General features: G+C 56.2%; 2 protein-coding genes across 2 annotated transcripts; both read right to left on the bottom strand.

Moving 5' to 3' along the window:
• Positions 1–8071: 8071 nt before the first annotated feature.
• On the bottom strand, positions 8072–17575 carry CCDC124 (coiled-coil domain containing 124). The gene is made up of 5 exons (XM_063291011.1): positions 17560–17575; positions 14715–14891; positions 9684–9870; positions 9248–9359; positions 8072–8374 (listed from the first exon to the last, which is right to left on the bottom strand). Exons 2-5 carry the CDS (start codon positions 14871–14873, stop codon positions 8170–8172), a joined length of 663 nt encoding a protein of 220 aa, XP_063147081.1. The 5' UTR covers positions 14874–14891; positions 17560–17575; the 3' UTR covers positions 8072–8169.
• A 15529-nt stretch (positions 17576–33104) lies between these two features.
• Positions 33105–55822, bottom strand: SLC5A5 (solute carrier family 5 member 5). Its single transcript, XM_063291012.1, has 15 exons — positions 55404–55822; positions 46479–46544; positions 45880–45931; positions 44931–44998; positions 44544–44698; positions 43833–43973; positions 42442–42571; positions 41612–41700; positions 40903–41015; positions 39903–39973; positions 39133–39219; positions 38420–38625; positions 37763–37866; positions 36155–36225; positions 33105–35485 (listed from the first exon to the last, which is right to left on the bottom strand). The coding sequence occupies exons 1-15, from the start codon at positions 55767–55769 to the stop codon at positions 35291–35293; spliced, it is 1914 nt and encodes a 637-aa protein (XP_063147082.1). The 5' UTR covers positions 55770–55822; the 3' UTR covers positions 33105–35290.
• Between the last annotated feature and the right edge of the window lie 13360 nt (positions 55823–69182).

The following is a 69182-nucleotide window of genomic DNA, read 5'->3' on the forward strand; positions in this document are numbered from 1 at the left end:
CAGACCCGAATGGCAAGCCTCAGAGCTTTCGCAGAGCCAGCAAGTGCGGGAGAACTGCCCATCATCGGTGCACACGGTCTTCTACTCGCCCCGTCTGCCCTGTCTACCCAACGCTGGAAGGGGCCAGTGGCAGGAGAGACTTTGAAAGACACTAGAAAATGCCCCCCTTCTCTCTGCCAAGGTCCTGCCTCCTTGGTGGGGAGATGGCACTGCCCCTTGGAGCAGAAGGGGCCACCCAGCACAGGCTGCTGGGTACCCAGGGAGTCATGACTCATCTTCCCTTCACCCTGGCACAGGATCCAAAAGCCACCAGCAGGGGCTGTTTTTAACCAGGGACATGACCCCCTCCATCAGCACCTGGAAGAGACAGTGCCCCCCCCCCCCAAGGGTGGACTGACATGTGTTTCACTGTAGGAGCAAAAGTGGGTGGGCAAAGGGATCTGACAGGTACGTCTTGCCCAGCTGACCGCAATATTTCCCCAACACAGCAAGGGGGCAGAGAGGGCAGGGGTGTGTAAACTGGCATTGCCAATCTGTGCTAATGGTCCTGCTGACACAGAGGAGCTGAAGGGCGTCAGAGCAGGCTGTGCTAGGAAGGGCTGGCCTCCTCCCCTGGGGCCCCAACAGCCCCTCCACGCCAGACGGAGAGCCATTCCTGCACAGGAAATTTAATCCTCGCTTACTATGCCTAATGGATAAACAAACAAATTTTCTCATCTCAAAATTAGCCAAGCCTTTGCAGCAATGAAAAAAGAGCCTTCTTAGGTCTACTCCAGGATCCTGTTTCCCACAGTGGATGGCCAAGAGGACTCAAATGCCCCGCCCCTTTTTAAAAATTTTTAAAATGCATGCTTATTAGCTTCTGTAACTCCTGGTGATGCTGTTTTCTTATGTGTATTATATTAGATTATATTGTATACTTCCCCGTGAGAAGACTCTTCTAAAGAATCAATCAACAAAGAAGCAAAGAAGCAAATTACACCGCCTAGAAACAGACCACCGCTGGCAACGGGGGTGCCTCTCACGCTGCCGAAACAGAACTAGGGCTGCCAAACTTATCCGGGGACAAAATACCGCCCCCCGCGCCCCAGCCTCTTTGGCAGCAGTCCGGCAACCGGCAGGTGCGCAGAGACCCGCCGGAAAACAGCCAGTCACCTCCGGGGGGCGAAGCCGCAGTGAACACCCCCCACCCCTACTCGCACAAGTCTCCGGGGTGGCTCCTGAGGAGAAGCAGAGACGGGAAAGGGGGGCATCCTCAGTGGCCTGGGCGGGGGCTCTGAGCAGAGCCCCCAGAAGAGCTCTCGGCCCTCCCCGCAGAGCTCCCCCGGCCTCTTGCCCCCCCGCCCCGTCTTTCTGCTGCTTGGTGGCGACGCCAACTTCGGCAAACTTGCGACCCCGGAAGTGCAAACGCGCCGCCCCCCGCCCCCTTCCTGGCACAAGGCGCCCACCGGCCCTGCCTGCCTACGGCCTGCTGGGCACCGAACCCGGCCGCAAGACGGCAGCCGCGCGGACCAGCGGAGGCGGCCAGGCCAGCAGCGCTGGAGCCGCCCGCGGAGTGGCAGCTCGCGTCGCCACGGTCGAGGGAGGGCCGGGGCAGGGGGCCCGGGTGGTCCATCGCCGCGGCGCCGCCACCGCCGGTCCCGAGGAAGGCCGAGCTCGGCTGCCGCCCCGACCAGAGCGCACGGGGGAAGAACGCGGAGCCCGGGAGCGCACCTGCATCTGCCCGGCCGCGGGGGGATCCCCGCTCTCCGCCGGTCCACCGAGTCCGCCCGTCGCCCGTCTGCAAATACCTCGTCCGTCCGTCCGTCGCCGCCGCGGGGCTCCAGCTCCGCCGGCTCGCCTCGGCCCCTCCCGCGCGCGAGGAACAAGAGCGTCGGGGCCGCCGCCGCCCGCGCAAAGGGGCCCCTCCGTGCCTCTCCTGCTTGCCTGGGAACCCTTCCCGGGCTCTCGCCGCCATCCGGGGAGGACGAGGGGCTGGGCAGGGCGGCGGGCGGGCCTCCTTCCCTCCGGCGAGGGAGAGAGGGCAGGAGGCGGGCTTCCCCCAGTCCCCCTCCTCGCTCGGGGGAGCAGCCGGCTGGGGAAGCCCCCTTTCCCTGCACAGGCGCCGGCAAGCGAGCGGGGAGAGCCGCCCAACTTGGGCGGGGGCGACGGGAGGGCGCAGCGCCAGGCCTCGGGAAGGGACGTCGGCAGGACACCGCCCGGGGCAGGCAGCGGGGCCGCTATCCCGAGCCGCCAGGCCTGCTACCCGGTCCCCCTGGGGCGGCGTGGCGGCCAGTCCTGCTGGAACGAGGAAGACCCCGGCGCTCCGCTCCGAAGGCAGGAGAGGGCCTCCGGAGAGCCAAGCGAGCGACCGGCGGTAGCCGAGGCCCTCTTCCTGCCCCCGCCGTCACCCGCCGAAGGCGCCCCCGGGCCAAAGGCGCCTCCCCAGGAGCTCCCGCTGGACTCGCGGCGCTGCAGTCCGGAGCCGAGGCGGCGAGCGCGCGCAGGACCCGCCGCGAGCCCGGAGGCGAACCGAGGAGGATCCCGTCGTGGGCGGGCGGGGAAGACGCGGCGGAACCGAGGGGGTGGCCTCGCGGTTTGGAGATTGGGGGGCTTTTTCCAAGGGGGACAGGCGCTTCCGCTGCTGCAGCCACTCGCTGAGAAACCAAAGGCGCGCTCCCACACATACGCGACCCCCCTCCCGCCCCTCGATTTGCCCGCACCAGGCGGCGGTGCGCTGGGCAAAGCCGCAGGACAGGTGAGCGCCGGCCCGGGCCTGGAAGGTGCAGGAGGCCGAGCCGCGCCGGGAAGGGAACGAGCCCTCAGCGGCCGGCCGGAGGTCGAGACGCCTGACGACTCCGGCGTCGCCAGCCCCGCAGAGAAGCAGCGCCCGCGGACACGCTGGGCCGGCGTCGTGCGCTGCCTCACAAAGCTGACCGCAAAGTACGAACGCCGCCGCCAGAACCCGGCGCAGACTCTGCTCCGCGAAAGGGAGGCCGCCGAAGCCTAACCGTCCTTCCCGCTAAGGGGAGCCCAGCCGCCGGGGCCGCCCCCTCCTCCCTCAACAGTGGGGGAGCAGAATCCCCCCGCCGGGCCCCGGCCGCTTACAGAAGGGACGGGAGAACGCCCAAAGGAAGGCGCGTTGGGCACGTCGTGTGCAGCCCAAAATATCCCCCGGCATTGCGTGAACCAGAATTGAAAATGAGTCAACCTTCCTTCCTTCCTAAAACAATGTACCCTAACTAAAACATGCCATTTACTTGAGGTCGGAAAAAAATTCTGTCATCAGTAAAACAGCAATTATCAGCTGAGCAACGGGGCTCACCCAACCTCGCAGCCCAAATGCCCAAGGGAGGAGCCCTCGTATCACCTTGCAGGGCGATGCCGCTCACGGGGCAGGTGCCATGACAGGGGAGGCAGGGCCGGGAGATGGCGCTGCGTAATGGGAGGGCCGCGAAGTGTGCCGCCCCGTCGGTTCAGGTGGGGCGAGCGGGAATCTGGCCCTCTTCTGTGCGGCGCTTTATGGGCCAAAACTGGCATCTTGAATTGCACCCGGGAGCGGCGCGTTACCTGCGCTCCGGGAAGAACGCCAGAACTACCCCTGCCGCCGCCACCGCCGCCGCCTTCAAATGCGGGGTGGGGGCAGCCCCCGGTAGAGCACAATTGCAGCAATCAAGCGGCAGTGACTAAGGTGCGAGTTACTGCGAGGGGGGCCTCCCGATCGAGGACCCTTGGCAAGGATGCCTCTCAGTTTTGCTACCGAAATGCGTCCCGCATCTACAGAAGGTGGGCATCTCCGGACAGCAGCTGCCGCGGGAGGCCGCGCGTGGCTCCAGCTGCAAAGGAGATTCCTGCAAGCATCCGCAGCTGAGAGGGACGGCAGCAGGCTGGTCGAACCTCGCTCCGGCCCCAGTCCAGTCCTGGCCATGGGTTAGGCTGTCCAAGGGAATCGCCCCTTGCGAGCGCGCCTGCCTCCAGGCCCGGTTGGAAGCGGACTGGATGCGGCTGGGGCGTTCCCGAGGTCCCCGGAAGGCTCAGCCGGCGGCCCTGCCTCTCCTGAGCGGGCCTGGATTCTTCCTGGCTTCACAGGTGCTGGAAGGACGCAAAGGAAGGCGGCGCGGAGCTGCGGAAGGGAGCCCGCGTGTGTTTCTGTGGACGGGAATGGGGGACCTTCCCTCCTGGCAGGCAGTGCCTCAGCTTAGGGTCGGTAAGCCGCAGCGGCGCTGACCCCCCCCCCCTCACCCGCATCCGCATCCGCATCCGTCTAGTCCCTGCAGAAACGCGGCGCGAGCAGCAGCCGCTCGCGGGACTGGCGCGGTCGGGGATCGGGGGCCGAGGAGCGGGGGCTCCTCCAGCTGCGGCTGAGCGGGAGTCCTGCTCGCGCCAGGCTTCCTCCTTCCCGGCTGCGTCAGGAAGAGCGCTCCGAGCCCGCTGTTCCTCCGGCGGCTCCCAGCTGCACCCACGGGCCGGCAGCCCCACTCGCGAGCTGCTCCGGGGCGCTCTCCCTTCGGGTCCCGAGGCTGGCCGCTGCACGCGAGAGCTGCAAATCCGGACGCCCCTCCCCTCCGCTCCCCCGCCCAACCGAGGACCATTTCGCCCACAAAACGACCAGACGCCTCGGCTCTCCCCAGAGGGACGCTCTCCGTCTCCGGCACAGGCTCTCCCCCGGGAGACAGGGAACCCCCCGGCCTGCCTCCCCCCACCATGCCGGCCACGCTCAGGACGCCAGGCCGGGGCGCCTTTGACCAGCGCTCCGGCGCCTTTCGCCCCTCCTTGCCTCCCATCCCCTTCTGCCCGCGAGACCCCCGAGCCCTAAGGCCCCGTTCCTCCGGGGGCGTCGTCGGGAAGAGATGCCCTTGATTCCCGCCTCGTGGAGTGGGGCTCCCCGACCCCCGCGTTAACGACCCCCTAAGGTCTGCTTTGGAGCGGAACTGCTTCTCGACCGCAAAGTCGAAGGGGGGATCCTTGCTCGCGCCGCACCCCGCACCCCGCTTTGCGCGCGGGAGGGGAGCCGCCGCGGGGCTTGCCGGAGCTGGTAGGTCCGCCCGGGAGTCTCCCCCCACCCGCATCCGTCACCGAGGAAAGGCGGGAGGGGGAGCGGCAGGAGAAGGCAGGGGGGTCCCCGCAGGGAAGGCTGTTCTCTCCCGCCGACGAGCCGGAAAAAACAGAAGAGGAGGTTCGTGCGCCCGTCCCCCCACCACCGCGACTCCTCGACCGCCCGTCCGCCTTCAGGAAAGCGCGAGCGCCGCCGCCCCCGCGCCGCTCGGGGAAGCCCAGCCCGGCGAGGATTCCTGCCGGCGGCCGCCTGACTCACCTCCCCCGCCCAGGTTCCCCCACCCCCAGCGGCTCTGCAGAGGGAAGATGCCCTGCTGCCATGGCAACGCGGAGGACCTGGACCACCGCGCCTTCCTCCCCAGGCTGAGGCCAATCATTCTTGCTCTCCCCTCCCCACAAGGCAAAGGGAGAACAGGATTTCTGGGCAATGCCAGAGCCCACCCCGCATTTCCCAGGGCAGGGGTGTGCGTGTGTGGAAGAGACCTGGACGTGCTGAGGCTCCTGGGATCCCCAGGCCCCTTCCCCATCTTGGAAGCAAGAGGCAGCCTGGGTTGGGGGATCTCCGGGTTAGACTCGACCTCTGCCCTTCGCCCTCAGGTTCAGAGGCAGTCCGGGAAGGCAGGCTGGGCCGCCTTGCCAGGCCACTCTCACCTCTGCCTCCCACCTCTGGTGCAGAGTAAGGGGGTGGTGCATCACTCCAGGAGGCTGCTGCTGTGTGCTGAGCCCTCCCACCGTCCCTGAGTCCCACCCTAGCCCTAACCCACACCTCCAGAGGGCGGGTGCCACAAGCAGGTGAGCAGAGGAGCTGCTGCGGCCACAGCGGGAGGGGAAGGGGACACTCCCTGGGGAAGAGCAAACTACGGGGGGGGGGGGGAGAGCCAACAGCAGCCCCACCACAAGGCACCCATCCCCCATCCCCACTGCTGAAGGCTGGGCAGCAGCCCAGCAGGAAAAGGCTCTCCCCAGCTGCCTGTGACGCCCCCTCCCTGTAACACTGGCGGCTCCAGCATCCCTCACAAGCCAGGAAGCCCAGCCCCAAACCCAGCCACTGCAGGAGGCTGCTGGGGGAAGTGGGGCGACCCTCCCCCACCTCCGAGCAGCAGGTGTCTGAGGGCAGGCACCACTCCCGCTTACTGAATTTCCCCCACCACCACCACGTTCTTTTGCTGGGGGGACCAAGGTGGTCTTGTGTCAGGCCTTGGAGGGCACGTGAGGCCTGACCAAGCCTGGGGGCCGGTAAGGAGCAGAGCAACCGGTTGCGCTCAGCGCAAAACCCCACCTGGGAATTCCTGCCCCGCCAGGCGAAAGAGCCGTGGAGGAGAGAGGTGGCCACAATTCACACTTTATTCCCTCAGGCGGGTAGGGGGGTTCATAGGTGGGGCTGAGGCATTCGTCAACAGTTTGAAAGTCCAGAACTCTCCCTAAACAAATGGAACTGGAAAAGCAGGAGGGGCTGGCTGGGGCCCCCCACCCCTTCTCTTGCAGGTCGTCTCTTGGAGGTCCGATGAGGGGACTGATCCGCTGGCTCAGACGTGCCAGGCGATGCCTCTGCCGGACTGGCAGACCCTCTGTGGAGGTCACGTGTGCACGCAGGGTTCTGCTCCAATGATGGCCAAGAAAACCCTCCGCAGCAGAAGAGGCTGACCTGCAGGCATTTCATTTGTTGGCTGCTGAGAGCCCGCTGGCAGGGAGCGACACAGCTGCCCTGCTCTCCGTCCAGTCCACCTCCTCCCAGCCCAGCCCTGGGCAGAAAAAGCCTCCGGCTGCCCTGGGCTCACTCTGGGACCTGGAGGGCAAAGGCGGGGGGGGGGGGGGCTCAAAGTCCCTCCACTGCTTCGAGAGGAGAGCTGTAACTGTGGCCTGGCTCTGGGGGGGAGGGAGGGGGCGGGAGCAGCCAGAGGGGCCAGCGTCCCCCGAGTGGGCAGGTTTCAGGCAGAGGTGGGAGAAGGGCTGGAGTGCGAACCCGGCCCAGGGGAAGGGGCCCCACGGGAGCTGGAGGCAGAGAGCTCTGCCCAGGGCCTGGCTCAAAACCAGCATGGCTCAGCAGGGTGGCAGCCAGCCGGGGCCCCGGGGAGTCCCTCCTGCCGGCCACGAGATGGGCCACATCCCTGCGCAGCTGCAGCGGGCTCTGTGGGTACAAGAGCAGGGCAGGCAGAACCCTGGGGGGCCACTGGGGGCTCCCCGAGGCCAGGGGGCTCGCCTGGTTCCAGGGCAGAGGGCAGAAGCCCGAAAGGGAAGCCCAGGTGAACAGCGGAGTGTGACCAGCTCAGATCCTGGGCCTCAGAAAAGGGCAGAAATCACTCTCTGGCAATAAGGAGGATGGGGTCCCTGGCAAGCACCACAGTGTGGTTCCCCCCGGGTGCGTGTGAGGAAGCCTTGTGCCCATGGCAAGAGGGGCCCAGCAAGAGGGGCCCGACCATGTTTGCAGGAGGAAGGGGGGAGACCCTGTGGCCTGGCAGCTGCATCCCCTTTGAGGGGGTGCTGGAGGCTTCTCAAGAGGTCACAGGGGGCTCCTTGGGTGGGACAGCCAGTTGGGGTCTTCAAAATGAAAAATCCCCAGCCCCAGTGGGATGCAGAGCTACCTCAGCTGGCCCTCCCTGCGCTGGGCTGGAAATCTGGATTTGGTGGGGAGCCAGACAGCCTCGGGGAAACTGCCTTCTGCCTGGAGGGCCTGGCTCCGTTTCAGGGCAGGGTAGGGGGTGGCACAAACCCCCGAAGGATAGGGAGGCCAGTGCATTGCCCCCGCCCCCCGGCTCCTAGGATAAGGCTGACCTCCCCTCACCACCATCTCATGGCAAATCAGACACCAACCTGCTGGGCAGCTCGGCTTCTCTTCCAAGGGCAGCCAGGCTGGCCAAGGCGATCCCATTCAACTGCAGGAAATGGGGTGGGGGTGTCAGGGGGTGCTGGGGGGTGGGCTCAGGCCTCTTGGGGCTACTTCTGCCCCCCTGCCCCGTTCCCAAGGGAAGAAGTCCTGATTTAAGGTGAAAAGGCCTCCAGAGCAAGTGGGTAGAGAGTGAAAGGGAAATGGAGGGCCATTTCCCCCAGCCAGCAACCCTGCCCTGGTGCCTGCTTGCAGGGGGAGGGGGACCCTGGTGCCTATGGGGGGCAGGGGGAGGGAGGGGGCCACGGGTCTCATTTCTGGCTGTTGTAGGCCACATGCCGCTGGTTCATGGGGTTCTCGGGGGCCTTCATCCACTCCTTCTTCAGCAGCTGCTTCAGCTGAGAGAGGCGCATGTTGGGGTTCTCCTGCTTCAGGCGGGGGAGGTTCACCTCCTCGAAGGCAGAGAAGGCCGCCTTCATCCTGCGCTCGGGGTGCCGGTCCAGGTCCTCGGCCACGCTGTGGGGAGAGGGGCGGCAGGTGAGGGGGGTGGCTGTGCTGACCTTCCGGGGGCCGGCCCCCTTCCACCACGGCCTCACCCATCGGCGGGCTCCGATTCTCCAGGGCGGCCTCCTCATCACCCCCCTTGCAACACACCCAGACCCAAGCTCCTCTCTCACGTGGCAGGGGAGCCCAAAGGCCGCCTGCTTGGGGGTGGTTGCATCGCCATGCCGGCATTCTGGCCCCGATGCCGGTTCAGCCACTCTCCCAGCAGCCGGTCTGGCGGGAGGAGACTCACCAAACGCTGGGGGCTCCCACCTGTCGCTGTGCGGACTATGGCAGGGGTCCCGGCCCCACTAAGGGCCCCCCCGCAGGCACTCCCCTCTGAGGAGCAGCACTGCCCCCCAGCCGTGGGTCCTTTCCCTACTCGAAAGAAGGGAGATGGGGCTGCAGCCCCTCCCCCAGAGCAGAGCTCAAGAAGGCCCCGACTGGGTCCGTCCTGCCAAGGGCTCCTCCAGGGACACAAACAGACCTGCTTGCTCTGCTGGGTGCAAAGCCCGCCCCGCAGTGATGCCCCCAAAAGGCAACCCGCATCAATGCCATGCTGCAAAGTGCTCGCAAAGGTCCCCTGGGGGCTCTGTGCCGCCTTTCCAAGATGGCAAGGGGGCAGAGAAGGGATCCTTCTCAGGCAAAGCCCCGCCCGGCCATGCGTCCCTCCTTCTCAAGCTGGGTCTTCCTTCCGCAGCCATGGCCGACCCCAGACTCGCAAAGGGGCCTGGCTGCTGCCAGCTGACCTGGCGCTGGCCCCCACGCCCCTCTGCCCACCAACATGTGAGAGAAGCGCTCGCACCCTGCCCCACAGGCCCCCACGGGAGGTCGCCCTGTCCCCACCTGAGCACCGCGATCGCGTCTTCGATGGTCCGGGCTTCCACCGAGCCTTCCTCCAGGATCCGACGGTTGATGTTCTCCTCCAGGGGCGTCTCCAGGTGGCTCTTCGACTTCTCTGCCAGGGGAAATGGCGGGGCTGAGGCAGGAGGCTGCCTCTCGCACCAAACCTGTGGCCCAGCCCGCTTCCCGGGGGTGGAGAAAGCGACCCCCAAAGGGCAAGAGGAGAGGGGACACCTCCGAGCAGGGCCCTTTTTCGAAAAGGGAAATGCTTCCTGGAACCGGCGACTGGCCCCTCAGCCAGGCGGTCTCCTTGGCCCCGCATCCTCGTCCCACCCAGCCTGACCCACTCCCTCCCGCCACCCCACGGGGCCCAGCGTGGCTTTTGGGGCACTCTGCCCTGCAGGGGCCCTGAGGCCGCTGACGCCTCTGCCACACTCACCAGGGGGGGCGTCTCCATTCTCCTTGAGCTCCTTCCGGAGGGCCTCGTCAATCTGCGCCCGGGTGACCTTCCCGGGGCCAGGCGGCCTGGGCGCCTTGCCCTTCAGCTTGGCATCCTCCTCCTCCAGCAAGCGCTGCAGCTCCTTCTTGCGCTCCAGCTGCTCCAGGCGACGCTTCTCCCGCTCCTCCTGGGGGATGCAGATGGGGCCCTGGTGAGGTCGCAACCTGCCTGAAAGGCGGCTGATCCCCGAGGCAGCCAGAGAGGCATCTGAGGCTCCATCTCAGCCCTCGGTGGGGATGGGAAGGGGCTGGTCCAACAGTTTGGGAGGGCGGGGAGGCTGCCCCATCTGTGCGGCGAGGCAAGAACCATCTGCTGGGGCCCAAGACCCGGCTCACCCTCTGAGGAGCGGCCCCAGCAGAGCCAGTGCCCCGAGCCCACCATGCCTACCGAGGCACGGCAACCAGACACCCCTTCCTGGGCTCCCTCTGTCCTCCCCAGGAGGGACCAAACTGCTCTCGGCTGCAAGGGCCAACCGGGGTGCAAAGGCTGCCTCCCACCTGCACCAGAAGCTGCCTCGGGTCTACGGGGCTCTGGACTGGTGGCCTGGTTCCCTGGAACGCCTGGCTCCTGCGGTGCTGCGGGAGACTCGCAGGATTCTGCCCTTGAAGGTGATGATCTCAATAAAAGGGGTTTTAGCCTTTCCTGGTCTGGTTGGCCTGGTGCGGCTGACATCAATCTTTCCAGTCTGATGGTGCTGTTCCTCCTCCTCCTCCTCCCCTCCAAATTTGGGAGGTGTCCATCGGAGCCACTTACAAGTATCATCTATTTGTTGTGGACATCCAATATTTTTACACCTCATCACCCTAGTAACGGATCTTGTGTATCTCGGTCAAGGTTATCTTCCTTACTCTCTACAGCACTTTCTCAGCCTGGGCCCCTTGAAGATGGGTGGACTTCAACTTCCCTCCGATGCTCGCTGGGGAATTCTGGGAGTTGAAGTTCACCCATCTTCAAGCGGCCCAGGCTGAGAAACGCTCTGCAACTGTGTGCATGATGGTACTATCCTGGGGCATTTCTCTTTTTGCTACCAGACTCACAACCTCACAGCAAAACCCGCGCAAAGCACTTTGCCTGGGCCAAAGAGAAAGCCCGGAAGAACGGGCTGCCCCCCCACCCCCAGGAAGCAAGCCACGGTTCCCAAGGGCTCCTGACCCAGGGCACAGCCCCTTCCCCCCCAGCCTCAATGGCCAGAGAGGACCAAGGCAGCCAGGCCACTCTCAGTAGCCAAGAGTGAGCCCCCACACCTCTCCCTGTCCGCCCACCAAACCAGGAATGACAGTGCCGGCCGGTTCCTCACCCGCCAATCGCAAGGGTGATGGCCCCACAATGCAGCTGAACCAGCTCTGTAAATACAATTAGTGCAGCCGATAGAGCCTTTCTGCAAGTGGAAATTATAAAAAGAAACGACTGGCCCGGCTGGGGGGGCTCTCCCTCGGCCCCCTCCTCAGTGCAGACCCTCTTGGAAGGGGGGGTGTCTCTGGGCCACCCCAAATGGGGTGGAGAGACCTTTGCCCCCAGAGCCGTGGGCAGTGGCCCCACAGTGGCCAAGCGCCCTGCGACCCAGTCCCGCGGCTGAGGGGGGGCAGCCAAGTCAGCACCCCCAACCTCGCAATCACGTTGGAAGCCTGCCCCCCCGCCCCACCGGAGAGCAGCTGTGGCAAAGAAATAGTTCCTTCCAGGGTTGGAAAATCCACCCAGATCCCAGCCTTCGTTTCAAGCAGAACCCTCAAGGTTTAGCAGGCCGGTGGGCAGGCGGGTTCAATACCCACAAGGCAGGAAGAGGCGGGAAAAGCTTAGGAAGGAGGGAGGAGGGGGCCGGAGGGGGGACGCTGTGCAAAGAGGGGGAGAGGCCAGCGAGCAGGGGATGCAAGAGGGAGCAAAGCAGGCTCGGTGGCCTATCCCGCTCTTTGTCCTCCCCTCTGGCCCCCTCCTCCCTTTAATTGTTGGTTTTATTGCACACTGCTCAGAGCCATCTTGAGTGAGATGGGCGGCCCTACAAATTTGATAAATAAATAAAATAAATAAGAACCGCGGCTTGGCACTTCATGCACAATATTGCACAAGGAACAAGGGCAGGCACTCCCTTCTGCCCAAGCTCCGGGTTCACCTGGAGGCCATCCCCCTCCGCCCCCAACGGTCAGGGTCCAACGCGGACCAGGCCCCCTATGAAAAGGAGGCTCGGCCCCGGAACCTGCCTCGGAAAGAGCTGAGAACGAACAGAATGGGGGAGAATTGGAAGAGCTTTTCAGCTCTTGGAGGGGAGGGAAGACCGTGGGGGACCCGCAGGGCGTTGGGGACCTGGGTTGCACCCTGTGGCTCCCCCAGTCACCTCCAGCACGTCAGTTAGATCTAGCACTCTATCTTTCAAGGACTTCTAAGCCAACTCCAGGAGCACTGATGGATTGATTGCGTGCTGTCAAGGTAGTGTCGACTCTTAGCAACTGTACAGATAGATCTTCTCTACGGTGATCTCTCCCCACCCTGGTCCCCCAGGAGGAAAGGCAATCTTTTTTTGCCCTCAGAGGCTGGAGAAAGATGTTTGGCAGCCAAAACCGCTCTACAAAAAGGGGACCCGTTGCTAGAAACAGGGCAAGGAAGAGAGAAAAAGAAGGACATTCCACTGAAACCAAGAATCTGCCAATGTCAAGAAAGAGAAAAGGGCCCGGCCAACCTGCCCCAAATTTATGCTTTCCTGACAGGAACCCGGTGAGGAAAGGCCCGGCGGTGGACAGTGGCATGGACTTTGCCTGCCGGTGGGAAGCGGCCAGCAGGCCCAGCAGAGGTGCAACTGGCTACAAAGGAGGAAATTTCTACGCGGGGGCTGGTGGACAAGAGATTGCAGCCCCCCCCCCCCGTAAATGCCTGCAGGTTAAAAGCAAAAAGAGGGAGGCTCAGCTGGACGCGAGGGCCAGCCGGGCCCAGGAGGTGGCCGGCATGGCTTCCTAGCACTGCCCACCCAGCTGTAGAAGTCCGAGCAGCTGCCTTCCTAAGGGAGAGGAGCACAAATGCTGGGAAATGGGGCTGAAGCCAAAACACTGCCTGCTGGGGCTCGGAGCAGGGAGAAGGCGGATGCTTTTCGTCTCTGAATCCAAAACACGGAATACGAGGAATGCTCAGGCCATCGGCTGGATACGTTGTCGCTCAGATCCACTCCAAGTCGGACTCCGACGCGGCAGGTCCAGCCACGGTGCCTGGAGGCCTGTTTTGTGGCGTGATCTTGGACGAGTTTGAACCAGCGACTCCCAAGGAAGTGGAAAGGGTTCTCGCTGCTGCTGATACAGCCACCGCTTTATTGGACCCAGAACCTTCCTGGGCTGTGAAAGCAGCCAGGGAGGTGACTTGTGGTTGGGTCTGTGCTGTGGTGTCGGTCTCTTTGAGGGACGGGGTGGTACCCCCTGTCTTGCAGGAGGGGGTGGTGCAGCACCTCCTCAAGGGGCCACCCTTGGACCCAACTACTTCAGGTAACTATTGTCTTGTTTCCAATCTTCCTTTTTCAGAGAATATTGTTGAGAAGGCTGGACTTTGCAGAAGCAAGACAGAAAGAACATTGATGTTTTTCAATTTCAGTGTTGGCTCTTGAGAATACCATGGACAGCCAAGAAAAGCAACAATTGGGCCATCGAAGAAACCAACCCAGAGTTCTCACTCGAGGCACCAATGACCAGGCTCAAACGATCCCACTTTGGGCACGTGAGGCTCGGACCCGGCAGCTCTCTGGAGGAGGCCCTGATGCTGGGAAGGGTGGAAGGAAAGGGGAGAAGAGGAGGACCAGCAGCAAGCAGGATGCACTCTGTTACGGTGGTGCCGGGGGCCTGTTGGAAGACTTGAAGGACCAGGTTGGGGACAGGTCCTCCTGGGGAAAATCTGTCTACTTTAGGGTTGCTAAGAGTCAGCAATGACTTGATGGCACATAATCAATCAATGTTGAGAAGGTGGTCAGCCTGCAATTGCAGAGGATCCTGGACGAAGCGGATTATCTAGACGCAGGTCCGTGGATATGCCATCTTTCACCTGGGGTTGCACTTCCCAGTTCAAGAGAGGTGCACAATCCGGGGGTCTTCCTAGACTCACAGCTCCTGCTCAAAGAGCAGATGGCAGCTGTGGCCAGAAAGGCCTTTCCAAAGGTCGGGAGACTCTTCAGACAGGCATTTGTGCCCGAGTCACTTCACAGCTTGATTACTACGACACGCTCTACGTGGGGCTGCCCTTGAAGACTACCAAGGTCCAGAATACAGCAGCACGGGCAGTGATGGGCATGCCCATGAGGTGCACTGGCTGCACACGTAGCACTATCTTCAACTCCTGAAACTAAGACATAGCTTCCAGGGGTTGTGCTGCTGCATGGAGGGCAGCCACCAATCCTGGGAAAACGCACAGCTATTTCAAGGAGTTGCAGACAAGTGCCATGCAAGTGCCTTCACACTCTCCAAAGCACCTTTTTCCTTTCACATCTGAAGTGCTACACAGCTTTAATCAGGACTGTTTTGAATTTTATTCAAAAATTAGTGGTAAGCCACCTTAACAAATAAAAAAGAAACGAAAAATGAAGAAGCTGCTCATGGTGGGCCACACCACCGGTCCCCCCCGCCAAGTACCCCCCCCCAACATTTTCCAAGCCCTACCTGGAGATGCGGTTGCTACAGTCCGACTTTGCAGCTGCTGCCTGAAACACAGCCCCCCCATCACTGCTCCGGGCCCTTGACTCACGTATCAACTCTGCCCAGAGACTCCTGAATTTCCACATCCCAGAGACGTGATTCAACTCAGACACGCTCTAAGGATGTTTACAAAATCCCAGGATTTTTCTCCATTAAACCATCCCATTCCTGCTCCTCTAACAGGAGATGTGAAATTGCGAGGAATAGCAACTCGGGCCTCCTCAGGGCTTCCCAACCACCGGCAGCAAACTTCCTCCTCCGACATCCTGCACCGCTCTCCTCCACAGCCCCCTCCCCGACTCAACCACGGTACCTTTCTCTGCTCCTTCCGCATGACGTGCTTGTCTTCGTCCCTCCAGAAGGCATCCTCCAGTTCCTTCTGCCGCTTGGCATCAGCCGCTGCCTTGGCCTCAGCCTTCCTCGCACGGGCAGCGGCCGACTTGGTATTTTCCCCTTGGAACTTCTTGGGCATCCCGCAGGGTGCTCACGCCTTAACAGTTGGAGAGAAAGAAAACCGGCTAAACGTGCTGCCTTGGAAGTGATGAGTGACAGCTCCCATCATCTGAGCCAGCATGGCTAACATGCTGGGAGGGTGGATTTTTTCACTTGTTTAAGCTTGAAAAAAATAATCCAAATATCAATTTCAGTGTATTTTAACTTACATCAAACTAGGTGGCATAAATTTACATAACTACAAATATTTTAAATTTAAGGTGAAGGTAAAGGTTTCCCTTGACATTAAGTCCAGCCGTGTCCGACTCTAAGGGGTGGTGCTCATCTCCATTTCAAAGCTGAAGAGCCGGCGTTTGTCCGTAGACACTTCCGTGGTCATGTGGCCAGCATGACTACATGGAATGCCGTTACCTGCCCGCCGAAGCGGTACCTATTAATCTACTCACATTGGCATGTTTACGAACTGCTAGGTTGGCAGGAGCTGGGACTAGCAATGGGAGCTCACCCCGTCACGCGGAGTCAAACTGCCAACCTTCCGATCGGCAAGCTCAGCAGCTCAGCAGTTCAACCCGCAGTGCCACCGCATCCCTAATTTTTTAAAAAATTTACATAACTACAAATTTTAAAAAATTTGTATAAATTCACATAACTACAACTATAAAATCTTCAGTCTATCGGGACCCTGGAAATGGGCCTTCTTCATAGCAGCACCTGTCCTCTGGAATGAGGTTCCCCCCAGGAGTTGGATGGCCTCTGCCCTGCTGTTGTTTAGAAGGGCCACGAAGACCTGGCTCTTCTCTCAGGCCTTTGGTAAGGGAAAGTAAGACCCCTTGCTTCATTTCCATCCAGTCTGTTGTCCTTGCCATCTTTTATATTTTTCTTTTTAATTATATTAAATTTCCTTGTTTTGGCTATCGTGAGCCACCCAGAGTTGTTGGGAGTCAGGTGCCATATGAGTTTGATAAATAAATACATTTATTAATTTTCAGGACTATAAAGGGAAGGTAGGGATGGTCAAGAATACTTTTCCCATAGAATCTAGGGTCAGAAATATCAGGCACAAGTTGCAACTGCCTAAATTTCATATAAATGTAAGGTAAAACCTCCTGACTATAAGATTTGTATAAAAGTGGGAGAGTCTCTCTAGGGAGGCTGTGGATTGCCATCTGTGGATATTTTTAGAGGATGTTGGACAGCCACCTCTCAAAAATGGTTGGTTTTCCCACACATTACAAAAGGCTAGACTAGATAAGCTTTGGGATCCCTTCCAAGTTATAATTCTACAGATAGTCCTCGACTTAATGATCATTTGTTGAACCACGGTCTGAAGTTACAATGGCCTCTGAATGGGTTCTTTATGGCCTGTAATGCATTTCCGAGCGTTGCTAAACATTGCACCACACCCCTGAGGTCACACGATTGCATTTCAGGCGTTTGGCAACCGGCTTGCATTTTGCGTGTTGCGACTTTTTTTGCTGTTTTCCAGCAAAAAATGCCCTTTGGGGAAGCTGGATTTGCTTAACAAATGCCATAAAAATGGTCATAAAACCAGGTCCAGTCACATGGTGACTCGACTTATGACCGCAACGACTTATGATGGAAATTCCGGTCCCAATTGTGGTCGTAAGTTGAGGACTACCTGTATGAGCAAGGGGGATGCGTCTAAACATATATGAACTTTCCCAAATACTCAGCAAGTAACTTGGGATGTTCAGTCTGGAGGAAAGGATAGCTGGGTTCAGCTCCATAAAGGGGTCAGTAACTCTTTTCCAAACTAGAACCAGAGATAACAGATCCTAGCTGCAGCTACTTACGCATCGCTCAAATACGAGGAAGGACTTCCTAGTGGTAGGACCCGTGCAAGAGTGGATCAGTCTCCCAACAGAGGCAGTGGGGTCTCCATCTCTGGAGGGTTTTAAGAGGAGGCCGGGCAGCCCCCCCTCACAGGGGGTTGAACTAGCTTTCCTGGACACTGCAGAGGGCTGGAGGAGAGGACTCCTGGGGTCACCTCCAACTCCACAGTCCTATTTATCCCCCCCCTTTGGAAACCAGCAACAAGAGTCCTCCCCAGAGGCGTGAAAAACCATTCAAATGCAAACCATTCAAATTTGAAATGCCCCATCCTGAGTTGGAAACACAACCCAAAAGCTTCTGAAACGACGTTTGTTCAAAGTGGTTCACCTCCAAGACACTTCCCGTACTGCTTTCCATACGAATCTACTTTACAGGGTGGTCACTGAATGCGTCTGAAGAGTTCTGAGCAGTCTAGACCAGGGCTTCTGCACCGCAGCGACTAAGAGGTGTGGACTTCAACTCCCAGAATTCCACAGCCAGAATGGCTGGCTGGGGAATTCTGGGAGTTGTAGTCCATACCTCTTAAAGTCGCTGTTGGGAAGGTATCCAAGTCACACCCCAGGGACTCCCTCAGTTCCTCCATCTCAAGTTTCTCTAATCGCCCCCCAAGGCCTTGATACCCCACCCCAGCCCGTTATCTGGGCTCCCCGGGGGTGAACGAGGGGTCGGGGGCAGCCCCGAAGGCCCCTCCAGCCGCGCACAGCCCCTCGTTACCGGGCCCGCTTCACCCGGCGGGGCAGCTTCCTTCGCGCCGCCGCAGCGGGAGGCCGACCGGGCCGGCGGGGAGAGGCCGCGCCTTCCCTCCTCCGGGCCGCGCGGCCTGGGACGGAACGACCCACCACAGCCCCTACCTGCCGCCGCCGCCGCCGCCGCCGGGGGTCGCAGCCTTTGGCCGTCACGGAGCGCCCCGCCCCTCAGGGCGGAAGGGGCGGGCTGCTTCCGCCCCTCTGAGAGGGTTCCGCCGTCATTTATTTTCAGGGCGGCAGCCATCTGGGTTCGGGGCAGAAGTCTACGCCCGCTCTCGCCCTGCCTGGGCCTCGTCCCCGTTTGTCTCGCACCTTCTTGCCTCTTCGGGCCCGCTCCGCGCGGAAAGAAGGGAGGACCAAACAGGCCATCCGAACCCCGCCTGGGAAGGACTTCTCGGCGTTGCCCCGTGTAAAGATGGAAGCTGCCGCGACAGGAGCGAGAGGAACAAAAGGACTGCCCAAAACTAAGATGGCCGCCGGCGGGGTCCTTCCAGGGGATTGCTCGCCTCCACAGCTCTTCTGCGCTTGCGCATCTCTCGTTGCGAAGTCTTCGTAGTGCTTTCCCAATCTATGGGTGAACCGAAGCGGGTGACGTATTGCTCTTCCACCTGGCCGCCAATCCTTTTTGCTGTGGGAGGACTCGTTGCCTTGGTAACGGCTGTGTTGCCTGCTGTGCAACTCCACCGACGGTTGTAAGGGCAACAGCCTCTACAAAGATGGCAGCTTTGGCTTCAAAAGATCTGAAGAATCCAAGCAGCAGGCATGAGCTGGCTGGCTTGGCCTCCCATTTTCCTTCTCGTCTGTCTCCATTTGCTCTTGTCCCACGCCCGAAAGAGGCAAGCAGGCTGGAGGGCTCAGCTTTTAGCGTGAGGTGCCCCAACAGTTCATCTGTGGATATTCTGCCCCAAGAACTGGGTCAAGGAACTCCAAGAAACAGGAGGCAGGATCTGCCCCATGCCATCTGGAGCATCACCAAACGGCCGAGACCCCCAAGGACCAGATATACCTGTTTGCCAAGAAGCAGCTGCAAAATCATAATACACTGCACTTCCTCCCGGGTCTTCTGTAGGAGTGCAAGGTTGTCATGTTCGCCGTTTCAATGTGCTTAGTACATCGTAACGGTTCGCGTGTCATTAAGCTGATGCGTGTTTCATCTTTGAAGGGAGGACAGTTCTTGCAATTAGAATGCTTATCTCTTGGCTGCAAGCTCGGAATGTATTTGGGTTATCTCATGTGTTCAAGGTTGCTTTCCCAGGCTAGAAGGGATGACGGTTAACAGCACCTGGGATGGGTGGTGTTGATGCTGCTGTCGGGAGGAGGGGTTACGGTTGCAGTGAGGGTTTTTAGTTTATATTTGGCGCGCTTTCTGTCATTCCCAGCTTTCTCTGTACTTGTCACAAGTTTCCTAATAAATCAGATTTCATTTAGCAACCTCTTGTGAGTCTGAGTATTTGGACTGGGCAATCATTACATAAAGCTGAGAATCATAAAACTTGAAATTCCGCTGGCCCCTTTCCAGGAGAAGACGAGTTTGTCTGACCCTGTGAGGGAGAGTGCTAGCGATGACCAAACCTGACATCCTGCTACTGGAAAGTGAGGAGTCGAGTGAAGGGGAACCGGACTCGACCATGATGCGCCCCGACCGGCCTCCCCAACTGGGTGAACTCTCAGCAATTCGAGAGGAGGCGAGTTCTGGGTCAGAGGGCGAAGCAGCGGGCATGAAAACCGCGCCGGAGACCACCGTAACCACCCCGGGCGAACTGGTCACCTGGGATGAAACCCGGGGGGACATGGTGGTGGTGGGGGGCCCATCCTGGAGGCAGAGGTACCCACTATCTCCGACAGTAATCCAAGTGCCACCAAAAGGGGACTCCCCCACTCCGGACCGTATCCGAGTGTTGGAGTCAAAAATGGACTCGTTAGAACTGATCCTGAAACAGATGAGCTTGGACCTGAGTTCGCTGAAGGAAACGCAGGAGGGGTCAAGCCAGCAGCATTCGACCCCTTTGTCCCATGGGCAGTCCCCTGAGAGGAGAAGGGTAGCACGACCCAGAGAAGGGGACCAGGCTCTCCGAGTGGAAGTAGCGTCGCTGCCCGTCCTTGAGCGGCGGCCGGCAAGAGAGGTTGGACCCACCGAAAGCTCGGGGGGGGGGGGGGCGCAGCCTGTCGGGTGGAATGCGGGACTTCCCTGTCAAGTTTGATGGGGACCCGACAAAACTCTCGTTCTTCCTAACCAATGCCAAGGCATACATGGAGGAGTGGGGGTCGCTTTTCCGCTCAGAAAAAGCCAAAATTATCACCATTGCTACCAAACTAAAAGGGAGGGCGGCAGACTGGTATGTACAGATGTGCCAGTCAGAAGCGCCCGAATTGGAAAAATTCACTGAGTTCCTCTGGGCTCTACGGCAGCACTTCGAGGATCCCTTAGCGAAAGAGCGGGCGAAGCGTGCCCTGCGGGAACTCAAGCAGGGATCGAGATCGGTGGCTGATTATGCGCTGGAGTTTAAGGCGCTAGCGGGGAAAGTGGACGACTGGTCTCAAGCAACCATCATCCAGCTATTTAAGGATGGCCTGAACACAGAAGTGCTGCGCTGGTCATTGGGAAGGGATGACCCGTACAGTTTGTACGAGTGGATCCAGCTCGCTGGGAGGGCTGAACACGCACATGAGGTGTTCGCCCAGAGGAGGACCGCGAAATCGGGGCGAGATGGGAAACCTAGTCGCCTGCCGGGCACCGGGGGAAGAAGCGGTCAAAGATCCTGGGAAGAGGAGAAGGAGAGGCGGTATGCGAAGGGACAGTGCCTGCGATGCGGTAAAGAGGGCCATCGTGCAGCAGCGTGCCCGAGGGCGAAGGGTGAGGAATGACAGGGGAAGTTGATGGCGAAGTCTCCTTCCCTACCGAGGAAGATGAAAGCAGCAGTGGCCGAGAGTGCGGTGGACAGCGTACCGTTCTACGAAGACGAGGGAGAACCGGAATATTTGCAGCCGGCGGGAAACGCCAGCCACCTGCTTTAAAGGGCGCTGCGGGGCAGGTGGTGGAAGAAAGGCGTGAACCTACGTCGGTGAGTGGCAGTTATCGCATTCTCACGGTGAAGTTAAAGTTGGGCTCCCGATCTAAGACAATAGAAGTGTGGGCCGTGATTGACTCGGGGTGTTCACGGTGTTTGATGCACCCCAATGTGGTAGCCGCCCTGGAGTTACCCACCTTTCCATTGCAACGACCCATTGCATTTATGCAATTGGATGGGTCCATGGCTGGTGGCAAACCGGTCACGCATTTCACTGGGCTAGTGGCCTTACAAATGGGTAGCCATCGGGAAGGGTTGTCATTTGTGGTGGCTCCGGTGGGGGGTCCCTTAGTGGTTTTGGGAGTACCCTGGTTGGTCCAGCAAAATCCTCAAATAAACTGGGTTTATCGAACTGTCACCTTTAAGGACGGATTCTATCAAGCACCGGAGGGAGGAGAATCCTCAGAGGAGGTGGTGGGGGTGGCGGCAGCTGCGACTCCACATTACCCAGCCCCTCCTCTGGAGGGCCTGCCGGAGGATTACCAGATGTTTGCTGATGTGTTTGGAGAAAAAGAAGCTGATCAACTGCCCCCTCATCGGAAAACGGACTGTGCCATTGAACTGGTGCCTAACACCCAATTACCTAAGCCCAAAATCTACTCAATGATGCAAAAGGAATTAACTTTGCTTTGGGAATTTGTGGACAAAAACTTGGCTCGTGGGTTCATCGAACCAGCCAACTCCCCGGTGGGGGCACCGGTCCTCTTCCGCCCAAAGAAGGATGGGACATTAAGACTCTGTACCGATTTCCGGGGGCTAAACGCAGTCTCAATATCCAATAAATATCCCTTACCTTTGATAAAAGATATGTTGTCACATCTGGCCAAAGGGAAAATCTTCTCCAAACTTGATTTGAGAGAAGCCTATTACCGTGTAAGGATCAAAGAGGGGGATGAGTGGAAAACGGCATTCAATTGCCCATTAGAGGCGTTTCAGTATAAGGTTTTGCCTTTTGGGTTGGCTGGGGCCCCTGGGGTGTTTATGCAATTGATCCATGAGGTACTCCATGAACACCTGTTTAAAGAGGTATTGGTGTATTTGGATGATGTATTGATTTATACTGAAACTATGGAGGAACATGTATCTTTGGTGAAACAGGTGCTTTACAAGCTCAGAAAAGCTGAATTGTATGCCAAACTGTCTAAATGTGCCTTCCACCAAACTCAAATTGATTACTTGGGGTATAGAATTTCAGATAAGGGCATTGAAATGGATCCTGCCAAGATCCAGGCTATCGTAGACTGGGAAAGACCCCGCACCCGCAGGCAACTTCAAAGTTTCCTGGGGTTCAGCAATTACTACAGATTGTTCATAAGGGGGTTGGCTGAAATTGCCTTGCCACTAACTGAATTACTTCGAACAAAAGGACTGGGAGATACTCGGAGAGTAAAAAATCCAGGTGCCCTGCTATGGTGGACGCCGGCTTGCCAGGCGGCGTTCGATCAATTAAAAGCGTCTTTTACCCAGGAGCCAATCTTGCAACACCCTGACCCCTCCAAACCTTTTGTGGTTCAGGCAGATGCATCTGATTATTCCATTGGGGCATTGTTGATGCAAGCTGATGGGACAGGGTGCTTAAAACCATGTGCCTACCTGTCCCGCAAATTCTCTGAGACTGAAAGACGTTGGCATGTATGGGAGAAGGAGGCTTTCGCAGTGAAGGCGGCTTTAGAGTCTTGGCGACACTTGCTAGAGGGGGCAAATCACCCATTCGAGGTGTGGACTGACCATAAGAATCTGGAAGCCCTTAGCACCCCCCGCAAGCTGAGCCCCAAACAAGTACGTTGGGCTCAGTTCTTCAATCGCTTTAATTTCCAATTGAAGTTTATCCCGGGGAAAAAGAACTTCTTGGCGGACGCCTTGTCCCGGCAACCTCAGGACTCTTGCGCAGCTCCCGAAGTGGTCAGCACGCTGTGGACAACGCCACAACTGGGAATGCAAGCTGTGACACGCAGCCAAACCCGTGCGCAGCAGCCAACCGCCGGGAGTTCGGGGCTGCTCAGCACTTTGTCAATTCCCTCTCAGTTGCAACAAAAGTTTCTAAAAGAACTAAAGACTGATACTTGGTTGCTGGCCAATAGAGACAATGTTACCTTTGACCGGGGTTTCGCTTGGAAATCTAACCGTCTCTACATCCCTGAGAGTTTGCGAAAAGACGTGTTGCTCCGTTCACATGATGACAAGGTTGCGGGACATTTTGGTTTTGTCAAAACTTTGCACCTTGTCCGGTGGCAGTTTTGGTGGCCCACTTTGCGCAAAGATGTAAAGGAGTATGTCACCTCTTGTCCTGTGTGTGCTATGTCAAAGCGTAAAGTCGGTAGACCTCAGGGACTCTTGCAACCAGTGGCCAGCCTGACTTGTCCCTGGGATGAGGTGTCTATGGATTTTATTGTGGAGTTATCTCCTAGCCAGCGAAAAACAGTGATTTGGGTTGTGAAAGACTATTTTTATAAACAAGCCCATTTTATTCCGTGCGTGTCAATTCCTTCCGCCCGCCAGTTAGCCCGCCTTTTCCTTGTACACGTGTACAGGTTACACGGATGTCCCTCTCGCTTGATTTCGGACAGGGGCACACAGTTCACCTCTCAATTCTGGCGGGCGTTCCTCAAACTGTTAGGGACTAAGCAAGCCCTATCCACGGCGTGGCATCCGCAAACTGACGGAGCCACGGAGGCGCTCAACTCCACGTTGGAGCAATACCTGCGGGCTTTTGTGAATTATCAACAAGACAACTGGGTTGACCTCCTCCCTTTTGCTGAGGTGGCCTACAACAATGCAGTTCACCAGAGCACCGGCCAAACCCCTTTTCGTGTGGTCCATGGCAGGGACTTTGTCCCCATCCCTGATCTGCCGCAGCCATCCGTCGGGCCGACCTCGCCGACTGACTGGTCAACGCAACTAGCGGACTCCTGGCCGGTCATCCAGAAGGCATTGGCTGATGCACAGTCGGATTACAAACACTATGCTGATCTGAAGCGTGCCCCTCACCCTGCCTTTCAAGTGGGGGACATGGTATATCTGTCTAAGTTTATCAAGTCTTCCCAACCTTCGAAGAAATTGGCACCTAAGTTCGTGGGTCCTTTCCCCATTATCACTCAGATCAACCCTGTCACTTTTAAACTTGATTTGCCGCATAACCTGAAACGCTTACACCCTGTTTTTCATTGCAGTTTGCTCAAACCAGTTACCCGTTCTGACAGATGGCATGATCAACCTCCGACTCCACCCCCCATCATGATTGACAGACAACAACACTTTGAAGTTAAAGAAATTTTAGACTCTAGACGCATTCGCAATACCTTACAATATTTAGTTCGCTGGAAGCATTTCCCTCATCCTGAGTGGGTAGCTGCCCATGACGTGGCTTCTCCTATCCTTGTTACACGCTTTCATTCCTCATACCCAGCAAAACCGGGTCCCTAATTTTTTTGGGGAGGTGGTATGTCATGTTCGCCATTTCAACGTGCTTAGTACATCGTAACGGTTCGCGTGTCATTAAGCTGATGCGTGTCTCATCTTTGAAGGGAGGACAGTTCTTGCTAGGAGAATGCTTATCTCTTGGCTGCAAGCTCGGAATGTATTTGGGTTATCTCATGTGTTCAAGGTTGCTTTCCCAGGCTAGAAGGGATGACGGTTAACAGCACCTGGGATGGGTGGTGTTGATGCTGCTGTCGGGAGGAGGGGTTACGGTTGCAGCGAGGGTTTTTAGTTTGTATTTGGCGTGCTTTCTGTCATTCCCAGCTTTCTCTGTATTTGTCTCAAGTATCCTAATAAATCAGATTTCATTTAGCAACCTCTTGTGAGTCTGAGTATTTGGACTGGGCAATCATTACAAAGGTCAGGAGCCTACAAGACGCCTCCTTCCTTCCTTCCTTCCTTCCTTCCTTCCTTCCTTCCTTCCTTCCTTCCTTCCTTCCTTCCTTCCTTCATTTATTTTTCAGATTTAGTCACCGCCCATCTCACTCAAAGGGCAACTCTATCCCCACACAACAACCCTGTGAAGTAGGAAGGGGGAGAAAATGCAGGTGGCTCAAAGCCGCCCTGTTCAAATAAAACTACTCTTTTATAATCCAATGTTGTCTTTATCACAAAGAACTCAAAGCTCCTTCCTATAAAAATCAGGAAAATCAGTGACCTAGGGAAGGAATGCAAAAAATATGACAAAAGGGGTAGAAATCCCCATAAAGAAACTGACGCGCGTTGGGCAGCAGCTCTTAACTTCACGTGCCGCTTGATGGGCCGGAGCTGCCTGTAGCTCAAAGTTCTTGGGGTGGAGACGGCCACCTGGGTGAAGGCAAAGGCCGTGGAAAGGCCGTGCCGGGGCCATCGAGAAAGGGGTGGGAAAGCAGCCACCGGCGCATGACGCCCTTACAGAAATCTGCGGGGCATCCACTGGGCCTGGAGCACCGGATGCGGTTCTGGCCACCGCGTCGGAAAAGGGATCTGGAGGACCGGGGAGCACATGGAGGAGGGCAGGCAGGAAGACCGGGGGCTCGAACGCCATCCCTCCGAGGAGAGGCTGGAACATTTCTTTGCTCCTTAGCTTGGAGCGAATGGGGCGGGGTGGGGGGACCTTCAAGAAGCTTAAAACCTTGCCTGGCCTGGAGAAAGAGAGAGCAGGAGGATTTCACCCTCTCTCCAAACACGAAGCCAGCGGCTCCCCACCACCATCACCGCCGGGGGCGGATTGCAAGGAGAGCTGAACGGCCCACATTACAAACCTGTGGGATTCACCCCCAGAAGACAAGGTGATGGCCACTCCCTTGCATGGCTGTCAAAGGGGATAGGACTAGTGGCCTTGAAGTCTCGGGGCAGCAGGACCCCCAAGAGCCCTTGCAGGGGAACAACGAAGGGCGTGTTGGTATATTGTTTTCTGCTACAGATTAAGGTTACTATGGTAACTAATCATTCTGGCCAGGTGAAGAGGTCGAATTTAATTGTCCTCAATTTAAGTGTTAATAGTTGCATTGCCTAAGGGAGGAACCTTGCCTGGACATGTTTTAGTTACAGTTTTCTTTTAGCCTTGCAGCCAGTAAGCAGCTCTCTGAGAGAGCTCTCTCCTCTCTGAGAGCCTGTGAAGATGCCCAAGCCTGTAAATATGTTTTTGTGCTTCCTGTAAATAAAATTATTTTTATAGAAATGCCTGGTGTGTGACTTTTCTGATCTCTCCTGGGCCAAATGCTTTCCAGCACTCTGCCAAAAGGTTATGGGTCCAGTAAGCAGCCCAGTAAAACCCAGAGAGAATAGAGAGATCAGCTCCACACCTCATGCACAATTTAAAGGCAGGTAGCAAAGACCTGTGAAGATTTTCTTTGGAGCCACCTGGAGATTTTCCAGCAACTGCCGGTCTACAGGACAAAGAAGCTAGCTGAGGTGACTTGCAAAAGAAGGAAGAAGCCATGGCTACCTCCCAGCCCTCAGCGATGCCTCTGGAGCGCCTGTCAGAGACCAAATACTTGAATTGTGCCCTGAAGATGGAGATGTATCTTCGCAGAGAGAATCTTTGGCTGCCAATTGGTGAGCAAACCCCCCAAAATCCCAGTGCTAAATGGCTGAGACAGGATGAGCGGGCTAGATTATCCTGAGGACAATCAGCTAGTCCACGTGCGAGGCATGCAGTCTGCAAAGCAACTTTGGGATGCTTTGAGAGACTTATATGTAAAGGCAACAGCAGGGAGTAAAGTTACTCTGACGAAAAAGCTGTACAGAGCCTACCTTGCAGAAGGAGATAGCCCTCCTGAGCACCTGCATTATATTCAGCAGCTGTTTGTTGAGTTGCAGGAGAGAGGAATGGAATTTACACCTCTCACAAAATCCTATATCCTCCTGTCCTCACTGAATGAAACATGGGACACGCTGATTTGTACCCTGGAGGCTATGCCTGAAGCAGACCTCACCCCATCGTATGTTACACAGCGCTTACTCGCTGAATGGGAGAAGAGAGAGGAAAGATCCCCCCCCCATCTCTTCTGGAAAGCTGCAGTACCAGAAAACAAGGGAAAAGAAGCTGAGACCACAGCACTAGCCAGCCAGTGATGCTTCAACTGTGGTTCAGCTGGACATTTCCAGAAAGACTGTGCTTTGAGACCCAAGAGTAGAAAGACAGGAAAGAAGAACACAAGGGCAACACAGAAGAAGGCTCTTCAGACAACCCAAATTGCACAGGTGTCATGATCGCTGTTGCGATGTTTGCGACATCGTAACGGCTCGCATGACAAAGCGCAGATACGTGTCAATGACTAGAGAAGTGCGGGCGATAAACCGGACAAAGAAGGTAATGAATTTGGGAGATCTATTGAACAACAAAATCTCACCGCCCGGTAATCGACCATCAACACCATTATCAAAGAAATAAGCAGGGCGAGGTTCGGAAGGGCGCAGCCGGGCTTTCGAGGAATATCGGAGTCTAATTGCCCGGTAATGGGCCATTACCTTGCAGGAAGATAAACGGGGCGATGCCCGGGTGCGAATGGGGCTGGACGACCTCTCACCTAGCAAGCCTGAATGACCTGTCACTCCGTGAAACTCGTGGGGTACACCCGGGGAGAGTGGGGGTGGAGCGCTGTTTGGTGCGAGACTATTTAATTCAACTTTTGGCACGCTTCCTTCACTCTCAGCTTTTTACTGATGTGCATTCTATTCTAAATAAAAGCCAGAACGTAAACTTGATTTAGAGTCTGAGTCTTTTATTTAGTCTTAGGCATTCCTTACAACAGATTGCTGAGAAGGGTAATTCTGATGTATGGGTGTTAGATTCTGGGGCCAATTGTCATTTATGTAATTGTAAAAGCTCTTTTGTGTCACTGTCTAAAACTGAAAGACAAAGTGTATCTTTGGCTGATGGGTCTGTGACTAAAATTATGGGACAAGGTGACTTGTATTTATCCTGCTTGGGAGAAACTGTAAAAGGTGTGTTGACATGGGCAAATGGAAAATTCCCTAGGCCTATATCTGCACTCTTCAGCAAAGGATCGTTACCTTGTCATGGTGCTGGAGCTTGAGCACCTCAATGATGCCATGAGCTAAACCGTGAAGGGCCACCCAAGACGGGAGGGTCATGACAGAGAGGTCAGACTAAATGCAATCCCTGGGGAAGGTAATGGCAACCCACCCCAGTATCCTTGCGGTGAAAACTAAATGGATCAGTACAACCAGAGATATGTCGGTATACCATCGGAAGATGAGACCCCCAGGTCGGAAGATGGTCAAAATGCTACTGGGGAGGAACAGAGGATGAGTTCAACTAGACCCAGACGTGATGACGCAGCTAGCTCAAAGCCGAAAGGACGGCTAGCGGCCGACGGTGCTGGTGGTGAACGGCGAAGCCGATGTTCTAAGGATCAACACACCATTGGAACCTGGAACGTAAGATCTATGAGCCAGGGCAAATTGGATGTGGTTATTGGTGAGATGTCCAGATTAAAGATAGACATTTTGGGCGTCAGTGAACTGAAATGGACTGGAATGGGCCACTTCACATCAAATGACCACCAGATCTACTACTGTGGACAAGAGGACCACAGGAGAAATGGAGTAGCCTTCATAATTAATAGTAAAGTGGCTAAAGCAGTGCTTGGATACAATCCAAAAAACGACAGAATGATCTCAATTCGAATTCAGGGCAAGCCATCTAACATCACAGTGATCCAAATATACGCCCCAACCACAAATGCTGAAGAAGCTGAAGTAGAGCAGTTCTATGAGGATCTGCAGCACCTACTGGACAACACGCCTAAAAGAGATGTTATTTTCATCACGGGAGACTGGAATGCCAAGGTGGGCAGTCAAATGACACCTGGAATTACAGGTAAGCATGGCCTGGGAGAACAAAACGAAGCAGGACATAGGCTGATAGAATTTTGCCAAGACAATTCACTCTGCATAACAAACACTCTCTTCCAACAACCTAAGAGACGGCTTTATACATGGACTTCACCAGATGGACAACACCGAAATCAGATTGACTACATCCTTTGCAGCCAAAGGTGGCGGACATCTATACAGTCGGTAAAAACAAGACCCGGAACTGACTGTAGTTCCGATCACGAACTTTTTCTTGCACAATTTAGGATCAGACTAAAGAGCGTAGGGAAGACCCACAGATCAGCTAGATATGAGCTCACTAATATCCCTAAGGAATATGCAGTGGAGGTGAAGAATCGATTTAAGGGACTGGACTTAGTAGATAGGGTCCCGGAAGAACTCTGGACAGAAGTTTGCAACATTGTTCAGGAGACGGCAACAAAATACATCCCAAAGAAAGAGAACCAAGAAGGCAAAATGGCTGTCTGCTGAGACACTAGAAGTAGCCCAAGAAAGAAGGAAAGCAAAAGGCAACAGTGATAGGGGGAGATATGCCCAATTAAATGCAAAATTCCAGAGGTTAGCCAGAAGAGATAAGGAATTATTTTTAAACAAGCAATGGGCAGAAGTGGAAGGAGACAATAGAATAGGAAGGACAAGAGACCTCTTCCAGAAAATTAGAAACATCAGAGGTAAATTCCAGGCCAAAATGGGTATGATCAAAAACAAAGATGGCAAGGACCTAACAGAAGAAGAAGAGATCAAGAAAAGGTGGCAAGAATATACAGAAGACCTGTATAGGAAGGATAACAATATCAGGGATAGCTTTGACGGTGTGGTCAGTGAGCTAGAGCCAGACATCCTGAAGAGTGAGGTTGAGTGGGCCTTAAGAAGCATTGCTAATAACAAGGCAGCAGGAGACGACGGCATCCCAGCTGAACTGTTCAAAATCTTGCAAGGTGATGCTGTCAAGGTAATGCATGCTATATGCCAGCAAATTTGGAAAACATAAGAATGGCCATCAGATTGGAAAAAATCAACTTATATCCCCATACCAAAAAAGGGAAACACTAAAGAATGTTCAAACTATCGAACAGTGGCACTCATTTCACACGACAGTAAGGTAATGCTCAAGATCCTGCAAGGTAGACTTCAGCAGTTCATGGAGCGAGAATTGCCAGATGTACAAGCTGGGTTTAGAAAAGGCAGAGGAACTAGAGACCAAATTGCCAATATCCGCCGGATAATGGAAAAAGCCAGGGAGTTTCAGAAAAACATCTATTTCTGTTTTATTGACTATTCTAAAGCCTTTGACTGTGTGGACCATAACAAATTGTGGCAAGTTCTTAGTGGTATGGGGATACCAAGTCATCTTGTCTGCCTCCTGAAGAATCTGTATAACGACCAAGTAGCAACAGTAAGAACAGACCACGGAACAACGGACTGGTTTAAGATTGGGAAAGGAGTACGGCAGGGCTGTATACTCTCACCCCACCTATTCAACTTGTACGCAGAACACATCATGCGACAAGCTGGCCTTGAGGAATCCAAGGCTGGAGTTAAAATCTCTGGAAGAAACATTAACAATCTCAGATATGCAGATGATACCACTTTGATGGCTGAAAGCGAAGAGGAACTGAGGAGCCTTATGATGAAGGTGAAAGAAGAAAGTGCAAAAGGTGGTTTGCAGCTAAACCTCAAAAAAACCAAGATTATGGCAACCAGCTTGATTGATAACTGGCAAATAGAGGGAGAAAATGTAGAAGCAGTGAAAGACTTTGTATTCCTAGGTGCAAAGATTACTACAGATGCTGACTGCAGTCAGGAAATCAGAAGACGCTTAATCCTTGGGAGAAGAGCAATGACCAATCTCGATAAAATAGTTAAGAGCAGAGACATCACACTGACAACAAAGGTCCTCATAGTTAAAGCAATGGTGTTCCCTGTAGTAACATATGGCTGCGAGAGCTGGACCATAAGGAAGGCTGAGCGAAGGAAGATCGATGCTTTTGAACTGTGGTGTTGGAGGAAAATTCTGAGAGTGCCTTGGACTGCAAGAAGATCAAACCAGTCCATCCTCCAGGAAATAAAGCCAGACTGCTCACTTGAGGGAATGATATTAAAGGCAAAACTGAAATACTTTGGCCACATAATGAGAAGACAGGACACCCTGGAGAAGATGCTGATGCTAGGGAGAGTGGAAGGCAAAAGGAAGAGGGGCCGACCAAGGGCAAGGTGGATGGATGATATTCTAGAGGTGACGGACTCCTCCCTGGGGGAGCTGGGGGTGTTGACGACCAACAGGAAGCTCTGGCGTGGGCTGGTCCATGAAGTCACGAAGAGTCGGAAGCGACTAAACGAATAAACAACAACATATCTGCACTCCAATGTGATAGGGGAGGAGAGTACCTTTCTCACAAATTCAAAAGGTTCCTAGTGGAAAAGGGGATAGAACAAATTCTTTCTAACCCTTACATCCCTCAGCAAAATGGTGTTGCTGAAAGAAAGGGCAGAACCTTGCAAAATGTGATGGAATGCATGCTAAAAGATTCACATTTATCTTTTAAGTATTGGGGAGAGGCGATGTCTACTGCCTGTTATGTACAAAACAGATTGTATAATTCTGTGATTCAGGACACTCCATTCCATTTGTTTTATGGTGTGAAACCAAAGGTACATGTGAGCGGGGGAAAAGGAAGGAGGGGTTCACAGAACCCCTGGATGTGCCTTAAACTCATCTAGAAGAAAAAAGGACTGCCTGAAAGGAAGGGAGGGGGGAAGGAAAATGGGTGCTAAAACAGTCATTAGGTTTAGAATTTGTAGCTGATGATAATGGGTGATAACTGGCGCCAGCAAGGTCACGCAACGGGGGAGGGATTATTAGGATTGTGTAAACTTTCGTGTGAAGGGGGAAATGCAGGCCCTGATATATATCCAAACATTAGAATTAGGAAGAAGTTAAATACATTCTTGAGGATGTGATCAATATCCATAAGTGTCTCAAGGATGTGTTGATTACTTCCATCACATATCTGTTTTTCCTCTTCCTGACAAAAAGGCAATCACGGTTATCTTGACCTTATGTAAATTAAACTAGGATCTGGTGAGCCATCAGAATCAAAAACAACGATAAGGATTGTAGGAACATCCTGACATCCTGCTGGCATTGTAAATTTGTAAATCAGAGTGGCTACTTCAAGGTAACAGGAAGAATGTGAGCTGAACCTTCAAAGGAGGGGGATGACAGGAGAGGAGGGTATAAAGGTATAGTGTTAACTTCGTTCAGGGTTCCTTCTTGCACGGAGGGACCCGCCTTTGCAAACGCGTAAATAAATCCCTTTTCTCTGCATCATCGAACCTTGTGGATTGGAATTCTTCTGGGAGGTTTTTCCCGCTGACATAAACCATCTTAGAGTGTTTGGTAGCACTGCTTGGGTTCACATTCCAAAACAACAGAGAAGGAAAGGAGGCCCCACAACAAAGAAAGCCATCTTTGTTGGCTATGAACAAAGCCAGAGGAGCTACAGGTTCATAATGGGAGAGAAATTAATAATTAGCAAAAGCGCTTCTTTTGCTGAACAAAACTGGGGGAGATTAAATTCTAGCTCTCCAGTTGATCTGACCACCACAAGAGAACAGCAAGGACTTGCTGATGGTGATCTTTTGCCTGATGAGGACATTAAACCAGAAAAGCAAACTGAAGATCTGTCTGATGAGACAGATGCTTCTCAGGAAAGTGACAGGAGTCAAAATTTAAGCCCTGTATTACCTCACAGATCTCAGAGGAGTAATAAAGGCGTTCCTCCATCACGTTTTCAGGCTGAAACAGTAAAGGCTTTTCACATATTCACAGAACCTGAGTCTTTAGAACAAGTGAATGCTTTACCACCTGAGATTGCACAAAATTGGCATTCTGCCATGCAACAGGAATTAGCATCCTTGAAAGAAAATAAAACATGGAAACTGGTAAATCTACTTCCCAATGAACGCTGTCTAGGTTGCAGTGGGTTTTCAAACTGAAAAGGGATGCTGATGGCAAAATCCAAAAATAGAAAGCAAGGTTGGTTGCAAAAGGGTTCACTCAAAGGAAAGATTTAGACTTTGACAAGACTTTTGCACCAGTTACTAAAGGTGAATCAATTAGATTACTGTTAAAAATTGCTGCACTCAAAGGAATGTCGGTTCACCACTATGACATTCAAACTGCATTTCTCTATGGTGATTTAGACCACAAATTATACATGCAGCAACCCCCTGGCTATGAAAAAGGGGAGAATATAGTCTGTGAACTGCAGAAATCAATCTATGGATTAAAACAGGCTGCTAGATCCTGGAACCAAAAATTAGATGAAAAACTGCAGAATTTTGGTTTTGAAAAAGGAAAAGCAGATCCATGTGTATATATGAAGAAAGACAAACAAGGCTGTATGTATCTGTGCATTTATGTTGATGATTTGCTGCTGTTCACATCAACAGAAAAACAAAGGCTTGATTTTGAAGCCTGCATGAAAAGCCATTTCACATTAAAAAGCCTTGGAACAGTAACAAATTACCTAGGTTTGGAAATACACAGGGAGAAGGATGGTAGCTTTCTGTTAAGCCAACGCAGTAAAATTCAAAAGCTCCTAGAGGATTATAATATGCAAGACTGTAAACCAGTCTCTACTCTGATGATAACAGATTTTCAGAAAGGTATAGGAGAAACTCAATTAGCTGAGGCAGAGAAATATAGATCTGCAATTGGAAGTTTACTGTACATTGCAAATCACTCTCGCCCAGATATCTCAAATTTTATGGCCATTTTAAGTAGGTAGAGAAGCCTACATCTACTGGAAAAGCAGCATTGAAGAGGTTAATGAGATATTTGCAAGGAACAAAGAATTATTGTCTGAAGCTAAATGCCTGTGGAACAGAGAAATTGCAGGCTTTTGCCGATCCTGACTGGGGAGCAGATGTCAGTGACAGGAAATCCACTTCTGGGGTTTTAATTCAATTTGCTGGGTCTAGCTTAGGCTGGCATTCTAGAAAGCAAACACTTGTTGCTCTTTCCACTGCAGAAGCAGAGTTTTATTCTCTAACGCAAACCTGTAATGAGGTTATATGGTTTAAACAGTTGTTAAAAGACATAGGCATGGAAGTGAACCAGCCTATAACTGAAATGAGGATAATCAAGCTTGCATTGCTATGGCAAAACCTGAAGCCTGCAAGAATAGGACAAAATATATAGATATTAGATATCAATATATCAAAGACATGATAGCCAAAGGGGAAATAATGTTAAAATATTGTGAATCAAGACATGATTGTTGATATTTTAACCAAACCTCTTGCTGTACCAAGACACGAAGAGTTAACAAAGCAAGTTGGTCTGCATCTCATTCCGTAGCATAAAGAGGGGAGTGTCGGTATATTGTTTTCTGCTACAGATTAAGGTTACTATGGTAACTAATCATTCTGGCCAGGTGAAGAGGTCGAATTTAATTGTCCTCAGTTTAAGTGTTAATAGTTGCATTGCCTAAGGGAGGAACCTTGCCTGGACTTGTTTTAGTTTCAGTTTTCTTTTAGCCTTGCAGCCAGTAAGCAGCTCTCTGAGAGAGCTCTCTCCTCTCTGAGAGCCTGTGAAGATGCACAAGCCTGTAAATATGTTTTTGTGCTTTCTGTAAATAAATTTATTTTTATAGAAATGCCTGGTGTGTGACTTTTCTGATCTCTCCTGGGCCAAATGCTTTCCAGCACTCTGCCAACAGGGTGTCTCTACCCTCCCACCCCGCCCGTGAGCCCCCAGGGGCGTCTTCCTGGCTACTGTGAGAACAGAGTGCTGGACTGAGGTGGCTGTGGGCCTGACTCGGGAGGGCCGGCCTGGTGTTCTTCTTAAGGAGGGCAGGGGGGGATTTTCAGCTCTTATCAAGCGTGCTGAAGACCCTTCTGGTCATTGTGGCTAGTAGCTGTGGAAGCCTCCTCTTCCCTGCATTGGGTCACCCGCTTTTAAAAGCCAGGCACATCAGTGGCTGTGGCTACTCAGGGGAGGACATTCCACACCGTATCTCTGTGCTTTCTGCAGAAGCGCCCCCAGAGCCTCCCACCGTTCCATTTCAACACAGACGGCCGTGGGACTTCCTCTGCCTTGGGCACGTCCGCTGTCCCATCTCCGCCTACTTGCCACTTCGTGCTTCCCTAGAGGGTCCCAAATGTCCTCCTGGGGAAGTGACAGCGGCCCCTGATGGTTGGGCTCACCCTTTTCTGCATCTTCTCCAGAAAATGATTCCTTCCTGAAGCTGAGCTGTATCAAAGGGTGGCAGAGGCACTGGGGTCTGGTTCCTTTTGGGATAACCCTGACAACCAACTCCCACGTAGGCAAAATTCTCCTTGGACGTTTTTACCTACCCCAAACCCAGAGTCTGATAAGAGGAGGCCCAGCAGGTCTCTCAAGTACAATTCCCAGCCTTCCTTGGGAAAGCCCATGAAATTCAAGAAATGCACAACACAGGAGGTCTTTGTGTTTTTGCAGGGCCTGCTGCCTTTCAGAAAACGGGGAACGTGGACTTGGAAAGAGGTGGTGGGGAGTGTTTCTCCTCCTTGGGAACCATTTTCTAGCAGAGAAAAATACTGTCTGGGCTGAGAAGGGGGTTTACAGGAGGGGTATTTATGAGCCCATGTTGAACCAACGGAATAGTTGAAACTTGTCCTGGTTCACAACAGCTGCTTCCCCTCTTCCTCCTTTCTGCACGTGTGTTTTACACACAGACACACCCACACCAGTATCCATCTGGAAACGTCCCCTCAGGAGTTACTGGTGTCAGGCAAGTGTGTGTGATAAACAGCCCCCGTGGAGGACCTGCAGCTCCGTCTGCTTGGGCAGGTGGTCCTCACATCCGTTGACTGGAGAACTAGGTTCAACCAGCCAGGCCGCCCGCCTGCCTTCCAGACGTCCAAGGTGGCTCCTGCTCCCCCACCGCCTGCCGGCCCTAGATGCAGGTCTCTCGGAGCAGGTGGAAGCAGCTGTGGTCCAGAGCGTGGCACGCGCAGATGGACTCCTCGGAGCCCTTGGCCAGGGCCATCTCCTCCTTGGCCAGCAGGGTCCTGTCCTCCGCCTCGAAGCCCAGAGCCGGGGAGTCCGAGTCGAAGGCCTTCTTCTGGGGATGAGGAGAGGCCCCGGGGGTCTGTGCAGGGGAAGGGGGGAGTAAGCCACGGTGCCCCACCCACCCACCCACCCACCCAACCTTCCCATCCTTCAGCTCACGCAGGAGCTGGGAGCAGCTCTGGAGGCCTTGGCAGAAGGAGCCCTTTTCTGGCTCTGCTGGGGAAGAGCCAAGGGAACCAGGGCGAACTCCCTGCCTCCGGGCATCCTGAGCAAAGAAACCCGCTTCAATCCTGGACTGCTGCCTGGACTAACAGCCCCTGGGCCACCTTCCCAACCCTGCCACCCTTTTATGGGAAATACAGAAGGGTGATCCTGTGAAACAACGGAGCCACCCTGCTCTTGCACACCGCCAAGAGGAAAAAGGTCCGCCTGGGGCATTACGCTTGGGAGCCCACAAACCTGAATGTTATTTGGGGATGACAAAAGAACAGGAGCCCCCGGAAGGATGCTTTTGCTACACGGGGAATGGGCAGAGGGGTGGCCTTCTTGGAAGAATTATGGATTCTCCAACTTTCAGAGCTGAGGTGGGCTTCATCCACCATTCCCTAGAGCAGTGATTCTCAACCTTGGCGACTGGAAGATGTGTGGACTTCAACCCCCAGAATTCCCTGAGCTGGCTGAGAAACACTGCTCTAGCGCCACTTCCCCCAGCTCCCCAGCACCCAGGCACCCTTGTCCTCCTCCGTACCTTGTCTAACGGCCTTTTCATGACATCCCACCACAGCACCCCTGACTGTTTCCTGTCTTCGCCGGCAGACCCTGAAATAAAATCCAGAGAAGTGAGGAAGCAAGTCCAGGCCACGTGTGGACTCCACGCTCAGCAGCACCTGCATCACCAAAGACCTCACCCATCCGGCCAGCAGCTTCCAGGACTGTGGGAAATTCTCTTTTTCTGTCGGATCCTGGGCCTGCCTAGCAGGCAGGGACCGAACCAGGGACTTTCTGCATGTGGAAAAGAGGTTCTGCCTTTGGCTGGGTCCTCCCATGCATCCGAGCATGGAAAAAATGGGCTCTGGTGCCCTGGGCAGTTGGCAGAAGAATCTTGGCAAGAAGCCATTTCCCAGGGTAGGTAAACACCCACTAAATATAAACCACATCCTCAACAGGCATCATCGTATCCAAAAGATCTGAGGCATTGCCAAGAAACTGGGAGTGAAGGGCCAGATGTTCTCCAGGGGTGACATGTGCTAGGGTGGGGCCACCACAGAGAAGCCCTGTCCTCTTCCCTTGGCGGCAGGCCCTCCTCAAGGTACCCAGCAGGTGTTCCCTCTGGGAACTGGGGCTCTGCAGGTAGGCATCAGGACTTCGCAGTCCCATGACAGACAGAACAGCCCCTGTGGAATTGGGGCTGTTCTGCAGGGCGGGTGGTCCCAGCAGCAGTCGGGTGGGTGCTGCGTTCTGACTCGGAGGCTGCAGCTTCAGAGGTGTTTCCAAAGCATCTTTTCTTCAACATGTCCCTGCAATGTGCCTCAGTCACATCCCCGGCCCAGAGAGAGACAGGCTGAAGCCGTCCTGGTGCCAAAGGGGCCTTTTCCCCCTTGTTGGAGACCATCTGAGGGGAGCCTTGCAGAGGAAAGCCATGAGGCTCGGCACCTGCTGCCTGGAATATCAGTGGGGGGGCTGCAGGGACTGGGGACGGAGGCAAGAGAGGGACGGGTGATGGGGCAGGGGGTCTCACACAGCAGAGTTTTCTCCCGACCCAGAGATGTGGGGTGGTGCTTCTGCTCAGCAGGGGGAAAGCACCGTCATCCAAAGGGGAGAACATTCAGCCGTGGGTGCCTCCCCCCCAGGGCTCTGGCTCTACCATGAGGCTGACCCTCCTCTGGCTAAGAGCAGAGAGCGGCTTTCCCCCCCTCGGCCCATCAAACGTGGCTTCCTCCTTCCAGCTGGTAGGCTGCTAAGAAGGAAAGGTCAGATCCATCCTGATGCCCGATGCCTCTTGTTACAGAAGCTGATGGGAACAGGACCTTCGACCTTCTGCAGGCCGAGGAGGCGCCCCATCCCTGGCCCTCCCAACCTGTTTGTCTCATAAAATCTAAGGGCTGGAAGGCCCCTGGAGATCATCCACTCCGCCCCCCTGCCTTTTGCGGTGGCATCTCTCTGGCACTTCTGCCCCCTTGAAGGGTCCTTGAACAGGAGACGGGGGCCTCGTGTGCCACCGGGGAGAGGGGGAGCCCCTTTTGTAAATGACATCGTATCACTCTCTCCGACCTAACGACATGTTAGATATCGCACCCAAACCCGTTTCTGAAAGGGTGACCTATGTCCATAAAGGGAGCCCTGCCTGCCTAGTTACCTTTCAGGCAGCTCACCAGGATCCCAGCAGCAACTGTGGAGAGGGTGCCCAAGGCACCATAGTAGAGGTAGGAGATGGCATAGAAGTCGTCCGCAATGGCTGGCCTGCCGGGGAAACTCCTTGTGAGATGTGGCAGAAGCAACCAGATGCCATCGGCCCATTGACCTGAGCGCTGCCGCCCCCGCCCAGCTGCGGCCCTCCAGAGGCTTGGCTCAGCCCTGGCGAGCCACAGCCCAACCCTGGTCGCTCTGCCTGCAGCGCTTGGCTCTGGCACAGCAACAGCATGAAAACTTAATTTCTGAGAGCACACGGCGTCCTGGGCCAGGACACGCGGCAGCCGCTTTTCTCTATCCCTCTGGCTGGGGGTGCTGCGGGCTGCAGTCCCCATAGATTGGGAAGGCCTCTGAAGGGGAAGGCCCCTTTCACCTACTTGTGTGAGCGAGGGGTAAAGGAAGGGGCAGAGGAGGGAAACCGCAGAGTGTGCCCATCCTGCTTCAAAACAGGAGGGAGTGAAGACCCAAAGGAGATCCTGGGGGAGGGCCTGAAGGGACGCCCGGGGGAAGCCAGCTGGGATTGTGGCCCTCCAGGCAGGGTGGGAGTGGGCTTCTCCCCCATGCCAGCTCAGTGCTTGGCCGCCATCAGCCCCCCCCCACTCACCTCTCTGGCTGCTCCAGGGGGGGCAGCGGGGGCAGCGGCCCGAACACCAGAGTGCTGTTGGCCCCCTGGGAGACATTGTAGAGTGGGCAGAAGTCTCCGTAGGAGGGGAGGACTCCCATGGTGTCAGCACTGGGTGGGTAGATGGTGCCCCCCACTGCTACCCAAAAGGAGAGGACAAATCCAGCGCCGAGGCCAGAGAAAACCCCCTGGAAGGGAAGAGCAGCTTGTGGTTGACCCTGGCCAAGTCTTGGCTTGCTTGGGGAGGAGGCCTGGTGCAGAAACAGGGGATGGGGCCTGCGTTTTCTCACGATTGTTTCTGCAGTGAGGGCCGAAATGGGCTCACCAAACACCGCTTTCCCCAAAGCCCCAGGAATGCTTCCAGCCCAAAGTGGGGGGAGGGGGGTTGGCTCTTCCAGGCAGGTTGCCAGGCTGGCCTCCTTCCCTTGTGCCTTTAATCCCCCCCCTGCCCCCCAGGGAGCCAAATCAGTCCCTCCATTTGCACTGCCTTGCAAGCAAAGGAGCAACACCTGGGAGGGAAGTCTTTCCAGGGTAGCAAGAGCAGAGCTTGCCCCCCCCCGCCCGCCCACACCTTCCAGGAGCACCTGTGCAGCAGCTGAGGTGGATCTGACGTCTGGATCCTGCCCTTGCCCCCCACACCCCCACTGCTGGCCAGAACCTGGTGAACCATGAGCCTTCCTCCAGGTGGGACTCACCACAGTGGTGCAGGCTGGAATGAACATGCCCAGGATGAAGGCTCCCAGGAGGGGCCCGCTGATGACCCCCATGACCGTGAAGGAGCCCTGCCAGAGAAACACAGGAAGCCAAGAGGCGGGGGGGGGGGGGGGCTGAATTAGCAGCATCCTAACCGTTACTGACCGAGCCAGGCCATATCCCCCAGGACACAGGGGCCAACATGGGAGCCGGAGGTTGGGGACGATGATGAGGCAGATGGGAGGGGAACCGATGGGGGGGAGGAGGGGTGTCATGGGGGAAAGAGATTGGCTGGATGCCAAACTCCCCCCCCCAACTCCCTTCAGCCACTTGCCCAGCTCATTCATGGAAGGTTATGGGGGGCGTCCAAAAGATGCAGCCAGTGTTGGGGTGGGGTTGGGCCCCGAGGTTCAGGGCCAGAAGGTTTTACTGCTGCTCCCACCCCTGCATTGAAGGGCTTACAAATAGCTCCCAGATCTAGGGCACCATTCAGAGAATGGAAGTCCTTCCATCTGACCCTGCTGCCCGGAAGGGAGATGGCATTTCTGTGGGCAGGCAGTTTCTCCCAGGGAGGGTCCCTGCTGAAGGGGAGGAGGGAACCATCCCATCCGATCCTCAGCAGTCGCTGGTTGGGCGTGAAATAGGGAGGGGAGGAGGGAGGCATCGCAGGACCCACCCAAGGGACGTGGCCGAGGGACGTGGCCTCGTCCTACCAGGGGCCCCGAGCTCTTCTCAGCAGGGCGGGCTCGCTCTCCTGGAAGAGCTGTGTTACCTGCAGCAGGCCGCCTCCCAACAAGGATGAAAGAGCCGCAACTGTGATGCACGCAGTGCCGTAGATTAGCGCTAGGAGCAAACAGCACAGACACACTCTCCTCAGCCGACAGCAGAGGGGAACCGTGTGTGTGTGTGAGAGGGAGTGATGCACTGGAGAAACTAACTCCTCTCTTATGGACAGCTGGTAAAAGTCCGAGCAACACCACACCCGTTGCTTCAAAAGGACTATTTAAATGGAATTCTAAGGTCCTGGCTAGGGAATTCTGGGAGTCATCCACCCATCCTGGAGTTGCTGAGACTGAGAAACTCTGGCTTGGCGCATGTGCCGTTTCGCCTGGGCTGCATCAAAACAGCACAGGGGTCTCTGCAGAGGGACGGACCCAGCGGCCCGTTTAGGAACAAGCAAGCTTCCAGACAGTTGGTGGATCTCGGAGCTTCCCAATAGCTAGAAACACCTGAGATTTTCAAATCACAGTGTGAGGAAGTACCTTAGAGGTCATTTAGTCCACCCCTGGATCCAGGAGAGCATCTCTGACAGAGGACCCTCCAGCCCGTGTTTGAAGACCTCCAGCGAAGGAGAACTCACTACTTCATGTGGCAGCCAGTTCCACTGGCTGACGTCTCCCAGGAACCTCCTTCCCCACACTTTTAACCCACTGGTCCTGATCCTGCCCTCTGGGGCAACAGAGAACAAGTCCACTCCCTTCAGATATTCCTGTTTGCTATCTTGTCTCCCCTCCCACATCTTGTCTGCAGGCTAAAGGTGCCCAGCTCTGTCCCTCTGGTATTCCCTGTGGCCCGCTGCCCTGCTGCTCCATTCCCAAATTAGGGAGCTTCTGGATGAGCTTCCCTGCCCTGTCCCTGCTTTCTGCCCAGCACCTGGGGGGGGGGGGGTCTCAGTCCCCTGGGCCTTGATTCTTGCATCCCTCCCTCTTCTGTTTTTCCTCCCAAAAAAAGGAAAGGTGGGAGCTTGGGGCCTTCCCCCACCTGCCACTCACAGAGCCCCCTGGAGATGAGGGTGAGTTTCCCCGGTGACAGGGAGGGCATGTTCGGCTTGATCAGGTCCTCCACGGTGACGGCTGCCATGGCGTTGATGCTGGTGGAAGCCGTGCTGCAGGAGAGGAGGGCAAGAGGGCATCAGGGCAGCCTGGCGGGGAGCTGGCAGCTGTGGGCAAAGCCCTCCTCGCTGAAGGCCGGGGCGGGCCCCGAAAAGGCTCCGGACAGAGGACAGACGAGGAGCTTCTTCTAAGCAATTAACAGGGAAGGGCCCCCTTGGGCTGCACCAAGGACCCTCTGGGCTCCCCACACCCCTCTGGGCAGCCCAGTGGCCACGTGCCTGTTCTCACTCTGCCTCTCGGCTTTGCTGGCACCTGGCACAGGGCGCTGAGAGGACTTGACAAATCCACGGGAGGGAAGGAGGGGGCGATCTTCCTAGCTGGCACTGGGGGAGCCTGATCTGGCTGCTGTGCAAGGTCCAACAGGGGAGCAGGGGTGTCCACAGAGAATGGTCCAAAAAGTCAAGGATGGCAGCTGCAACGGCATGATCAAAGTTCCACCTCTTTTTTACGTGTGCCACGTAGGTAATGGGTGGAGCTTTGACCACACTGTTGCAGCTGCCATCCACACTTTTTGGACTTCCCTACAGAGGAAGGTGCCCCTCGAGCGCCCAGTGAAAGGCCCCAGCCTTGGGGAGCAGATCGGACTGACCTCAGAGTTCCACTGTATGCGCAGGCCAGGAAGAGGCCAGGGACCCCGGGGTAGCTCTTGAAGATGTCCAGGACCAGGTAAGGCATGTACTGGGGGCGGAGACGAAGCGGTCGTGAGTCAGAGAACCACAAAGCCCCCCTTGGCGGTTGCTCCCCATCAGGGCAGCATGGTTGCACGTGGGGGGCGGGGGGCAGCAGAGAAGGGAAGACGTTCAAGCCGATTTATGCCAAATGAGAGACGGCCCAAATTCCCTGCTATCCTTCCCTGCCCAGAATTCATCCCAGCTCCGGGCACAGTTTTGGGGAAGAGGTAACATGACTCGCCAAGGAGGGGTCTCTGCAACGGGGCAGCAGGATGACGAAGGAGCCCGAGTGGGATCTGGGGACCTTGTGGGGTTTGTGAATGGCTGGGTGATCCTGCGGAGAACCCCAGGGATCTGCTCTGGGCAGTGAGAGGGAAGGCGTTTGTCCTTACTTTTTGCCTCCCCTGACTAGCCTTCAGCCCTGGGATCACAGAGTGGTCTTGTATCCAAGTACAAACTGGGTCTGCCACTGTTTCATTTGGGGGGGATCAGGCAAAGTCCCCTGGCACAGGAAGTAGGTGGCCTTGGCATCCACTTGCTCTCGGGCCCTCAGGCTCCTCCATCGAGGCCTCCCCCTCCCTACCCCCGGGAAGAAGAACAGACCATTGTTGCCCAGGTGCCTTCTATGGGTACCCTGTCCGTTGTCGCTCGCATAGCCCTCCCCCGCATTTCCTTTGCCTGCCCATACCCGCCCCCCCCCCACCGCTTCTCCGGCCATGCTCCACTGTCACCGGTGAAGGGCTGGTACCTGGTCAGGCGCCGAGATGTGTCCGGCCAAGAGCGGGTCACAGTCCTTGTAGACAGCAAACATCACAATGCCACAGCCCACTGCGCTGGAGACAATGACGAAGAGGCCCACTTGATTGACGAGGAGGGCGCTGGGGGGGGCAGGGGGAGCAGAAGAGCAAGACGGGAGGTTAAGCCCCAGTTCGGAGGGACCAGCGGGCACACTTGTCCTAACCGACAGCCGCAGGAGCATTTCTTTCACGCGTAACGCATCACCTGCCTTTGTGAGGGTCGGTGAGCAAAAGAGTCTGCATGTTTCACAGAAGGGCCCCGCTGAGCGCCTGCCCTCGCTCTTGGGCACCAGGATGGCCCAGCCAGCACGAGTCGCGTAACTCCCACCGTCAGTGTGATGGTCTCACAGCGTGCACGATGCGTCCCCCTACCTCACCCCACAGATGCTGATTTCAGTCTGCCCAGAAGTTGGCTGCCAGCGCCAGCTCTGGGCGGAGTTGCCCCCTCCACAGCAGCCCCTGCCCGCCTGGCTGCAGGGGACCCACCAGAGCCTGGACTCCCTCTCCCGGGTCAGCTCTTCCGTCAGAACCGTGTAAGGACTGTAACCTTCTAATTACACAGCTGCCCATGGCATGGCAGAAGGCCTCCAGCCAGACGGGCGAGGGGCTGCTGGGAAGACAGGCCCTCGGCAGACTCAAAGGAGGCTGCTCTCCCTCAGTGCCCCCCCATCTCCCTCCCGCCCTGGTGACCCATGGCCCAGAGCACCCAGCCTGGAAGGAAAACTTCCTTTTATCGGCTGAGGCCGATAGCCCTGTGACCCCTGTGAGCGTGGTGGCGGGAGGGGGTGCTCCTGAGGAAGCTGCCAGCCACCTGGCTGCATCTGTGCACTGGGGGGGAAGAGGAAGGAGGGGGCATCGGGGTGGGGCCGGCTGCCATTCCACAGGTACACGCAGCAGCACGAGAAGAACGAAAGCAGGGAACCGGCCACAGATGATAAGGAGGGCCGCAATCACGCCAACTCCCTGGGGAGGTGGTGGCTGTTTGGGCTTTGGCCAAGCCACCCCAGCCCTGCTGAGGCCTTCGGTCCTGTTCGGAGGCCCAAAGGGACAGGCAAGGGGGACCCCCGTGCTCGGCTTTGCCACAGCTCCATGCTGCTTCCAGGGCAGCTGCAATTGGGGTGGCTGGCTGGCCAGCGGGCAGGCAGGAGACTGGGGGCCCTTGAAGGACTGCCTGATGCCTGAGGTGCAGGGAGAGGGCTACTCAGCCTTCGCTAGTTTGGGGCCCTCCAGGCGTTTCGGGATAGCTGCCTGCCAGACCCAGCTGGGACTGCCCCTGGCGTTGGGTCCGATGAATTCCCAGAATGTGGGGCAGAAGGAAGCAACGCTCCTTTGCTCAACTCACAGTTTTGCCTCCTTCTCTGTCTTGCAAGCCACGTAGCGCTGGACTTGGGCCTGGTTGACCCCATACATGGAAAGCCAAACCAGAGTCCCTCCGAAAATAAAGGTCCAAAAAGTGTAACGGCTGCGGGGATCCAGGCTGAAACTGGGGGGGACCCAGAGAGAGAGTTAGACGGAAGGAGCACCCACAGGTGCATCTACCAAGTGCAGTGTTGCTAGACCTCATGAAGTTCTGGACACACACATACACATACGTGGGAAATGGGGTTACTGGGGGAAGATGCTGCAGCCTGATACTTCTTAAAAAGGAGTTCAGACTTATTTGCCTGACTTCCAGTGTGTGCAAACTGTTTTTTTCCCCATTTAAAAAACAGATCTAAGGGGCTTACCTTGAAATTTAACCCTCAGACCCCTAGTGGGGGGAGATTCAGGCCAGAATGAGACAATAAACAGGGTTGCTTCTCTACTGAAAATGACCCCATTCAGCATTTTGGGGCCCACCCTTCCCTCCTTTCAGTGCAATGTCAAACCGAACTGACCCCCCCCATTTGCTCAATTGCCCTAGTGGGAGATGTGTACCCCAACTCGCCAAGCCCTTCCCCCACCAGCCCCCTCCCCAGATGTGAGGAATAGGAAATGGGTATCTGGAGGAACGGGCAGTTGCTGCGTGCAAACATGTGGCCCTAATTCCAAACTGCAGGAGGCAGGGACCTACTCTCCCAGGTTGATCCTGGAATGGTTGTAGGCGATCGAGAGGACCTGGCCTGGTCCCCCAACCAGGAGCGTTCCCTGGATCAGGACGGCCACAAAGCCGGAGAGCATGACGAAGACCTGGAAGACATCTGTCCAGATGACCGCTTTCATCCCACCCTGGAAAAGAAAAGAGGGGGATTCTTGGCAGTCCAGCCAGCTCCATGGCGCCTGACTGCGCTTTACTTTTTGGGAAGGGCTGAGTTTTCCAAGCCAAGGATTCCCAGCAGGAGGGGAAAGAAGAGGGGGACGCGCAGATTCCCAGACCCCCAAAACCTCTTCCAGGGGGCTGGGGACAAGGGCCAGAGGAGAAAGCAAAAAGCAGCCACAGGAAGTTTTCCCCTTGACTCACGATGCTGGTGTAAAATGTGCAGATGATGCCTGTGGAGAGAAGGGAGGCCCAAATATCTAGACCGGTCACTGAAAAAAAGAGAAAGGAGGTTTATTCAGAGACTTCTCCCCTTTTTTCCGGTGAGGCCTCTGGCTTCATCTTAAAGCAGTGTTTCTCAACCTTGGCAAATTTAAGATGTGTGGACTTTAACTCCCAGAATTCCTCAGCCAGCATGCTGGCTGGGGAATTCTGGGAACTGAAGTCCACACATCTTAACTTTGCCACAGTTGGGAAACACTGTCTTAAAGCAGAGGGAGGGAGGGAGGGAGGGAGGGAGGGAGGGAGGGAGGGAGGGAGGGAGAAATGCCTTCTGCAAGTTTACTCTTTCCAACTTCTGCAGGGAGTTTGTCGGCACAGTCTCTCGGAGGCCGGCTTCCCTCGAGGCAAGGCAGCTCTCTCACCCAGGGCTAAGCATTCCAGTTCTGCAGAGGCCTGATAGTGGAACTTGATCCAGTTGAATCTCTGGCTCACATCATTGAATCTGATCGGAGGATTCCCAGGAAAGGCCTTTTCCAGGCCCAAGCAATTTTCTGAACCAGATCAGCTCAGCCCGAGGGTCTGGTTTGAAAATCCAAAGCAGATCAGATTTGATGGAGATTGGTTTGCACCAATCTCCAGTCCACCCTCTGCCAGGAAGGGACAGGAGCTCAGGACCTGCCTTCGCATAACCACTTAACTGGGCCACGAGGGATCCCGCATTCCAAGCTGCCACAATCTACGGAGAGGAGAACGCGAAGACGCAGGACCCTGCACCGGCATGCCCATGCCTACCACACCCATCAGTCTGTGGGGCAGTCTGCCACTGACCCGGGTCGGCCACGGGGTCTCCAGCTGACTGACGGGGGGAGGACCCGGCCGCAGGAGCTGCTTAGAGCCCCAGTTCAGATTGCAGGAGAGCAGGTGGACCTACCTTGGTTGAGGATCAGTGCAGGGGCGTAGATGACAATTCCCGTGTACAGCATCTGAGGGAGGCCAAAATGGACAGCCTCAAGCTTCTAACGTCCACAAAGGGAAGGGCTGCGGGTGGGGGGGCACCCAGGGCCAGGCCTCAGCTTGTCCAGGAGGGGAACGTGTCAGTTCCGCAATATTGCCAGCCTGGGCTGAGAAAGGCTCTGAACCAACTGGATTTCCCATCTGAGCAGGCTCCTCTTTCTACCTGTCCTTCTCTCAGGACCGCGAGCCCCGCAATCCTGCTTTACTGGAGAGACGGGGGGGGGGGGGGGCAAAGGGAGTGGCACCAACAGTCAGCGTAGAGACGGCGCTGGCTGAGAGGCAGTTGCTTCTCTGCTTGGTGTGGCCCGCTCTGACTGCCCCTTCCTCGCATCTTTCGGACTGTACGGTATGTCAGGGCCACCCGCTGCCCGCAGCAGCTTCATTGCCGCTGCCCCCCGCCCGGGGAGGGCTGAGAAGGCTGCAGGCGGACCCCTGGGGAGCGCTGCAGCCCTCACAGAGGGAGGGGTGCTGGGGGGGGACTGCCCAGCGCAGCCAGCCTCGATCGGCAGGACTTACCGTGGCAATGATGTACTGGACTGTCCCACACAGGCGGACTTTCTTGGAGAACCGCATCTCCAGGTACTGCCAAGACAAGTTGGAGAAGGAAGAGCCACTCCTGAGGTCTTCGGCAAGGCCGCACACCCCGTGAAGGGGCCCCAGTGCGTGCCCAGCACCCTCTCCAAGCTGCTTTGGGATCAAAGCACTTTGGGCTGCTCCAAACACGGGGCAGAACTTGCCGCGTGGCCAGGCGCTTGCTTCTGGATCCCGGAGTGAAAGCCACTGTGATAACTGCCAACTGCAGGGGCGAGCGGGGCGGTTGTATGCTAGAGAACTGTCTGCCCTTAGTTTTGCCTCGGACTTTAGACACTGAAAGCAGGCCGGGAAGGTGCTGGACTGGCACCAGGGGGAGCTGGGTTCAAATCTTCCCTCAGCTGCGGAGGTCCCCTGGGAGATTTGGGCCAGTCCGTCTCTCTCAGCCCAGCCTACCTGGCAGGGTGGTTGTTGGGGTGGGGAGGGACGGCGCTGTATCTCACTTTGAGCTCCTGAATGAAAGGCAGGCTGGGGTGTGAATAGAACAAGCGTCAGGCGCAACCAAGCTGAAGGGGGGAAGAATGAGAAACGAACGGCACAAACTGGAGAGATTCCTCTAGTCGGAGGCCAGACCGCCCCCGCCCATCCTTGGGGGACATTCTCCTCTCGAGTCGACCCGCTCAGCGCGGCCCAGCCTGCATCGTCGCACTCCTGCCAGGACACGCGTGGGCACGCACACCCCGCCCGCCGCGCCTCCCGCTCTCTGCCGGCGAGCCCGATGTCCAGAACCCGCAAAGCGCGCGGCGCTCCGGCGCTCCAGGGCCGGTGCGAGCGCGAGGGCGGAGGCCGGAGGCGCAGCCCGGCGGCGGGGGCGGCGACCGCTCCAGTCCGACGAGCGGAACCCCGCCGCCTCTCGAGCCGCCGCAGGGGCTGCAGCTGGGCCGGGGCCGCCGGGCAGGCTCGGCACAAGCCGCTCCAGTCCGGCACGTTCTCCGCCCGGGCGCGTCGCGATCAAACGCCTCCCGCAGCGGAGCGCTCGACCTCGCTCGGGTCCTGCGTCCTGCCAAAATCGTCAGCAGGTTCGCTCCCAGCAGTCGCACCCCCGCAGGCTCCCCGCCTTCCGAGCGCAGCGCACGCGGCTGGCGTCCCGCTTAGCACAACCACGCGGTCCCCCCCGTCGCCCCCACCCGCCCGCGCTTTTGGAAAGAGGGTCAAAGAGCCTGCCCTGCTGGCGCTGAGGGTGCTCAGGACGAGGGACCTCGCACGTAGGCCTAGCGGGCCGGTTGGCGGAGTGGTGCTTTTAAAAGGTCCACCTACCACGGGGACACCCCCCCACACACAGTTCCCTCTCTCCCCTCGGCTTCGGGAACGGGGCTTCTGCCGCCGCGAAGCTGCTGCAGCAACCAGGCACGGCCGAGCCGCCCGCCCGGCCCCTTCCGATCCAAAGGAATCGGAAGAGTGGAGCCAATTTCTCAGGGAGGCTGGATCGCTGCAGCGAGGGGAGGCATGTCCGCCGAGGAGGAAACTTTCAAAAACGGATTTGGCGTTCCTGCAAAGCGGCCCGGGGACTGCCCATACCTGCGCTGCCTATGTACACACGGGGACACAACCCTCCCAGTCCTTACACAGAGACTATCTCTGCCAGTGGGTGTTTGTCTCTCGATAAGCCTCCGGGCAATCAGACCCAACAGGCCCCCGGGCCCCGCTGATCCCAGCAGCGGCGATTGCGGAACGCCCCCCACCCCGCAAAAATCCGGCTGGGCCTGAACGTAGGTATTCTCTGCTAGCTTTTCTGGCTCCGGATATAGACTACTTTTGCACCTGGGGGCTCCATTAAGTTATCAGCACCTCTGGGTGGATTCGTCTTCGTCTGTCTGGCCCATTAGACCCACTTGCTGGCTCTGCCCCCACTGAGGTGCCAGAGCTGGGCTGGGAAGCCTGACCTGTTATGAGGGATGCTGGGAGTGGTAGTTCAGCAGCATCGGAACACCCCTGTTGCCTGCCTCTAATCTAGACCTTCCCCAAGCCCCTTTTAACTGGGGGGGAGGCAAATGCTGTCCCTGCACCCACCCAGCACCCAGAAGGTCCTGAACCTCCAGAGGGCAGAATCCAGTCGCCAACCCAATCACCATCAGTCAGTGAAGAAAAACTGCTGCGGCCAAGCTGTTTCCACACAGCTGGGTCTCCCTCCCCCCAGAGAAATGAGGCTGGGGCAGCAGACAGGGGCCGGGGGCCTCTGTTTGGAGCCCAGGAGTGGCTGCAGCAAGGGAGCCAGGATGCTTGGACCTGCTCACATCTCCAGTGGCAGAGGCCCCCTTTCCTCTTTTACAGATGCCCATCTCTCTGGGGCACTTTTGGGGAGCTCTCTGCCAAGCCTAGGAGGGGCAGCCCTGCCCCAGCGGGACCAGGGGAGAGGCCAGAGGGATTGGGGGCCAGAGGCAGCGGTCACTCGGGCAGAAACGCTCAGGAGCTCGGGGTGGAACTGAGGGCCGGGCAGGCAGAGCCCTGGATGACAGGCTTGTCTCCAGAGTTGCACTCTCTCCCCCCCACCGCACTGCCCCCCCCACCTCTGGGGCTCTGCCTCCTGGAAAGCCCTTCAATGCTGCTCCAGTAGGCAGAGAAGTTGCCGGAGGCAGCCTTTGCATCAGGGCCCGGGGCCAAGGCCCAGCAGGCGGCCGGCTCAAGAGCCCTCCAGGCACGTTGCCCCAACCTGAGTGGGGGGTGGGGTGGACAGGGGAGAGCATTTACAGGTTGTTGGAGCACTTATGCATCCCTGCCGGCCCTGCTGGGGAAGCCTCATTCCTGCCTGCAGCCAACTTTGGGAAGAGACCACAGGAAGCTGCAGAGTGTGGCAACTGGTGGCCAGATTGCAATAAGTAGGAAGGATCCTGACCAAGGGAGGGATCCTGCCCTTTTATTCGCAGATCACGCCAAGCCTAAACAGGAGAGCAAACCCATAAAAAAGCAGTCAAGGGGGCCTTAACAGGACCTGCTCACGTGGGGGCTGATCACCCTGCCTGGCAGGGGTTCCTGACACGGGGGCCCTCCAGCGCTACTGTCTGATGAAAAGGGGTATAGTTCAGTAGTAAAAACCCTTGAGTGCTCCCTGAAGAATGAAGGAGAGCCTGTTCCATGCAATGGCAGTGATTCCCACCAGCCCCAGAGCTGGGTCTCAGCTTCCATCATCCTTGGCCCATCAGCTTGAGGACAAAGGGACTGAAGCCCAGGCACAGCCAGAGGGACAGAAGCTTTGCTGCTCAGGGGTCCCAGACTGAACCCTTTGTCGCTTGTGGTCTTGGGAGGGGCTCTAGGGAACTCAGAGGCCTCTTCAGATCAGGCTTGGCACAGCAGCATGTGCCAGGCTGTCTGTCTTCACACCTACTCAGTCCAGGAAGTTTCCCCCCCCCCAGCCCTTTGCCCCCCCCACCCCCAGGATCAGTGGGCTGCTTGCCCCACAGGCTGCCTCCCTTCTGTCTCTGCAGCCCATGGCCAGGCAATCCTTGGAGCCGGCATTTGGACTGGGGCTCCCCCCAACCTGTGGGGTACTGCCCAGCGATGGGGAGGAGCAGCACAGCCACAACAGAGCTGGATTCCAAGGGGGCCCTGGAGGCGTCCACTTTCAACCTTGATCTCAAACACCCACCCTCCAGTGCTGGGGCCGCGATGGGGGAGATGGGAAGGAGGCAGCAAAGCCAAACTAGCCGGTGAAAGATTGCAAGGTGGGGGGGCAGGGGCAGCGGGACTTGGCTGGCCAAGGCCGAAGCCCTGAAGGAGACGGGGAGCTTTGGGATTCCTGCGGGAAAAGGTCTGGTTGTTGGGGAGCTGAGAACGGTGCCCAGGAAGTTATAGAAAGGCTTCTCTGCAGCAGTCCCTGGTGGGGGCTCCAGAAGTTGCAGGGGGTCGCTTTCAAGGATTCCCCTCAACCTCCCCCTGCTACCCTTTGGGGTGTCTATTATGATATGTTAATGATTGCCCCCTGCCAACTGCCGGTGGCTGAACCCCGGAGGAGGTACTGAAGGAGCAACTTGACTAAATCAGGGAGGAGAATCAGGGAGGGGCAGGCAGCTGGCCTCCTTGCCTCCCTCCCCAAAAATGGGCAAAGTTTCTCCGGCTTCCCCAGTCAGCTAGCCATGCTGCCTCACCTGCACAGAAGCCACAGAAGCAGAAAAGTGGCCGGGCAGGGGCGGAGGGAGCACCAGATCTCCATTTCTTCGGCCTGTCAGACTGACAGGGAGACGCCTTCACAGGCCCGGCCCAGGCTGAACCTCTCTCTGCAGCAGCACTGGGGGACTGCTAGCTGCAGCAAGACCTTTGCAGGTTCCTACAAAGAGCCCAATCCTGGGGCATCTCCTCCTCTGCTGTTTTTGAGTGGGTGGTGGCTGTGCACAAGCCAAAAAGACTGCTGGAGCTGGATCAAGGCTCCTGCAGGCCAGAGCGGTGCCCTGTCCAGAGTCCAGAGGTCAAATAATTCCCTGCCCTGGACTTGGGACAGGAGAGGCAGCAGCTGCACCTCCTGTTCTGCTTGGGGCACCACAGCTGGTGGCCAGTCAGGGGCAGAAGACACCCCAGTGCCCTCTCTGCCTCAGTTCCAGCCCAGCCGGACCCTTTGGATGGGTCTCTGCAGAAGGGGTGATGTCTGGGCCACCAAATCCCCGTGTCTGCCGCCTTGGCAGGGAGGGAAATGCCCAGGTGCTTCTATGGAAAGACAAAGGCTGCCAAGTCCCCCATTTTCCTGGCAAACAAAGGTGTGCTCTGGATTGCCTTGTTCCAGGCCACAATCACAGATCCACAAAGGCTCCAGGCTGCTGGCTGTTTGCTGACTTTCTGGGTGCCAAGAATTCGTTTGCTCTTGCGGCTGAAGATAAGCTGGGAAAACATCTCTGCTCTTCCATTGGTTATCAGCAGCTCAGCCTGAGACCTGGAAGCCCCAGTGGGTGAAAAGGCAGGCCAGGGTCCTCCAAGCACACTGCACCAGCTGTGAACTCTGACCCCTCCTCCCCAGGATTTAAGCTTCCCCTGCAAGCAATAGAAGAGCAATACACCAACTCATCAGCCCTCCCAAAGAGGATAAAAGTGGGACTATTTACCTCCGTGAATACCCCTAGTGTCATGTGATGCAGGGGGAAACGGGGTTATTGGCCATGCCAATAACCCCAGTTTCCCCCTGGATCACATGACACTGGGGGTATTCCCCCCCCCGCCCAATATTTATCCTAGTGTGGATCTTTCAAATGTCAGAAAACAATCTATATTTACTGCTTCATCTGCCACAAAGCTAAAGTGTGTGGCTTTGTTCTCCTCCTGTCCCTCTCCCACTCCATCTTGGGCCACCCATCCCGAGGGGAGTTGCCTATAGCTTGGAGGGGAGGCCAGGAAGTGCGTGCCGCCCCGCTCTCCACCAGCCAAGCTTCTGCTGCCATCACTGGCAAGGGGGACACACCTGGTTAGCCAGCCCAGACCACGCCCTCCGGCCCACCCAGCCAACCACTACAAGCTTCACAGGGGGAGGCTAACTGGGGGAGACCCTCGTAAACTCTCTGCTGGAGGGCTTGTGCTGGTGCGAAGATCATTGATCTGGCCCTCCAGTCTCCTCTCCCACCCACACTCCTGAGAACGCCTTGGCCGGTGGGTGCCCATGTGGCTGTAAGAGAGAGGGGGACCCTGAGGGTCACCCCCAGGCCCCAGCTGGAGGCAGGGCACAATTCCAGGAGAGAAGCATGTTCCCCCCCTCGCTCTGCCCCCCCCCCGACAACAAAGGTGCTTGGCCCTCAGAAAGATTCTCCTAATCCTTACTCCAATGTCACCTGTCTTGAGTTTTCCTTTGGAGGGGCACCTATGTACTTTTGGACATGAAATATGTCTTCAAATACTTCTCTGAACAGAAGGTATGGTATATTTAGAAACGTCAACACATAACGTTTGGTTCACCCGTATTTGCCCAGATCAGCACAACAAGACAAGATTGTTGATGGGCAAACACGGGACCGCCCACAGTACCTCCTTGTGGGGGAGATGGGTGGAGATAAATTAGATAGATAAATAAATGATAAATAAATACATTTATGCACTTTCCTCTGACACTTTGCACTTATAACCCTAAACTTCCAGGGTATATTTTGTATGCGATCATATGCTTTGTGTAATGGTAAAAACACCAAATTGGTTAACCTCAAAGTTGCATCACTTCTGCAGAGATCAGCGTAAGCCCAGCAAACACCTGTGAAAAGAAGCTTTTTTCCGCCACGCCCGTCCATCCTGCCTCTTGGCCATTCTTCTGAAGGCCTGGAGTTCCACCAGCCCACCACAGAGAAGATGCTGCTTTGAGCTGCAGGAGAGGTGGATGGCAAGGGGTGACCCGTGTTTGCCCATCAGCAAATGCCATAAAGTTCCTTTGCAGGTGCCTCGGAGGCCACAACTGGCACAGCCCTCAGTTCCTCGATGGGGAGGAGGGGAGACTCCCCACCTCTTTGGGGTGCTGTCCTGCTAACCGGCAGAGCTTCAGGTCCAGTTTAAAGGGCTGCTATTACTTTTAAAGCTCCGAGCAGCTGCTCTCCTGGCCCTGTGGATTAGGAGGGCCTGAGCCAGCCCTGTCTTTTCTGTTGGCAGCTTCTCCTTTCCAGCAGCATGCTTTCCCTTTGCCAAGATTCACTCCCCTCCCCTGGGTTTAGAGCATTTTTGCTGGAAACGGTGACTTTCCCCAACGTTGGCCATAAAAGGGTGGGCTGGATGGATTGAGTTACTTACTATTAATTTATTAATTAAACTTCTGAGGCGGCTAACAAGCAATGCAAAGAAAGCTGAAACTTCTACAGTATCCACAGCGATGGACAGTAACATCAGAACACCCCCGAGGAAAACAACAAACACAACCAGCAAGAACAACAAAATAGTGCAGGGAAGGATGGCGCTGGGCTGCAGCTGGGAGAAATGACTCTGCTCAGCATTTTCCTGCCCTCCTGTCCTTGCCACCCCACCCCACCCCAGCCCCGTCTCCAGCAAATTTGGTGCCATGAGCAGCTGCTCTCTGCAGAGTCCAGAGGGCTGGGCCAGTTCATGTGAATTGCCTCCTCAGGTGGCCTGTGCTTACAACCAGGTCCCGGAATCAGACCACATTCTGATGGTCTTTCTTCCAATGTGGAAAAAGCCCAGAGTCAAAAGCCGGTGCCTTGCAGCCTCCCTCTTTCCCTCTTCCACAAAAGGTTGCGCAGTAACCATTCCCTGCCTAATCCCAACCTCCCCCCACCCTGCCAAAGCCCAGCTGCTCTCTGGCGCAGAGCCCTTCTGCCCCCGTTGCAGAAGCCAGAGGTCTGTCTGCGGCTCCGGGGAGCATCTGCCTGCGCTCCGCCATCTCGCAGGGAGAGGATGCTCCCAGTAGGGACCCTGCTAGGGGCTGCAGCAGCCCCTCTTTCCAGAAGAGAGTCAGATGTGCCCCGGCCCTGGAGGAGACCGGGAGGCCATGAGTTCCAGTCCCGCCTTGGGCACGACAGCCGGCTGGGCAACCTTGGCCCAGTCCCTCTCTCTCAGCCCAGCCCACCTCACAGGGTTGTTGTTGTTGTGGGGAAAAGAGGAGGACGGAGTATTTGGTATGTTCACCGCCTTGTTTATAAAAACAATAAAGGCGGGATAGAAAATAAATAAATAAATAATTGTGGCGCACGGCAAAGGGAGTCCTCTTCCTGGCAGCATTCAGAGCTGCCCTTTTTATTCAGAGTATTTACTGGCTCTGATGGCTTGATGAGCACCTTAACTGACGCTTTGTCATCTTTGCCTGGCATGCAAGTGCCAGTCAAGCAATCCCATGAACGAACAGGGGATGCGGGAAGAGCCTCTCCTTTTCAGCGCTACTTTGGCAGCTGGGGGGGCAGGGAGAGGCCCCGTGCTAAAGAAGACCCCACCCAGAGGGAGCCTGGCTGGACCCTGCAGGGGCCGGACTCCAAGTGGGACCGAGGCGGATGCCTTTGGCTTGGAGAAGGGAAGAGGCAAGGCCCTCCAAGACAGCCACCGGCTCTGCCTGGAAGAGGCTTGGCAAAGGGTGAGAAAGTCCTGGAAGGAGCTGGCATGCTGAGACCGCAGAAGAGAAAGAGATGCCCACTTCAAAGGCCCGGAAGGATGCCACCCCCAAGAAAGAGGGGTCCGGTTCTTGCGTGTTCCAAAGGGAAGGTGGAGGAGGCAGGGGCTGAATTTACAGGGGGGCAGCATCCAGCTGAGGGTCAGAAAAACCTCCCTGCCCAAGAGTAAGAATCGCTGGAGAAGGGAACCCGTGGCTGGGGGGAGGGGGGCTCCCCTTTGCCGGGCACCTTCAAGCAGAGGCTGGGCAGCCATCTGCAGGGGTGCCCCCCAGATTCCAGCCCTAAGGAGGGAGGGGGCCTTGGGGCCTCTCGCCACGGGGACGCTTGGATTCCACCTCTTCCCCCGGGAGGGTGGGGGGACCCATGGGGCAATGAGCAGGTTTTGGTGACCGCAATTTGCTGCTTGACTAGGAGGGAGCTGTGGGGCTCTCCTTCAAGGGGTGTCTGCTAACCTTCCCTCTGCCTCCAGTACGTGGGTCTCCCACTGCCATCACTCCCAGCCCGTGAATTAGGGGACGCCGTTGTGCCACAATTCCTGCCCTGAACTGGGGGGCCCGGTTTGGATGCCTCTGTGCAGTGGAAGAATGCTACACACCTTGCACACTCATGCACGCATGTACACACGCACTAACCTTTAACTTCAGAGAGGGAACTCAAACCCTAAAACGAGGCCTCCCCCAAATCCCTACTATTTAAGGGAACCGGGGCACAGTTTTTCACAAGGGCAAGAGGGCCCCAACTGAGACAGAGCCAGACACCCTGCCAGAGTCCTTCTTGGAGCCCCCCTTCCAGGAGGGCCTGCCTGCCTGCCCGCCTGATGTGCCCTCCCCTGAGCCCCTACCTCATAGGTGCTGGTGAGCCCCAGGCGGTAGAAGACAGGCAGGAAGAGGAAGGCGGTGAGGAGGGAGTTCAGCAGCTGGCCCAGGCACATCCAGAGGAACTTCATGCCATAGCGGTAGGCCTCGGCCGGGACGCCCAGCACCTGGATGGCCGACATGAAACTGGCAGAGAGCGACAGGCCCACGGGCAGGGCTGACATCCTCCGGCTGCCTGTGAAGAAGTCGTCGGAGGTTTTTTGGCCACCCTTGGAAAGCGCATAGAAGAGGCCGATGCCCGTGGAGACCAGCAGCATGAGGCCAAAGATGCCGTAATCCCACAGGCTGAAGGTCAGCATCTCCGCCTTGAAGGTGGCTAGCTCGCCTGCCATGGCTATCCCAGTGGTCTTCCTCTCCCTTTCCCCAAAGGCGGCCAGGCAGGAGCAGGTGCAGCAGCCGGATGGACCTTCAGGACAGCGGAGAAAGCAGCCTCAGCTGGAGAGAGAAGGAGGGAGAAGAAGGTGTCAGAATTTGGCTGAGCTTGGCCACCTTCACTCCCGACAGCAGAAGGGAGAATGCTACCCTTCTCCATAAGACGGGTGGGGGGGGGGAGCGAGGCTGGAAATTAGCGCAGGAGATGTCAGAACTGACGCTTTTGCTCCCAAATTCTAAAACTTCTAAAAGGAGCAAAGAAACCAGCTGTCATGTTCACTGATTCAATGTAGTTTATACATCGTAACGTTTCCCATGCTATGGCGCTGATGCGCGTTTCTGTTTGGGAAGGAGCTGCTGTGAGACCTTGTGCCAAGCTCTGTATGTGAAATCAGTACAATGGAATGTGTTTGGGTTATTTTCTCTGTTCAAGGACTTTTCCCACAGACCATCAGAAACGGTTAGGAGCACCTGGGATTGTGGACTTGAGAAGGTTCTACGGGGGGAGGGATTTCGTTTGCACCGAGGGTTTTTAGTTTGCATTTGGTGCGCTTTCATCGTTCTCAGCTTTCTCTGTGATCCTGCATACTATTCTTTAATAAATCAGATATCTTTGAATTCTTACTCATGAGTCTGATGGTGTTTTAGAATAGGCAACCATTACATAAAGCTGAGAATCCCCAAAGTTGTACCATTAGCTCCTACCAAGATCAGTCTCTTGTGAGGGGAAAATAGTTAATGATGGCTGAGTCAAAATCCACGACTGGGGGACTCGAGGACACAGCTAGTTTGATGCCCGAGTCAACGGTCAAGAGCGGAGAACTGAATCTCGCCCCAGAACCTTCAGAATCCCGAGACCTGTCAAGGGATGAATCGAATTTCAATTCTGATGCAGAGGAATCTGACAACGGGGAAGAGCCAAAGCAACCGGCACCCAGCGAAGTGGTTGCAGAGTTGATCACCTTGGATGAGGTGGGGGAACCCCAACCAGGGACGTCGGGAAGTTAGTGGGAAGTATCGGTTCCCACTAACCCCAGACAAAGAATCTACTACGGTGTCAACTGAGAGGAAACCGGGCACGCAAAGGAGAGGGGACTCTCGAACCCCTGAGAGACTAAGAGTGGTGGAAGCCAAAATAGAATCGATGGAGTACATGTTGAAAAACCTGTCTTTGTCACTGGAGGGGCAGGGGAGACGCGGAGGAGATCCCAGCTTCCCACAACCATCCCCCATCCTCCCATCCAGACCGCCGGCGGAGCAGGGCCAGAGACGGTTACAGGACAAATCTCCACCCCGCAGAGCCCGGCCATCAGTATCCCCACCCCGAAAAGGGAAAGCTACTGTAACCTGGGGCCCAACCACTCAAGCGCCTGCTGGTTCCACTCCAACCGGAGGCGGAGTGAGAGACTTTTCTGTCAAGTTTGATGGGGATCCAACAAAATTATCTTTCTTTTTAACTAATGCTAAAAGTTATATGAGGCAGTTTGGGGCATGCTTCCCTTCCGAAGAGGCTAAAACAACTGCCATTGCCACCAATTGAAGGGTCGAGCGGCTGACTGGTATGTCCAATTAAGTGATGCCAACTCTCCTGCACTTGATTATTTCACCATTACACCAGCTGACTTCTGGGCAAGGAAAAAGGGATGCTGAATGCTCAGAACCCCTCAGAGAGGGGTGAAATTCCAGGATGGGGCAGTGGAGGAAAAAGTCAAGGAAGCGGAACTGAAGAGTAGGCAGACCGAACGAGGCATTTAGAGATTAGACAGACAGACAGACAGACAGAGCTCTCAGATACGCAGCGGTGTCTGCCATTGGTTTAAAAGTCAGAAGAAGCCACAGCGGCTGATCTAGACCAGAATAAAATAGTTGGAGAAACAGAATCAGAGGAAACTTCCAGTCAGGTGCATTATTGCTCTGCCCAGACCATGTGCTCTATTTTGATTTAATCCCTTAACAAAAAACAAATATCAGTTCCGCAGCAGACGGTCCAAAACGTTCACCTTAGACAGAGGAAACGAGACCGACCCCCAGACCGCAGGAGCAGGAGAGCCTTGTCGGAGAATCACCCCGGAGCGACTGCGTCCGAGCACAGGACCCGCCGGGCTCCCGAGGCGGCGCGCGCGGCTGCCGGAGAGGAGCGCTGCGGAGCGGGGCGCCGGGTCCGGGCTGGGGCGCGTTGGGTTTGCGCAGCGGCTCCTTATGAAGCGCTCGACCGCCGGGCGAGAGGGGGCGGCGCCGGAGACCGCGCGCGCGCGGGCCACTCAGGCTGGGAGCCCGAAGCGAAGGGGGGAAGTGGGGCGGCCCCGAGAGCCGCTGGGCCGGCGGTTCCCGGTTATCCAGCCCAGAGGGCTCCAGGAGGAAGGAGGTGCCCGGGCGGGCCGGGGCAGAGCCGGGAACGCCCCCCGCCCCCGCCTGCCGGGCTGGGCTCCTGCGGCCGAGAGCCGGCGTGGCTCCAGGCGCCCGCGAGGGCCACGCGGCTTCCGGGCACCCGCTCCCCACGGACTGCCCCTGCCACCACGCTTCCTGGGAGCGATGGGGACGGTAGTCTGGGCGAGGCTTAATCGGGCCGAAAAGAAGATCGGGCTGGGCTGATGGAGAGGGAGCAGGGAGGCGGCCAGATCTGAATAAACTCATCCCGCTCCTGCTTGTCAGGGTGGCTGAACAACGGCCCCGACGATTCAGGGGCGGCACCCCAGCAGCCTGCGCGGCTGGGGACCACAGAAAATAGTGGTGCCTTGGCTCCCCCCCTCCAGTGCTAGCCGGGCCACCCCAGAGTGTTGCAGTCAGGGAGCGGCCTTGTGGGCTCTCCCCCCAGAGGGCAGGACTGCCTCCCCCCAGCTAAAACCAGGGCTGTCCACTAGGGAATAGGCTTCCTGTGAAGTGGGCTGGTCCCCTCCCCGGAGGTCTTCCCAGAGAAGCTGGATGGTCATTGGTGCAAAGTGCTTTAGTGGATCCTGCACAGAGGGAAGTGGACTAGGTGATCTCTAAGGTCCCTTCCTGCTTCCTGCTTCTAGGAGTCCAGGCTGTAATGGTGCCCCGAGGAAAGGTGAGGAACCAGAGCAGGTTCCCTTAAGGAAGACCCACTAGGTGATGGAAAATCCAGAGCATTTGCCCCGTTCAGAATGGCAGGGGGCACACAGGATCAGGCCCGGATCCTTGTGCAGATAGATCGAGTTTCTCCCCTCAGACTGGGGACAGAATGCGCCCTAGAAGTATGAGTCTGGGCTTCCTGTGCAGAATGAAGCAGTTGCTTTAAATAAGGAGGTAAAGTGCTCAGCTGAATCTGCCCATCAGGCTCAGCACCGCGTGCCCTGACCAGCCGCAGCGGGTGATCAAGTCCCCTGGCCGGGCTTGGCAAGTTCAGCAGGGCTCAGAAGTGCACAAACAATCCACGCTTTGTGGTGGACTAATCGGGAAAGGGATCGTGGAGTCCACTGAGAGGCCCTGTGCAACACAGGCCCAGCGTGCAGCTGCGGTGGAAAAGCACATCCTGCTCCTGGCCGGGGATCCTGGGAGGGGGGCAAAAACAAAGTGGGCGGCATCTGGGGCTTGTTAGCCTGAAGGAGGCGAGGGGAAGCCGCTGCACAGAAAGTCATGCGCGACAGAGAAACGCGAAAGGAACTTTTCTCTCCTGCACCTGTCAATAGAATTTGGGTCTGCGCATTCAGACACAACCCGGGGAGTTTGAGGGCTGATAAAAGCCGGGAGTTCTCTGCCGATGAGAGGAACAGAGTGGAACTGCAGCCTTTGCTGCCACCAAGTGTGGTGATGGGCACCGATGTTGACAGTTTTAAATGGAGTGGAAAACATTTTGAAGGCGGAGCTCTCGGGGCACACCTGGACTTCTCACTGCTGGAGGAAGGCGCTCTCCTGCCTCTCCCTCCCAGCTCGGCGGCTACTGTGGGGCCCAAAAGGCAGGAGGAGGTGGCCCATCGGCCTGGCCCAGCCCAGCCTTGTGGTGCCTCTTAAATCCTTTTGTAGTTCTTTGCCCAGGACTCCTGTCCCAGGCCACACCTGTTGCCCCAGTGAGACCCTTAGGCATGGTCAGCGGGCTTCCTGATACTAGCCGTCTTTTCCATGAGTCACCACTGCTTGTCGTTGGGAGCAATTCCTCCCTCTCAGCCATGGTTCTGCTCTTCCCAGTCATCCTCGGAGCCTCCCCCTCCAGGTCAAGTCTTTCTCACATTCACACATAGATCTCTGAAACCACCCAAGGTCAATAAGGCTTGCACCCTGGCGGGGGGCGGGGGAATGCCCAGCCTGCCACAACTTCCTTTTAATTTGGGAGTGGAGAAGAATGCCTGTGAAGTCCCATGGGGCAACATGTCCTCAAGGGGGGCCCTGTTTGCCTTCCCAGCCCACCTGGAGGATTTGGCTCTTCAGCTCTGCAGAATCCCCCTCCTCCGCTGAGGAAGCAGCAGCGTTTGTGGGATCTGATCCTGCTTCCTGAACTCCACCAGGAGGATGAGGGCCATGCAACTTCCATGGTGCTCGGCTTGCTTACAAGACATGGGGGGTGGGGGGGACAGGCTTCCCAGATAATAACATGGAGGTAGATCACACAATTACACCTCTCTACTCCATGATTGCATTGCTGGAGGAAAAGTGGAGGATCTGGGGGCATGTTTGTCCACACTGAGATTCCTCAGGGAAGATGAGCAGTTTGGGGACAAGGCAGGTCCTCAAAAAGAACACGGGAAGGAAGGGACGACAACAAAGAAAATGGGGGCCCTGGAGAAAGAGGGTGGGCGGCGCATAACTCAGAGGACCAAGAGGACCAGAGACGGCCCCTTGGTGGAGCTGCGCAGTCAGGCTCAGGCGCTCCCCGGAGGACGACTCACAGGCTTCTACAGATGGGTTTTGGCCCAGCATTCCCAGGGTGGGGAGGGGCAAGCTTGGACCTCCACAGAAATCCCATGGCTGTCCCAAAGGGGGAAAGTGCATGGGGGTGGGGTGATGGGTGACTCGCTGCTGAGAGGAACAAAGACAGCAATCTGCAGACCGGGCACAATATCCAGGGACCCATGTCCGGTCTGTCTCCTGGGGCCATGACCCAGGACATGGCAGAGAGGCTGACCCAGCTCACCCAACCACTGAGCACTGCCCCTTCCCTCTGCTGCACGTTGGGAGGAATGAGAGTGCCAGGAGAGGCCTGGGAAGTCCACAAAGGGGCTGCAGAGCACCAGGCAAGGGGGCAAAGGAGCTCCGCCAAGGGCCACGGCCAGAGAAAGGAACAGAGGGCTCTGGAGGGGACCTGCTGGCCGGAGGGATGGTACCTTGGGAAAAGCTTGGGATTCCAGGACACTGGTCCACGCCATCCACAGGAAGGCATCTGGCGAGAGGTGGCTGCCCTCCCAAAGACCAGGAAGCACGTGCTTGCTCAAGGCGTCTTCGATCTGAGGAGGGGAAGGGAGATCACTGCCAGGACCACCCTCAGCATAAATCCAGGGGCAACAAGCCTTGTGGCAGAGCAGGGGTTGTGAGAAGGAAGGGTGGGTGCGGGAATATGGCAGGAGATGCAGCAGACAGGGCTAAGGAGGGCAGGGCCAAAGGGCTCCCGTGCCTGCCCCTCTGTGCGCAGGGGGACAAATCAGACGTGGCTGGTATTCCTGGAAGCTGGTGGGATGGAACTGGCAATTGGAATATGGCACTGGAAGGTTACACTAGATTCCAAAGAAACAAAGAGGAGAGGGGTTGCATTGCACATACACAATGCTTGGAAATTTGTGACCCCAGGGGTGAAACCCTGCCGAAAGAACCTGGATGAATATTAAGCGGAAAAGAAACAATAATGCCACCGTTGTTGCTGTGCACTACAGGCTGGCCAGTCAAGCAGAAAGGCTTTGTGTAAATCAGACCCATACATGAAGAAAGCCAGCTGGGCACAACTGAGCCAGGGCCCACAATGCCAGGCCAAAGGTGCCGGGCAAGCTTCAGGCGGCTGATCGCAGAAGGAGAGCTGGGGACTGGTGTTGTTTCCAGCCTTGGATCGCCTCCAGAGAGTAAGCATCAAGTCCTGGTCCTGGCCAAGCTGCATTGCTTTTCTCCCATTTGGAAAGCGCGTCTGCCCAGGAGCACGAGTGGCACTTTCTGGGTAGGCAGTGCCCCCAAGAACCTGCCCTGCTTCCCGTCTGATTCCAAGCCAGGGTCCCAGGTCCCCCACGAGCTTCAGTGGGGAGTCCCAATCAGCATCTGGGGCCCCAAGGCTTGCCCTGTGAACAAGGTGTGCCCTACAAGCCCATCCCTTTCTCCAGGCAGGGCAGAAGGGAGAGCTGGGGGGGCTGGCTGGCTCCCATCCAGGGGGCAGACTGCTCTCAACCTGGAGGTTCCCCTGGGCTGTTCAGACTAAGGCCAGCAGCTGAATGCATCCTCCCTACATGTGCTGGGTCTCCTTTAAGGTCACGGGACAAGCCGAACCAGGGACATCTTTTGTGCCACTTAAACAAACAAGCCCCTTGGAGAAAGTCTGAAGAGGGTGGGTGGGGCAGAATGATGAACCTGCCAGCAAGTCCCTTAAGACATGCACCCAGCAACACCCGGATCCTATGGAAGGAAGTGGCCGGGAGGCGCATCTTCCTCTGTAGCTCTGATGGGTGCCGAGTCATCAGGGACCCCCAGGAAGAGGAAATATCTTGAATCTGGGGTGAAAGGGAAACCTGCCCCTGGCCAAGCCCTTCTCCTGGGGAAACTCCCACCCATCTGCCCGTGGCCTTTCCCTGTCCGTTGCCAGCTCAGGGATGGTTTTAGAGCAGAAACCAGGCAGCTCGAGCAATTGAGCCAAGCTACGAAGGAGAATTCACACTCCCCGTTTGCTCCTTGATTGCTCTGCTCTTGCTGGGATCTCAGAGAAGCGCTGCGACCAGTTCTGGAAGGCCACGTGGGGCTTCCAGAAGGCTCGATCTGTGGGGCTGCCCCCGGAAGCGAGGGTCAGAGATGCCCGGCTCCAAAGGCCCAAAACACAGAGGACCTGGAGACACTCCGGGGGAGGACCCTGCTGGCTCTGCTCCTCAGTAAGGTGTATGTCCTGGGCGTAACTGGCCGGTTCTGGCTCTGCAATCCTTCTGCTTGCAGCAGTGGCAGCCAGAGGTGCAAAGGGAAACGGGGATAGGAGCACCACCCTGCTCTCCTGTCCTGCCAATTATCTCAGAGCAGTTGGGGGTAGAGTGCTCCTGGACACAGAAGGCCCACCTGCCGCTGCAGCTCCACAGGAGAAGCCCCTTGCAAGAGCAGCCTGCAGTTCCGCCTCCAGCGCAGCCTCCCCGTTGCAGCCCGAGAGAGCCAGGAAGCCAATCAGCCAGCTTGGAGGGCCATCCCCCTCCACGGCTCTTGCTCCCTGGTGTGGGGTAGACTGCTTTTGACCCTGGAGCTTGTCCATAGCTGCTGCAGACCTGCTTTCTGTGAACCTGGCTCAGACGGAGCTAAATTCGGGATTGTAAAGCGTTATTCCCGGCAATGAGTGGGTGTATCCCAGCAAAGGGAGGAGCAGGAATCGCTTTAGTTCCTCATGTCCCTGTTTTTTTTTTCCCCACTCTTTTTTTCCAACCTGAAGCACAGGTCATTTGCATATTCCTGGTGACTTCCTGGAGAACTCTGGGCAGTTTTCTTGGCAGGATTTTTGGAAGTGGTTTGCCATTTCCTTCTTCCGAGGCCTGAGAGAGAAGGACCAGCCAAAGGTCACCAGCTGGCTTCGTGCCCAAGGCGGGACTGGAACTCACTGTCTCTGGCTTCTGATTCAAGACTTCTATCCACAGCACCAAACTGGTTCTCCATGGCTTGCTTGCTAATTAATATTCTGTCCTTTGCCCCCAATATGCACCATTTTCCAGGCATTTTAAAAATTACCACCTGTGCTGGTGCCTCAGCCCATTCCATGTTTCCCAGACTGTTTCCCTGCCTCCCCCCTCCCCTCCCCCCCACTTTCTTAGTCTGCATCAGGATGGATGCCGGTTCCCCAACTCCCAGCACCACTCTTCCTCCCATTCCCAGCAAAGCCAGGATGTCCGCTTTGAATTCTGGCAGATGTTTGGTGCTGGTGCAGCATCACTTTGCGGAAGCTGCCCATGTTGTTAATTGGCTCATTAGGCATCCTTCCTACAGCAAAGGCCAGTCACGAATGCTAGCAGGAAGGAATCACCTGTCCTGGGAAAATGGTGATGCAGCAGAAGTGCAAGCAAAAAGGCTTCAGCGGGGCGGCCGGGTGGGGATGGGTGCGGGCGGAAGCAATTTTTTCAAAAGAAAGAGAAGAAAACAGCCCTAAGGGTATGTAGGAGTCACAAAATGTAGAGAATGCATTGGGAAATCAGCCACAAAAAGGCAGGGGAGTCTGGATAAGCCCTCCTTGCCTTCTGCCTTCGGCGCGGCTGGTGCTCGTGGTTGGTCTCCATCCAGAACAATTCTGAGGAAATGTTCTTTTTCTGAGGGGCCCCTGGATTCTGCTGCTCTGCTCACAGGTGACCTCAGTGTGGAGATCGCCCAGCCCAGCCCAGCCTGCCCCTCTCAGCTTGGCTGTTCTTCTGGGTGTCTGAAGCGACCAGGGCCGCAAACGCCTCTCCTGCCATCTCCTGGACCTTCCGAAAAGGCCCAGGGGAAAACCCGCCAGGCCCTCCTTGGGCACAGTCGAGCCAAAATCATGCCACGGCCTCAGCCATCTGAGCCAAGCCCTGGCAAAGCCTGGTCAGGCCTTGGGTGGGCAGGGCCTTGACGGACGGTGGGCATCCAGTCCCTCCCGTGGCCCAAGGCCAGCAGACCACAGAGAGTGGTGCTCCATGACCAGAAGGGGGTCTCCCCACCGCACCATCATGTGGACAGATCCCATCCCAGGCTGGAGTATCAGCATCATCAGCAAAGAGGGATAGGGTTAGGGTTAAAGGGTTAGGGTTAGGGCTCTAACCCTAACCCTAACCCTAACCCGGCTGGGTGACCTTGGGCCAGTCCCTCTCTCTCAGCCCAACTCACCTTACAGGGTTGTTGCTGTGGGGAAAATAGGAGGAGGAACGAGTGTTAGGTATGTTTGCCGCCTTAAGTTATTAAAAAAAATAAAAAATAAAGGCGGGATAGAAAACAAAACAAATAAATAAATAATAAAATTCTTGGCGTGTCTGACCAACACGGAAGGAAGGGAAAGACCAACCAGCCCTGCAGCTGGGGAGTTACTCCTTTTTCCTTTACATCCTTGATGTCAATGTCCTTAAACAAATTTACTAACAGTGTTACAGTCCTCGTCACGCCTGGCCACAACCCTGTGTGCAAAAGAAATTCTTGAGCCACAAGCCTGTGTGTACAAGACATTCCCATGCCAAGGCTGGTGGCTGGGAGGAGGGCAAGCTGCCATGTGCAGAGAAGGCGCACGGGGTGGGCCTGGCAGTCCAACAGGTCAGACCTGGCCGCAGACCCTGCGGGCATCCCATGCGCAGAGAGGCCCTCCGTCTGGACAGCTCAGTGCCCCTAGAAGCTCCTGGGGACTCCTGCTCCAGCCCACCCGGCCCTTAGCTGGAAGTGCTGGGGGCTTGTCCACCTGCAAGGGAGGGCTCAGGCCCCCAGCCAAACCCAGAAACACTCTGCTGAACAAGCTTAGAGTCTTGGTCGCGCAGCGCAGCACAGCCCACTGGCAGAAGAGATGCCCCTTCCAACCCATCTGGCTGAGTTAAGGCTTGGCCCCACGATGGTAACGGAGGCCTCCTGGCCTTCTCTTAATGTTTCCATCGTTATTTTATTTATTTATTTATTTATCAAAGTTGTCACCACCCATCTCCTCCGACTGGAGGGACTTTGGGCGGTTTGCAATACAGAACAATAAATATACAATAAAATTCTAATAAATATACAATAAAATTCTAATAAAATCCCACTAAAACAATTTCTTAACTACCCCAGCTCATAAAATCCAGATGGCTATGATCTCTTCAACCATCATGTAGGAGGGGCACTTCAAGGCACCAGCCAACCCCAAGTGTGTCGATTCTCCTCCCTGCCCCAACCCCGGTGGCAGAGCCAGATCTTCAGTTCCCTCCAGAAGGCCAGGAGTGATGGGGCTAATCTCACCTCCGGGGGCAGGATGTTCCAAAGGGCGCGCGCTACTGCCGAGAAGGCCCGCCTCCTGGAGCCCGCCAGATGGAATTCTCTTATCGACGAGGTCCCCAGCATGCCCTCTCTGCATGATCAGGTGTGACGGGCTGATGATACGGGGAAGAGGCGGTCCCTCAGGTAACCCGGTCCCATGCCGTGTAGGGCTTTAAAGGTGATGACCAACACCTTGAATTGGACCCGGAAGCAAACTGGCACCCAATGCAGCTCACGTAGCAAAGGTGTTATGTGCACCCTTCTAGGGGCGCCAAAAATAGCCCACGCGGCTGCATGCTGGACCAGCTGAAGCTTCCGGATACTCTTCAAGGGTAGCCCCACGTAGAGCGCATTGCAGTAGTCTATATGGGAGATAACAAGGGCATGAGTGACTGTTCGAAGGGCCTCCCGGTCCAGGAAGGGGCGTAACTGGTGCACAGCATGTAGCTGCACAAAGGCTCTCCTGGCCACGGCTGCCACCTGCTCTTCCAGCAGGAGCCGTGAGTCCACGAGGACCCCCAGGTTACGCACCGGGTCTGTCTGGGGCAGTGCAACCCCATCTAGAACTAAAGATGACAAAGTCCCGGATACGGAGGAACCCTTAACCCACAGCCACTCGGTCTTACCAGGGTTCAGCCGAAACCTGTTGTCCCCCATCCAGACCCCCACAGCCCCCAGGCACCGAGAGGGCAGTCACAGCATCACTTACCCCACCCGGGATGGAGATATACAATTGAGTATCATCGGCATATTGATGGTACCTCAACCGTGGTGCCGGATGATCTCGCCCAGCGGTTTCATGCAGATGTTGAATAGGAGAGGAGAGAGAACCGAGCCCTGCGGCACCCCACAAAGGAGAGGTCGAGGGCCGGATCTCTCCCCCCCATCACCACCGACTGGGACCGGCCCTGGAGGAAGGAGGTGAACCAGCACAAAACTACGCCGCCCACCCCTGTTGGCAGAGTGCTAGAAAGCCTTTGCCTCAGAAGAGATCAGAAAAGTCACACACCAGGCATTTCTATAAAAATAATTTTTATTTACAGAAAGCAAACATATTGTCATGATCACCGTTGCGATGCTTGTGACATCGCAACGGCTCACATGACAATGCAGGGAAATGGGTACCGGGCGGATTAAGGGAAAAGGCAACTAGCTAACAAAAGAGAGCAACAGGTGCTGGCAACAAAGTATCGGCTCTAGCCGGAGGCACAGAAGAGAAAGAGACAATGTTGCAAAGGAGGTAATTGACAAGACCCGACCACGAGGCGCGCCCGAGCCGTCAAAGAGATTACGAACCTGATCGCCCGGCAATGACCCATCACCGGCCGGGAAAAACAGTCAAGGAAACGCCCGAGGCACAGGAGGGGCTCCACGACCCCTCACCTACCGGCAACGGAACCAACGGGGCTCGGGGCACACTCGGAGTAAGGGGGGGTGGAGCGCTGACCGGCGTGGGCTATTTAAATCCCGTTCCGGCGCGCTCCACTCACTCTCAGCTTTTCCAAGGGCATGCATCCTATACTCAAATAAAACCAGAAGCTAAGCCTACACTAGTGTCTGTGTTTTACTGGGTAGCAGGCAGAGCCTGACACATATTTAAAAGCTTCTGCATTCTTTCAGGCTCTCAGTGAGAGCTGCTTAACTCTCTACATGCCTACACAGAAGGGAAACTGAAAACTAGAACAAGTCCAGGCAAGTTCTTCTCCCCAGGTGCAAAAATTAACATCCGAAAAGAGGACAGTTAAATTCAACCTCTTCACCTGGCCAAAATGATTAGTTACCATAGTAACCTTAATCTGTAGTAGAAAACATATTAACAACCCCCAACCCCCTGAGCCACCCCAAAAGGATACCATGGTCGATGGTACTGAAAGCTGCTGAGAGGTCAAGAAGAGCCAGGATGGATGCACTGCCCCCATCCCGCTCACACCAGAGGTCATCCATAAGTGCGACCAATGCCGTTTCTGTCCCATACCCGGGCCTGAATCCTGACTGAAAGGGGCCTAGATAATCCGCTTCCTCCAGGATCCTCTGGAGTTGTAATGCCACCACTTTCTCAACCACTTTCCCCAAAAAGGGGAGGTGGGAGACTGGAAGAAAATTGTCCAATACAGTAGGGTCCAGCGATGGTTTCTTGAGGAGGGGTTGTGCCAGCACCTCCTTAGAGGCAGCTGGAAACACCCCCTCCCTCAAGGATGTATTAACCATTGCCTGGACCCATCCACGTGTCACCTCCCAAGCTGCTTTCACCAGCCAGGAGGGGCATGGATCTAATTGGCAAGTGGTGGCATTTACTGCCTGGAGGATCCTGTCCATTTCCTCAGGTCCAGCAGGATCAACTGTTCCCAGATAACATGGTAAGTACGATCCCTTGGTATCTCCACAGACCCTGCCTCACGCTTGGAGTCTAGCGTAGAGCGGATCCGAGCGATTTTGTCTTGCAGATGCTCTGAGAACTCCTCTGCACAGCCCTGCAGGTGGGTCACTGCACCCACCTTCCCCAAAAGGGATTGAGTGATTTTAAATAGGGCCGTTGGGCGGCATTTTGCAGACGCAATAAGAGCGGAGAAGTATTGACGCTTCACCGCTTTTATTGCCACCAGGTAGGCCTTAATAGCGGCTCTAACCAGTGTTCGGTCAGATTCGGTCTTTGTCTTCCTCCAGTGGCACTTGAGATGTCTCTTAGTCCTCTTCAAAACCCTCAGCTCCTCCGTAAACCACGGGGAGCATTGAGTATGATGAGGCAAGAGAGGCCGCACAGGCGCGATCCTGTCCAAGGCCCCGGCCACCTCCCTATTCCAGGTGGCGGCCAGGGCCTGCACTGGACCGTGCAGCAGATCCCCGGGTATAACCCCCAGCTCCCTCTGAAACCCAGCCGGGTCCATCAGTCGCTGGGGCGGACCAATCGAATGGGTCCTGCCTCCCTGCGGAGGGGGGCGGCACGAGAGAATCTCAAGGCCACCAGGGTGTGATCTGACCATGACAATGGGGACAGATCTAGCTCTCCCCTCAGGTCACATTGCCACTGCTCTGACAAGAAAACTAAGTCCAGGGTGAGGCCACTGTCTCGAGTTGGGTCGCGAATAATCTGGGACAGGCCCATGGCTGCCATGGTAGCCATGAATTCCCAAGATGCCTCAGAGGACCGCCCCAGGGAAGGCAGGTTGAAGTCCCCCAACACCATAAGCCTGGGGAACTCCACCGCCAACCCTGAGACGGCCTCCAGCAGCTCAGGCAGGGAGGTTGCTACACAGCAGGGAGGCTGGTACAGCAGCAACACTCCCAGCTGTTCTCAGGAGCCCAGCTTGAAAAAC

The sequence above is a fragment of the Candoia aspera genome, chromosome 1, assembly GCF_035149785.1.
Source record: "Candoia aspera isolate rCanAsp1 chromosome 1, rCanAsp1.hap2, whole genome shotgun sequence".
Lineage (NCBI taxonomy): Eukaryota > Metazoa > Chordata > Lepidosauria > Squamata > Boidae > Candoia > Candoia aspera.

Excerpts from the sequence above, each read along its gene's own strand:
- CCDC124 (XM_063291011.1), bottom strand. The coding sequence starts at position 14,873 with ATGCCCAAGAAGTTCCAAGGGGAAAATACCAAGTCGGCCGCTGCCCGT. Across the intron at positions 9,360-9,683 it reads GAATGGAGACGCCCCCCCTG|AGAAGTCGAAGAGCCACCTG; the intron begins GTGAGTGTGGCA and ends TTCCCCTGGCAG. Across the intron at positions 8,375-9,247 it reads GACGCGATCGCGGTGCTCAG|CGTGGCCGAGGACCTGGACC; the intron begins GTGGGGACAGGG and ends CTCTCCCCACAG.
- SLC5A5 (XM_063291012.1), bottom strand. The coding sequence starts at position 55,769 with ATGGCAGGCGAGCTAGCCACCTTCAAGGCGGAGATGCTGACCTTCAGC. Across the intron at positions 46,545-55,403 it reads GGCTCACCAGCACCTATGAG|TACCTGGAGATGCGGTTCTC; the intron begins GTAGGGGCTCAG and ends TTGTCTTGGCAG. Across the intron at positions 38,626-39,132 it reads TTCCAGCCTGCACCACTGTG|GGGGTTTTCTCTGGCCTCGG; the intron begins GTGAGTCCCACC and ends CTTCCCTTCCAG.